Source organism: Salvelinus fontinalis, chromosome 31, assembly GCF_029448725.1.
Source record: "Salvelinus fontinalis isolate EN_2023a chromosome 31, ASM2944872v1, whole genome shotgun sequence".
Taxonomy (NCBI): domain Eukaryota; kingdom Metazoa; phylum Chordata; class Actinopteri; order Salmoniformes; family Salmonidae; genus Salvelinus; species Salvelinus fontinalis.
In genome coordinates, this window is record NC_074695.1 from 12,502,704 (window position 1) to 12,574,792 (window position 72,089).

The window sequence follows — 72,089 nt, forward strand, 5'->3', positions numbered from 1 at the left end:
CTGAAACAGAGCCTCGTTTTCAGATTTTTCACTTCCTGTATGGAAGTTTGCTGCCAAATGAGTTCTGTTTTACTCACAGATATAATTCAAACAGTTTTAGAAACTTGAGAGTGTTTTCTATCCAATAGTAATAATAATATGCATATTGTATGATCTACAACAGAGTACGAGGCCGTTTCATTTGGGCACGATTTTTTCCAAAGTGAAAACAGCGCCCCCGTATTGACAAGAAGGCCCTGGTAGTCGATACACAGACGCAGGGTTTTGTCCTTCTTCTCCTCAAAGAAGAATGCTGCGCCGGCGGGGGAGGCGGATGGACGAGTACTCCCTGCAGCAAGAGAGTCTTCAATGTACTCCTCCAAGGTCTTGGTCTCCGGACCAGATAGAAATAAAGCCGCGAGGCGGTGTAGTTCCCCCGGAGAAGATCAATAGCGCAGTCGTAAGGTTGATGCGGAGGGAGAGATGTAGCATGGGCCTTATTGAAAACCTCCCAGAGGTCCTGGTTGTGTGGGGATTCCCAGCTCCAACACCAAGGTACCGTTCATAAAGGTCTCGTCGGGCCCAGAGTCAATGACCACCCGGAGAGATTTGGACTGGTCCCTCCACAACAGGATAGCATGGAGAGGGTACGAGAAATGGAAGATGGGGAAACTCCCCGTATGGCTCACCAACTTACTCTTAATTAACTTCTTTGCTGTAGGGGGCAGTATTTTCACATCCGGATGAAAAGATTTTGATAGAAAACACTCTGAAGTTTCTAAAACTGTTTGAATGATGTCTGTGAGTATAACAAGAACTCATATGGCAGGCAAAAACCTGAGAAAAAATCCAACCAGGAAGTGGGAAATCTGAGGTTGGAAATGGGGTCATGTTGCACTTCCTAAGGCTTCCACTAGATGTCAAGTCTTTAGAACCTTGTTTGATGCTTCTACTGTGATGTGGGGCCGAAGGAGAGGGGATTGAGTAAGGTCTGCCATGAGCTGAACATGCGCTGACCTATTCACGTGAGAGCGAGCTCTGTTCCATCGCATTTCTGAAGACAAAGGAATTCTCCGGTTGGAACATTATTGAAGATTTATGTTAAAAACATCCTAAAGATTGATTCTATACTTAGTTTGACATGTTTTTACGGACTGTAATATGACTTTTCGTCTGAACTTTTGCCTGGACCTGCCCGCGCGTCGTGAGTCTAGATTGTGTACTGAACGAGCGAACAACAAGGAGGAATTTGGACATAAATTATGGACAGTATCGAACAAAACAAACATTTATTGTGGAACTGGGATTCCTCGGAGTGTATTCTGATGAAGATCATCAAAGGTAAGTGAATATTTATAATGCTATTTCTGACTTCTGTTGACTCCAACATGGTGGATATGTCTTTGGGTTGATTTGTCGTCTGAGCGCCGTACTCAGATTATTGCATGGTTTGCTTTTTCGGTAAAGTTTTTTTTAAATCTGACAGACAGCTATTGGTGCTCAGTCTGTGTAAGCGTTCAGCAGGAAACAATCTGGCCCTGCCCAGTGACATGGGCTCTGGAGGAAGCGAGTCGACAGCCCTCTGTGATTCCTGACGGACCTCTGGTGATCATACCAAGTACCTCTGGGATTCCTCGGAGGCGAGGTGGGTGCTGTGGACGAGCGAGTGCGACCGGGTCAGACCTGCTCTCCCTCCTACGTTCCCGTAGCCGCCTATCGATCCGTATGGTCAAGGCTATGAGAGATTCGAGATCCATGGGAAGCTTTGACCACCACTGATAATCCATGCAGGAACATTTCGAACAGAGCTTCTGGGTTCCAGGCACTCTCAGCAGCCAAAGTGCAAAAATCTGCCACACTACGGGAGACTTGACACAGTTGCAGTAGCTTACGAGCAGCTTACTCTCTCCCAGACAACGGAGAATCAAAGATCTTTCTAACCTCCGCCACGAACTACTCCACACTGGGAGAGAAACGCCAGGCAGGATCCTGGATCTCCAGTGTAGCACTCCAGAGGAGGTAAGCGGGGTTCTCAGGAAGCCGGGGTAGATTGGGGAGAAGCGGCGCTGGTAGCGGGGTAACTGACAGTCTCGGGGGTTTACTGTTGTGGCTTGCTGCTTAGTAGATAACTTTTGAAAATGCTCCAGCAACGCAGTGAAAGCGTGGTCATGGCATTCTGCCAATTTCTGGAGTCTTTCCATAGGGTTTTAAAGTACTACTTTGTGTCTACCAATGGCGACTCCTTTGACGGAGACGGCGTTGCGGAGCTGGTCTGCGTCTGCTGGGTCAGTCAAGGCCAGTTCGTACTATCACGACTCAGGATATGACCCAGATGCAGACACAGGAGGCGGATAGTATGAGTCTCAGAGTTTATTATAGTACAAGGGGCAGGCAAAAGGTAAATCAAGGCAGGCAAAGAGTCATAATCCAAATCAGAGCCAGGCAGGTACAGAACAGCAGGCAGGTACAGGACAGGCAGAAAGGGCAGAACTGGGACGACTAAGAAAAACTAGAGCACAGGAAACACGGGAATGCGCTGGTAGGACTTGACGGGACAAGACGAACTGGCAACAGTCAAACCGAAAACGCAAGTATAAATACACAGGGGATAATTGGGAAAATGGGCGACACCTGGTGGGGGGTGGAGACGAGCACAAGACAGGTGAAACAGATCAAGGTGTGACACAAACACCCCATTGAAACCCTGCATGCAGACTTCTGTAAGATTCTCCTACATTTCCAGAGGAAAACTTCAAACAATGCATGCAGGGCAGAATTAGGCCAATATCCACCAATAATAAAAACTCAAAAAATAGCAAATTCAGTTTTGGAAAAATGTAAAATACAGTGACCCCCTCTCATATCTTTACCAAGCCCTGCAATGCCAAGAGCTGAGCAAAGAAAAGAGTCCCCTCATCCAGCTGGTCCTGAGTTCACAAACCTGTTCTACTAACAAACTGAAGCCTCAGGACCAGAACATCCAATCAATCAGATCAAACCAAATTACAACACAGTCAAAACAAAACGACATTGCTTATTGGGAAACACAAGCACAAGAACAAACAAAATGCAGTTCTATCTGGCCCTAAAATCGACAGTACATCGTGGCAAACCATTTGACTGTGGTTACTAATCAAAACCTTAGAAACCTTGACAAAGTACAGGATCAGTGAACACAGCCTTGTCATTGAGAAGGGTAGACACAGGAAAACATGGTTCCCTATAGAGGGAAGGCTGTGCAACCACTGCACAACAGCAGAACCTGAGACAGAACTGCATTTCCTGACAAAATGTATTCAAGGTTTCAAAGACCTCTCTGATGAGGATAGGCCAACCGTCCTGTTGGGGGAGGACGCAGAGAGCTGTGGGTTGGCAGCGCATTACATTGCTGCCTGCCATAAGATGAGGGACAGTGTCTGACAGACCAACCAACCTGCACATGTACTCTACTGTATGCTTATTGTTATTACTGTCGTACCGTTGACAATTTTGATTATTATTAATAATGTAAATCTCTAAAGTAAGCTTTGGCAATTGTTGAGTCATGCCAATAAAGCAAATTAAATGAGAGAGAGAGAGAGAGAGAGAGACAGAGAGAGAGAGAGAGGGAGAGAGAGAGAGGTGTTTGCATCCCCCGACAGTAGCAGAAAGCTACAGGATGAAAGCGTCATTTGCAAATCACAATGCTGTGACAACACTGATAATTACCTCCACGGGGCTATGAGATGAAAGATGCAGTAAAAAGTGAACTTCACTGGTGTAAGTACCATATCAACTCCTTAAGTGAGCTTAGAATAAGTGTATAGTCTTACAGAAAAGAAATGGACCGGCAAACACTAGTGTGGTCTACACATCCTATGGGTCAAATCAGCGTTGTACAATGCTGCTGAGTGAGTTATGGCAGGATTACGTCTCTCTCTGATCTCTTGCTGTCTGAACGTTGTGTTTCAGACAGCCCGCATTAGAGGAAGTGTTGCAGAGGTCCTGCTTTGATGCAATGAAGTGTGATGTAGCTATGTGTGCATACCGGCGGTCGTTCCCTGAAATACAGTCGTCTGGTGAGTAACCTCGACGTGTCTGAAACTTGAAGGCTTGTGTTGGCTGGCTTGTGGTGGCTGGCTGCTGATGCTCAGCATTAGGCCTCACTCCTCCCCTATCTGAGATATCTACTGCAGCCCTCATCCTCCATATGCAACACCTGTTCTGCCAGTCACATTCTGTTAAAGATCCCCAAAGCACACATCCCTGAGTCGCTCCTCTTTTCAGTTCGCTGCAGCTAGCGACTGGAACGAGCTCCAACAAGCACTCAAACTGGACAGTTTTATCTCAATCTCTTCATTCAAAGACTCACTCATGGACACTCTTACTGACAGTTGTGGCTGTTTGCGTGATGTATGGTTGTCTCTACCTTCTTGCCCTTTGTGCTGTTGTCTGTGCCCAATAATGTTTGTACCCTGTTTTGTGCTGCTGCCATGTTGAGTTGCTACCATGTTGTGTTGCTACCATGTGTGGTTATGTGGTATTGCTACTGTGCTGTGTTGTCATGTGTTGCCGTGCTATGTTGTTGTCTTAGGTCTCTCTTTATGTAGTGTTGTGTTGTCTCTCTTGTCGTGATGTGTGTTTTGTCCTATATTTTTATTTAATTTATCTATATTTTTAATCCCAGCCCCCAACCCCACAGGAGGCCTTTTGCATTTTGGTAGGCCGTCATTGTAAATAAGAAATTGTTCTTAACTGACTTGCCTAGTTAAATAAAATGTTAAATAAAGGTTAAATAAATAATAAAAAATAATGATAAAAAAAAACGTGCCACCCATAACCTAAAAGGACCCTATTCATGTCCAGGCTATCCTTTTTTCAAAACCAAATGGACAAGTTGAAACACTTAATTTACCATTACAGGTACAGTCTGGGTTCTTGGAACGTTTTCAATGGCCATTTCAATTATTGATACATGTATGTACCCATAGACACATCCGTCAGTCATATACCAAAACAAATGTTTTTGTTAGGGGGGGGTTAAATGACATCACCAGGTGACATCATGCGACAGCTAGCTTTCACCGGTTAGCTATCGGCGTAACCTGCGTTTCCTCTCCCCGCTGCTGTACGTATTTTACAGTAGATGAGAGGCTGTTGAGTACAGTATGACATACTGTAGGAGCAGTGATAGCTATAGCTTTAGCTTTATAAAATCAGACCATGGCAGGGTAGACATAACACAGAGGCCTGTTTACATTGTTGCCATGCAGGCAGGATGCTCTTGTTACTCAGGGGCCTGTCGCCCCATCTATTCAGAGGAGGAGAGGAGCCGACAGAAACACAAGCCAATAGGGAACAGGGCAGGATGTGCCAAATACAGCCAGCCCGCCAATGTGCTGTGAGGCTTGGTTACTGAGCCTCTAACAATAAGATGCTCCTTTTGGGATCTGATTGCCAAGTTGTAACTGGTAAGTTTGGCATTGCAAACACCATGGTTTTACCAACTGAGCCACACCGTGAAGTACATTTTTTGGGGATGTTACTATCTAAATCCTATGACATCACAGTGACTGGATTAAAGGTCGTTATGAGAGGAGTTATGTCTGAAGCCATCTCAAACCTATTTACTAGAATGGAAATGACTCATCAAAGCCAAGTCATGTGTGTGTGTGTGTGTGTGTGTGTGTGTGTGTGTGTGTGTGTGTGTGTGTGTGTGTGTGTGTGTGTGTGTGTGTGTGTGTGTGTGTGTGTGTGTGTGTGTGTGTGTGTGTGTGTGTGTGTGTGTGTGTGTGTGTGTGCGCGCGCGCTACCTGTCTTCGAGGCAAACAAGTCTACATTTAAAGAGAGGATATTGTCATGAATCTCACCACAGTGCATATGACTTCCTAACTGCAACGTGCACAGTCCAGTACACAACCAACCCCGTGGTGAGTGTACAGTATGTTATTGTGGATCAAAGCTACTGGATCAAGTGACAAGAGCTATGTGTGCTAGGGCTCCAGGTAGCCTAGCGGTTCGAGTGTTTGACCAGGAACTGAAGGGTTGCTAGTTCTAATCCCTGAGGCGAAAAATCTGTTGATGTGCAAGGCACAAAATCCTTATGGCTCCAGGGTCACCATTGATAATAGTTGACCCTGGCCGTGACCCCACTGCAAGGGTCTATCAGGGGGAGTTGGGATATGCAAAAAACCACATTTGCAAACGTGTGAAATAGGACAAATATAAGGATCCAGATAGTAATTAATTACAAACAAAAATATATATTTTAAGTGAGAAGTAGGGATTGGTCTGAAGCTGAAAAAGAAAGGAAATTCATGAGCACCACAATGCCTGCTCCACCCATGCTCTACCAAGGTTTTCCAGCTCACGGCTTCGACCTACTACAGTAGCTATATTGTTCTATTGTACTTCAAACTATGTGTATGCAGGTTGCTTAGAATTCAAACCTTCTCAAACACTCTTAGAGGAGGTGCTCCCACAATAATGTGATTTGTACCACATAGAAGTTAAAATATTGGATTCTTCACACATCACACTAATCCCATTCCACTGCCTTTTCAAGCTTTTATTTTATTATATGAAAGCAAGCTGCTTTTATATGTGCAAGACCGTCATGCTTGATTGAGCGAGCTGTTTTGTCTTGTAGTAATGTGGTGCCTGCCTGTATTTCCATAAACCTATATTTTATCCATATATGAAATTGAGAATTTAGTATTTATTTCATAACGTATTTTTTTGCAACGTAACAGGTGGTGGTGTATTGGATACAGTCACGAGATATATAGAGAGGTCTATAGAGCCTGTCTGTCACGACTTCTGCCGAAGTCGTTGCCTCTCCTTGTCCGGGCGGTGTTCGGCGGTCGACTTCACCGGTCTTCTAGCCATCATCGATCCATTTTTCATTTTCCATTGGTTTTGTCTTGTCTTCCCACACACCTGTTGTCAATCCCATTCATTACCTGTTGTGTATTTAACCCTCTGTTTCCCTTCATGTGTTTGTCAGAGATTGTTGTATGTCAAGTGTTGTTTTATTTGTGTATAGGTGTGCGACGGGTCCTCGTACCCATTTTATTTGATGTATGTATATTTTCTTGTGTTTGGAGCATGTCATGGACATTGATTAAAAGTCTCCATATACACTTCGTTTACTCTCCTGCGCCTGACTTCCCTGCCACCTATACACACGACGTTGACAGAATCTCTGACCTTAAAAAATGAAGTCAGCAGGAGGAGGCACTTTGCTAATGGAGGTTGAGGAACGCGTCATGGAACAAGCGGAGGAGATTGACAGTCTGTGCGCTGCCATGGATCGCATTATCCAGAGTATGGACCGCTGGGAGAGACAGGGAGCTTTTCCAGTACCTCCACCACCACCTGGAATTCCTTTGAACGCTTTTTCTCCTCCGGAACAGAACAGGATCCAGTTATCCCTACCCACGGGATACAATGGAGATACTGCCAGCTGCCAGGGTTTTCTCCTAAAACTGAACTTGTATCTGGCCACGGTCTCTCCAGTACCATCAGACCGTGAGAAAAGCTCCGCCCTCGTCTCATGCCTTACCGGGAAAGCCCTGGAGTGGGCCAACGCTGTGTGTGGAGAGGATAAGGCGTTGGACCATTTTGAGGAGCTCATCTGCCATTTCCGGAAGGTATTCGACCACCCATCCGAAGGCAGAGCAGCAGGTGAGCTTCTCTATCATCTGAGGCAGGGGACGAGGAGTGCTCAGGAGTTCGCTTTGGAGTTTTAGGACTTTGGCTGCCGGCGCTGGATGGAGCGACAGGGCCCTGATCGACCACTACCGTTGTAGTCTACGCGAGGACGTCCGTCGGGAGCTGGCCTGTAGAGACACCACCCTCAACTTCGACCAGCTGGTGGATATGTCCATCAGGCTGGACAACATGCTGGCTACTCGGGGACGTCTAGATCGGGGTCTGGTTGTTCCATCCTCCCGCACTCTCTCTCCCGAACCTATGGAATTGGGAGGGATGGTGCGCAGGGAGACCGGAGGGGGTACCCGCTCGAGCACCATCTATGATCGCAGAGATCACACTGCTGATCGGTGCCGGGTTGGTTCCTCTGGGAATAGAGAAGGCAGGCAGGGCACTCTGGCATCACCCCAGGTGAGTAGGCACCATACTCATCCAGAGCCCTCTGCTGCACTTATGTTTGTCTCTGTCACTTTTCCGGATTTTTCCCTGCATTCCCAGTATAAGGCGCTAGTTGATTCAGGCGCGGCTGGGAATTTCATTAATAAAAATTTTGCTCATAGTTTAGGGATTCCTGTTGTTTCTGTGGATATGCCTTTCCCTATTCATGCCTTAGATAGTCGACCAATAGGGTCAGGGTTTATCAGGGAGGTCACTGCACCTTTGTCTATGATAACGCAGGGGGGTCACAAGGAGAAGATTAGTCTTTTCCTTATTGATTCCCCTGCGTATTCTGTGGTGTTAGGCCTACCCTGGTTAACTACTCATAACCCCACTGTTTCTTGGCCACAGAGGGCTCTCACGGGGTGGTCGCGAGAGTGCTCAGGTAGGTGTGTAGGGGTTTCCGTTGGTGCTACTACGGTGGAAAGTCCAGACCAGGTTTCCACCGTGCGCATTCCCCCAGAATATGCCGATTTGGCACTCGCCTTCTGTAAAAAGAAGGCGACTCAATTACCACCCCATCGACAGGGGGATTGTGCGATAGATCTCCTGGTAGACGCTGCATATCCCAGGAGTCACGTGTATCCTCTGTCGCAAGCGGAGACAGTGGCTATGGATAATTATATCTCTGAATCCCTGCGTCAGGGGTTCATTCAGCCATCCATTTCACCCGCCTCTTCGAGTTTCTTTTTTGTGAAGAAGAAGGATGGCGGTTTACGCCCGTGCATTGATTATCGAGACCTTAATAAAATCACGGTAAAATATAGTTACCCGCTACCTTTGATCAATACAGTAATGGAGTCAATGCGCGGGGCCCGCTTCTTCACAAAATTGGATCTCAGGAGTGCGTACAATCTGGTGCGTATTAGGAGGGGTGATGAGTGGAAGACGGCATTTAGCACCACCTCAGGTCATTATGAGTACCTGGTCATGCCATATGGGTTGATGAATGCTCCATCAGTCTTCCAATCGTTTGTAGATGAGATCTTCAGGGACCTGAACGGGCAGGGTGTAGTGGTGTATATCGATGATATTTTGATATACTCTGCTACACGCGCTGAGCATGTGTCCTTGGTGCGCAGGGTGCTTGGTCGCCTGTTGGAGCATGATTTATATGTCAAGGCTGAGAAATGCTTGTTCTTCCAACAATCCATCTCCTTCCTAGGGCATCAGATTTCCACTTCAGGAGTGGAAATGGAGAGCGACCGCATTACAGCCGTGCGTAATTGGCCGACTCCAACCACGGTAAAGGAGGTGCAGCGTTTTTTAGGGTTTGCCAATTACTACCGGAGATTTATCCGGGGTTTTGGTCAGGTTGCAGCTCCCATTACCTCACTGCTAAAGGGGGGACCGGTGCGCTTGCAGTGGTCGGCCGAGGCGAATAGGGCTTTTGGTAAACTGAAGGCTCTGTTTACCTCGGCGCCTGTGTTGGCTCATCCGGATCCCTCTTTGCCATTCATAGTAGAGGTGGACGCATCCGAAGCTGGGATAGGAGCAGTGCTCTCTCAGTGTTCGGGTGTGCCACCGAAGCTTCGCCCCTGTGCTTTCTTTTCGAAGAAGCTCAGCCCGGCGGAGCGTAACTATGATGTGGGGGACCGAGAGCTGTTAGCTGTCGTAAAAGCCTTGAAGGTGTGGAGGCATTGGCTTGAGGGGGCAAATCACCCTTTTCTCATCTGGACTGACCACCGCAATCTGGAGTACATCCGGCAGGCGAAGAGACTAAATCCTCGCCAGGCAAGGTGGGCCATGTTTTTCACTCGTTTTGTGTTTACGCTTACTTACAGACCAGGCTCCCAGAACGTCAAGGCAGACGCATTGTCTCGGCTGTATGACACAGAGGAGCGGCCCATGGATCCCACTCCCATACTCCCAGAGTCGTGTTTGGTGGCGCCAGTAGTGTGGGAGCTGGACGCGGACATTGAGCGGGCGTCACGTGCAGAGCCCTCTCCTCCTGAGTGTCCAGCTGGTCGTCTGTACGTTCCGTCTGCTGTCCGCGACCGATTGATCTATTGGGCTCACACATCACCCTCCTCTGGTCATCCTGGGATAGGTCGGACGATGCGCTGTCTTGATGGGAGGTACTGGTGGCCCACTTTAGCAAAGGACGTGAGGATTTATGTTTCCTCCTGTTCGGTGTGCGCCCAGTGCAAGGCTCCTAGACACCTGCCTAGAGGTAAGCTTCTACCTTTACCCGTTCCTCAATGGCCGTGGTCGCACCTGTCAGTGGATTTTGTGACTGATCTTCCACCTTCACAGGGTTACACCACGATCCTGGTCGTTGTGGATCGGTTCTCTAAGTCCTGTCGTCTTCTCCCTTTGCCCGGTCTCCCTACGGCCTTACAAACTGCGGAGGCTCTGTTTACACATGTTTTCCGGCATTATGGGGTGCCTGAGGATATAGTGTCTGATCGGGGTCCCCAGTTCACGTCAAGGGTCTGGAAGGCGTTCATGGAACGTCTGGGGATCTCGGTTAGTCTTACCTCAGGTTTTCACCCCGAGAGTAATGGGCAGGTGGAGAGAGTTAACCAGGATGTGGGCAGGTTTCTGCGGTCCTATTGCCAGGACCGGCCAGGGGAGTGGGCGAAGTTCGTGCCCTGGGCAGAGATAGCCCAGAACTCGCTACGTCACTCCTCCACTAACCTTACCCCTTTTCAATGTGTATTAGGGTATCAGCCGGTTCTGGCTCCTTGGCATCAGAGTCAGACCGAAGCTCCTGCGGTGGACAATTGGTTTCGGCACGCTGAGGAAACTTGGGAGGCAGCCCACGTCCACCTTCAGCGTGCCATAAGGCGCCAGAAAATTGGCGCAGACCGTCGCCGCAGTGAGGCCCCGGTGTTCGTACCAGGGGACAGGGTCTGGCTCTCGACCCGAAACCTGCCCCTCCGCCTGCTCTGCCGGAAGCTGTGTCCGCGGTTTGTGGGGTCGTTTAAAGTCCTGAGGAGAGTGAACGAGGTATGTTATAGATTACAACTGCCCACTAATTACCGTATTAACCCCTCGTTCCATGTGTCTCTCCTCAGGCCGGTGGTGGCTGGCCCGCTCCAGGAGGCTGAAGTGCGTGAAGTTCCTCCGCCTCCTCTAGACATCGAGGGGGTCCCGGCGTACTCTATTCGATCCATTTTGGATTCGAGACGTCGGGCGAGGGGCCTTCAGTACCTCGTGGACTGGGAGGGGTACACCTCGTGGACTGGGAGGGGTACGGGCCGGAGGAGAGATGCTGGGTTCCGGTGGAGGACGTTTTAGATCCTTCCATGTTAAAAGAATTCCACCGCCTCCATCCGGATCGCCCTGCACCTCGCCCTCCGGGTCGTCCCCGAGGCCGGTGTCGACGCGCTGCTGGAGCCGCGCGTCAGGGGGGGGTAATGTCACGACTTCTGCCGAAGTCGTTGCCTCTCCTTGTCCGGGCGGTGTTCGGCGGTCGACTTCACCGGTCTTCTAGCCATCATCGATCCATTTTTCATTTTCCATTGGTTTTGTCTTGTCTTCCCACACACCTGTTGTCAATCCCATTCATTACCTGTTGTGCATTTAACCCTCTGTTTCCCTTCATGTGTTTGTCAGAGATTGTTGTATGTCAAGTGTTGTTTTATTAGTGTATAGGTGTGCGACGGGTCCTCGTACCCATTTTATTTGATGTATGTATATTTTCTTGTGTTTGGAGCATGTCATGGACATTGATTAAAAGTCTCCATATACACTTCGTTTACTCTCCTACGCCTGACTTCCCTGCCACCTATACACACGACGTTGACACTGTCTCCATTCCTGATTTCTGTAACCGTTAGCTTACCTGTGTAAAATAGCTCAGAAACATTTGTTTTGCCAACATGGTCCTGCTTTATCAATTGCCTATATATATATATATATATATATAAGGTATTTCTGTTTCTCATTTTTCATTTATTTGCAAATATTTCTAAAAACCTGTCTTTTGCTTTGTCATTATGGGGTATTGTGTGTAGATTGATGAGGAACATTTTAGAATAAGGCTGTAACTAAAACAAATGTGTAAAAAGTCAAGGGCCTGAGTACTTTAAAAATGCAGTGCATGTATGTATATGTGTATATATATATATATATATATATATATATATACACTACCGTTCAAAAGTTTGGGGTCACATAGAAATATCCTTGTTTTTGAAAGAAAAGCAAATTTTTTGTCCATTAAAACTTCACTAGGGGACGTGGGATGCTAGCGTCCCACCTGGCCAACATCCAGTGAAATTGCAGAGCGCCAAATTCAAAAACAGAAATACTCATTATAAAAATTCATAAAACATACAAGTGGTATACATCGGTTTAAAGATTAACTTCTTGTTAATCCAACCACGGTGTCAGATTTCAAAAAGGCTTTACGGCGAAAGTGATTATCTGAGAACAGCGCCCAGCAGACAAATCATTACAAACAGTTACCAGCCAAGTAGAGGAGTTACACAAGTCAGAAATAGCGATAAAATGAATCACTTACCGTTGATGATCTTCATATGGTTGCACTCACAAGACTCCCATTTACTCAATAAATGTTTGTTTTGTTCGATAAAGTCTTTATATTCAAAAACCTCTGTTTTGTTCGCACGTTTTGTTTAGTAATCCACAGGCTCAAACACAGTCACAACAGGCACACGAAAATTCCAAATAGTATCCGTAAAGTTCACAGAAACATGTCAAACGATGTTTATGATCAATCCAAAGGTTGTTTTTAGCCTAAATAATTTATAATATTTCAACTGTAGGGTCCACTTATCCAGAGTGGTCTTACTCTCTCATCTTTCAGAATAAAAGCCTGAAACATTGTCTAAGGACTTTTGACATCTAGTGGAAGCCATAAGAAGTGCAATTTGAGTCCTAAGACAATGGATACTGTAATGGCATTCAATAGAAAACTACAAACATAAAAAAATCCCACTTCCTGGATGGGTTTTTTCAGGTTTTCGCCTGCAAAATCAGTTCTGTTATACTCACAGACATTATTTTAACAGTTTTGGAAACTTTAGATTATTTTCTATCCACATCTACCAATTATATGCACATCCTAGCTTCTGGACCTGAGTAGCAGGCGGTTTACTTTGGGCTTTTCATCCGGAAGTGAAAATACCGCCCCCTACCCTAGTGAAGTTAAAATAACATCAAATTAATCAGAAATACAGTGTAGACATTGTTAATGTTGTAAATGACTATTGTAGCTGGAAACGGCCAATTTTTTTATGGAATATCTACATAGGCGTACAGAGGCCAATTATCAGCAACCATCACTCCTGTGTTCCAATGGCATGTTGTGTTAGCTAATCCAAGTTTATAATTTTAAAAGGCTAATTGATCATTAGAAACGCCTTTTGCAATTATATTAGCACGGCTGAAAACTGTTCTGATTAAAGAAGCAATAAAACTGGCCTTCTTTAGACTAGTTGAGTATCTGGATAATCAGCATTTATGGGTTCGAATACAGGCTCAAAATAGCCAGAAACAAAGTACTTTCTTCTGAAACTCGTCAGTCTATTTTTGTTCTGAGAAATGAAGGCTAGTCCTTGCGAGAAATAGCCAAGAAACTGAGGATCTCGTACAACACTGTGTACAACCTACTTCACAAAACAGCACAAACTGGCTCTAACCAGAACAGAAAGAGGAGTGGGAGGCCCCGGTGCACAACTAAGCAAGAGGACAAGTACATGTCTAATTTGAGAAACAGACGCCTCACAAGTCCTCAACTGGCAGCTTCATTAGATAGTACCGACAAAACACCAGTCTCAACTTTAACAGTGAAGAGGCGACTCCGGGATGCTGGCCTTCTAGGCAGAGTTGCAAAGAAAAAGCCATATCTCAGACTGGCCAATAAAAAGAAAAGATTAAGATGGGCAAAAGAACACAGACACTGGACAGATGAACTCTGTTTAGAAATTACAGCACATTTCTACATACCTGTTGATGGCTACTCCCCACTAAACACTTCATCATGCTTCTGTTTGGCTGGTGCCTAGCCAAACTCGACTATGCGAACTGAACGCTTGTGCTCACATTCTCCCTTAAAAGACCTTCACTTGAAAAATGAAAAAAAAAAGCCAGTGTACACTTCCTCAAAATAGTCTGAATTAATCTGAGATTACTCAAGAAATCTGTCATTCATTTTTACGTTTCGCCAAAGAGATCTTAGTCTCACAATTTTACAACTTACTATGATGTTTGGTGCAGTATTTCTCAATGAAAAAATGCGCATGAAAACGAGTCATCTCTCGTTGAATGACAGCAAAGCGTTAATTGAAGAATCCCTACTGCTGACCAATCACCGACGAATGCGCAAACTTCGGCAACCAACGTCGGCTTGCCATGAGAAAAAGATTTGTGTGCCTGAACAGCCGGAAAAACCCTCACCGAAGTCCAAAACGAACAAAAACGTCACAAAATGTTGTCATAATATATGCAAACTCTTCCAAATTGTTTCGGCTGGGAAGCATGCAGACGCCTTAAGGCTGTGGTGTTTTATTGGTCCTGTCCGGACCAGCCATCTTTTGTTTTCTCTGTTTTTGGTCTGGCCTTGATTTCCACAGGCAGTTAGATTTGGTTATGTCATTTTAGGCAAAAATTGATAAAAAGGGGGCTATCCCTAAGAAATTAAAACATTATAACGCTCTTTGATCTCTAATGAATTAGAGTGGTTGTGCTTGTGTGTTTATACCTTCTGACAACAAGTATTCCTTTATAGTCCTTATGTGTCTTTCTGTGTAGAGCAATCTGTCTGTGAGAGAAGGGAAAACAAGGCCACTGAACGTGGGCAGAGAGTCTTTGATGACTAACCTCATTCTCTTCATCTCCATCCTTTCTTATCCTCTCTCTCTTTCTCTCTCTCTCGCTCCCCCTCTCTCTGTTTCTTTTTCTCCCTCTCTCGCTCCCCCTCTCTCTGTTTCTCTTTCTCCCTCTCTGTGTCTCCCTCTCTCTTTCTTTTTCTCCCTCTCTCTCTCTCTTTCTCTCTCTTCACTCTCTTCACTCTCTTTCTCTCTCTTCTCTCTCTTCACTCTCTTCTCTCTCTTCACTCTCTTTCTCTCTCTTCACTCTCTTTCTCTCTCTTCTCTCTCTTTCTCTCTCTTCACTCTCTTTCTCTCTCTTCACTCTCTTTCTCTCTCTTCTCTCTCTTTCTCTCTCTTCACTCTCTTTCTCTCTCTTCACTCTCTTTCTCTCTCTTCTCTCTCTTCACTCTCTTTCTCTCTCTTCTCTCTCTTCACTCTCCTTCTCTCTCTTCACTCTCTTTCTCTCTCTTCTCTCTCTTCTCTCTCTTTCTCTTTCTCTCTCCCCTTCTCTCCCCTTCTCTCTCTTCTCTCCCCCCTTCTCCCCCCTTCTCTCTCTTCTCTCTCTTCACTCTCTCTCTTCTCTCTCTTCACTCTCTCTCTTCTCTCTCTTCACTCTCTCTCTTCTCTCTCTTCACTCTCTTCTCTCTCTTCACTCTCTTTCTCTCTCTTCTCTCTCTTCACTCTCTCTTCTCTCTCTTTCTCTCTCTTCACTCTCTTTCTCTCTCTGCACTCTCTTTCTCTCTCTTCTCTCTCTTTCTCTCTCTTCTCTCTCTTTCTCTCTCTTCACTCTCTTTCTCTCTCTTCACTCTCTTTCTCTCTCTTCACTCTCTTTCTCTCTCTTCTCTCTCTTCACTCTCTTTCTCTCTCTTCTCTCTCTTCACTCTCTTTCTCTCTCTTCTCTCTCTTCTCTCTCTTTCTCTTTCTCTCTCCCCTTCTCTCCCCTTCTCTCTCTTCTCTCCCCCCTTCTCCCCCCTTCTCTCTCTTCTCTCTCTTCACTCTCTCTCTTCTCTCTCTTCACTCTCTCTCTTCTCTCTCTTCACTCTCTCTCTTCTCTCTCTTCACTCTCTTTCTCTCTCTTCTCTCTCTTCACTCTCTCTTCTCTCTCTTTCTCTCTCTTCACTCTCTTTCTCTCTCTGCACTCTCTTTCTCTCTCTTCTCTCTCTTTCTCTCTCTTCACTCTCTTTCTCTCTCTTCTCTCTCTTCTCTCTCTTCTCTCCCCTTCTCTCTCTTCTCTCCCCCCTTCTCTCCCCTTCTCTCTCTTCTCTCTCTTCACTCTCTCTCTCTCTCTCTCTTTCATATTCTCCCTCTCTCTCTCTCTCTTCTCTCTCTTCACTCTCTCTCTTCTCTCTCTTCTCTCTCTTCTCTCTCTTCTCTCTCTTCTCTCTCTTCTCTCTCTCTCTCTCTCTCTCTCTCTCTCTCTCTCTCTCTCTCTCTCTCTCTCTCTCTCTCTCTCTCTCTCTCTCTCTCTCTCTCTCTCTCTCTCTCTCTCTCAGTTCAATTGTCTTTATTGGCATGACGTAACAATATACATATTACCAAAGCGTACTTTGGAAATTAAGTGATTTGTTTACAGTATTAACATAATTCAAAATAATAATAATCAAGATTGCCAACTGGACAATCAGCAACAATAATAATCAAAGGTAAAAATATCCATACATTGGACAATAACAATGGTATAGAGGGCAAATGCAACTTGGTTGGTCTGTCAGACACTGTCCCTCATCTTATGGCAGGCAGCAATGTAGTGCACTGCCAACCCACAGCTCTCTGTGCCCTCCCCCAACAAGAGGGGCAGCCTATTCTCATCAGAGAGTTCCTCAATAAAGGCCAGCAGCATACCACCCTGCATACCACTACTGGCTTGCTTCTGAAGCTAAGCAGGGTTGGTCCTGGTCAGTCCCTGGATGGGAGACCAGATGCTGCTGGAAGTGGTGTTGGAGGGCCAGTAGGAGGCACTCTTTCCTCTGGTCTAAAAAAATATCCCAATGCCCCAGGGCAGTGATTGGGGACACTGCCCTGTGTAGGGTGCCGTCTTTCGGATGGGACGTTAAACGGGTGTCCTGACTCTCTGAGGTCATTAAAGATCCCATGGCACTTATCGTAAGAGTAGGGGTGTTAACCCCGGTGTCCTGGCTAAATTCCCAATCTGGCCCTCAAACCATCATGGTCACCTAATAATCCCCAGTTTACAATTGGCTCATTCATCCCCCTCCTCTCCCCTGTAACTATTCCCCAGGTCGTTGCTGCAAATGAGAACGTGTTCTCAGTCAACTTACCTGGTAAAATAACGGTAAAATAAAATAAATAAATAAACCTTGAATAAGGGTTTCTAATTTCATGAAATAACACTCCTTAATTGTTAAGTATTTTTTTAATTTTGTCAGGAAACGCAGCTCTGTCTCGGATTCTGCAGTGGTTACACAACCATTCCTCTACAGGGATCTCCTGTGTCTACCGTTCTCAATGGCAAGGCTGTGCTCACTAAGCCTGTAGTTTGTCAAGCCTTGTCTAAGGTTTTGATCGTAACCAGCTCAGTAACCATGGTCAAATAGTTAGCCACAGTGTACTGTCGATTTAGGGCCAGATAGCACTGCATTGTTCTTAGTGTTGTGTTTGTGTTTCCCAATAGACAATGTCGTTTTGTTTTGACTGTGTTGTAATTTGGTTTGATCTGATTGATTGGATGTTCTGGTCCTGAGGCGTCAGTGTGTTAGTAGAACAGGTTTGTGAACTCAGCCCCAGGACCAGCTGGATGCCGGGACTCTTTTATTTGCTCAGCTCTTGGTAATGCAGGGCTTGGTAATGATATGAGAGGGGGTCGTTGTATTTTAGATGTTTCCAAAACGTAATTGCTATTTTTGTTTGTTTTTATTATTAGTGGATATTGGCCTAATTCTGTCCTGCATGCATTGTTTGTACTATAGTTTTCCTCTGGAAATGTAGGAGAATCTTCCAGAACTCAATGGGGTGTTTGTTCCATTGGGTGAAATCTTGATTTGTAAATGGACTCCACACCTCGCTGCCTTAAAGTGCAATTGGTTCAATGACACATTCAATAAGTTTTGACCAAATTTTTATCGATATTTCAATATAATTTGTTTTTTAATGGTGGAGAATGCCCTGCGTGCTTTCTTTCTTAGTTCATTCACTGCCCCATTTAGGTTTCCCGTTGAGCTTCTTTTTAGTACTCTATAAATTTTGTACCAATTGAGGACTTTGATCTAATGCCCTGAGATCTGTATCATCTCTGGAAAATCATTATTTTAGTATTTTTGGGGTTTACTGCCAGGGCCCAGTCTGGCAGTACTGCTCTAGCAGGTCCAGGCTCTGCTGTAGGCCATGTGCTGTGGGTGACAGCAGGCACAGGTCATCTGCGAAGAGTAGGCATTTAACCTCTTAATTGTGGAGACTAACACTAGGGGTGAGGATTTTTCTAGAATAGTGGCCAATTCGTTGATGTAACTATTGAAGTGTGTGGGGCTGAGATTGCAACACTGGCGAAGCCCCGCCCCTGGTTAAAGAATTCTGTTATTTTTTTGCCAATGGCCTGACGCTGCATGTATTTCACAATGTCATGTTTTACCCCGTACACCACTTTCAATAACTTTGTAGAACAATCCTGGTCGCCAAATATAATGAAATAATTGTAGGAAGTCAATAAAGAAAGCATAACTTTGAGTTTTATTTTGGTGGACATGTTAACTCTCTCTCTCTCTGCCATGCATGTGATACCAAACACACACATATATGCTTTATCATATGTCTTTTGATCATGCTTTCCTGTCTATGGCAGGGCTGTTCAATCTCGGTCCTGGAGGGCCGAAACCTCCGGTTTAATTCAGACCCGGGACACCAGGTGAGTGCAATTAAATACCAGGTAGAAACAAAAAACAGAAGTGTTTAAGCTTTCCTGCACCTGAATCAACAACCCTGGTCTATGGTATCTTCCTGCTAAAGGTTGTGAAAGTATTTACCATAGAAACGTATTGGCTAGAGGTTGATACTACCACCGAAAGTAAACGGTTATTGAAACTTCCCAACTTTATCCAGGAGCATGCAATGTAACATCACTTAGACTGAAAGTGTCCGGTCTTACCATTGTAACTCTATGGACGTTGTCCTGTGGAGCGTTGTCATTTTCTTCTAGCATAGAGACGACGTCCCCCCTCGGCTAGCAGGGCCCCAGATGCCTACAGCACCACTGATCTGCAGTCGCTCACCGGCCTGTTCTACTGATCCTCCCACACAAATTGGTTCCCTCTGTGTGCATGTATCCGGCCACAGGACACAAATAACTAGATTCAGCTCCCTGTAATGACATATAGTCGACAAAAAAAAAAGGCTAGAATTTTGAAGAGATGAAGAAATGACGACTTTCATCTTGCATGCTGGGGCTGTCACGCTCCCGAAGATGCCTCTGGCCCGGGGATGAGAGTTCTAAACTCCTCCAGACTCCAGAGGAGAAAGGGAAGAGGAGAGGACACAGGCAGCACAAGCCCCCCGAGTCGCACGCAGGGGGCTGCCTTCAAAAGCGAAACAATGTTTGGACATGTTTTCCACCTCAAGGAACTGTACCATTTCACATCAATAACAATAACATTGTGTAACTCAAGGTCAACCAATTGCAGGGGAATGTTAAGTGAGGTATCGAAGGCACGACTCAATCTTAGAATCTGTTTTGTCTGTCCTTATACAATAGGCTACTATAGGTGTCAATGTGCTGTCTCATTGTACAGTACACCACATCTAAGAATTTGCAGAGAGCAACAGTAATGAATCGTTTCAAACTGTTTTCAGTCATTCTTCTCTCCACACAAGACACAACAAAACTCACGTCTCTTTATAGCCCTGATTTCCCCTTTACTACAATCATGTGTGTAACTTCAGCCACACTGTGTACACTCTGTGGGACGGGAAGATTGAGACGGACTGATCGCGTTTTTAAACGGGTCTGGCTGCTATTAGGCCCCTCAGGTTTGGAGTTTTACAGAGTGTGTGTGTGAATGTGTGCGTGTGTGTGTGTGTGTGTGTGTGTGTGTGTGTGTGTGTGTGTGTGTGTGTGTGTGTGTGTGTGTGTGTGTGTGTGTGTGTGTGTGTGTGTGTGTGTGTGTGTGTGTGTGTGTGTGTGTGTGTGTGTGTGTGTGTGTGTGTGTGTGCGTGCATATGTGTGTTTGTGTGTGTGTGTGTGTGTGTGTGTCTGTGCGTACATGTGCGTTTATGTGTGTGTGCATACATGTGTATACGTGTGTGTGTGTGTGTGTGTGTGTGTGTGTGTGTGTGTGTGTGTGTGTGTGTGTGTGTGTGTGTGTGTGTGTGTGTGTGTGTGTGTGTGTGTGTGTGTGTGTGTGTACATACATACGTGTGTTATTCCAGGAGGGCTTCAGAACAGAGGACCACTCTGTCTCTAGCAGCGTCTGGGTGGAATGTGAACAGGGCCGGGGCTGCTGGGGTGACATGAGGTGCCAGCCCCAGGCCTCCAGCCAGGCCAGGTAACTCAGAGTTCAACAGGAAATGGACTTAAAGGATATGGACGGGTTTTGCGACGCCTGGAAGTGCCCCACTGTTTTGTCTGGGAGAACAGTTGACCTGGAATGGGAGGGCTATGGTTTACAAATAATGAGCAGGTGCTGTGTTAGAGGCCAGGGGACAATCGTTTCCTCCTACTCGGTAACACAGTGCATTATGGTCTATATGCAGTGGGGTACAATGCAGTGCAGGACAGCACACCCTACAGGGAAGAGAAACGATGGACAGGAACAAAGACTGCATCCACTTATCATTAGTCAGTCATCAGATATCTGCCATCAATAATGATCTAATTTGTGACTAATCAAAATCCTCAGTATTCTCTTTCACAAGAGATGGACAATATCTACATGTTATTTCTACAAGGGTTGCTTTGTTTCAATGAAAGTACATCAAAATCATGTCCAACAAATGACACGGTAACAAACATTTAAAAAAGCATTATTATATGGGCATATGGATGTTATACTGTGCTGGTTGCCAACCCCTTCCTGCAGACTGGCGAATGATAACCCCCCCCCCCCCCCCCCTCCCCCCAAAAAGTTAGCAGATTAAATAAAATATCAGCGCAGCGAGACAAGCAGTCACTCATACTGCTTTCAACCGGTGTCGCTCATACTGCTTTCAACCGGTGTCGCTCATACTGCTTTCAACCGGTGTCGCTCATACTGCTTTCAACCGGTGTCGCTCATACTGCTTTCAACCGGTGTCGCTCATACTGCTTTCAACCGGCTTTCAACATACTGCTTTTTACCCCTGACAAATTGAAAACCTTATTCATTGGCGACTCCATTACCCACAATATTAGACTTAAAAATAATCATCCATACATTGTTTACCAGGGGGCAGGGCTACTGACTAATCTGGCTAATCTGACGATGGTGCTGGCTGAGACTAAAACTGGCCGGTGTAGAGAGTATAGGGATGTTGTTATCAACGTCGGCATCAACAATGTTAGGATGTTAGGTTGGTTCTACAGCTGCACCATCGAGAACATCCTGACGGGTCGCATCACTGCCTGGTATGGCAACCGCTCAGCCTCCGACTGCAAGGCACTGCAGAGAGTAATGCGTACGGCCCAGTACATCACTGGGGCCAAGCTTCCTGCCATCCAGGACCTCTATACTAGGCGGTGTCAGAGGAAGGCCCTAAAAATGGTCAATGTCAATGACTCCAGCCACTCTAGTCATATACTGTTCTCTCTGCTACCACACGGCAAGCGGTACCGGAGCGCCAAGTCTAGGTCCATTAGGCTTCTAAACAGCTTCTACCCCAAAGCCATAGCTGAACATCTAATCAAATGCTTACCCCCCCCCCCTTTTTACGCTGCTGCTACTCTCTGTTATTATCTATGCCGGTACCCCCTGTATATAGCCTCGCTATTGTTATTTTACTACTTATTTGTTACTTTTATTTATTTACTTATTTTGTTAATTTTCTTAAAACGGACTTATTGGTTAAGGGCTTGTAAGTATTTCACTGTAAGGTCTATACCTTTTGAATTCGGGGCATGTGACACATATTTGATTTGATTTGAAACAGTCAGAGGTCACCAAGCGCAACATAGCTTCAGCGTGTAACTTAGCTAGAAAGATGTGACGGTACCAAGGTGTTGTCTCTGAGTGATGAGCTCTACAGCAGACTCGCACCTCCCCCTGTTGTTTACGAAGCATGTGACAAATTTTCAAGATCGATAATGAGAGATATATAAAGGGAGCTCTATAATGACAGATATATAAATCACTGAACGGTGTAAGATAATTGGTGTAAGATAATTGTCTCTGGCCCCCTCCCAGTTAGGGGGAGTGATGAGCTCTACAGCAGTCTCACAACTCAATCGCTGGTTGAAAACTGTTTTCTGCCCCTCCCAAAAGATAGAATTTGTAGATAATTGGCCCTCTTTCTGGGACTCACCCACAAACAGGACCAAGCCTGGCCTGTTGAGGAGTGACAGACTCCATCCTAGCTGGAGGGGTGCTCTCATCTTATCCATCAACATACACAGGGCTCTAACTCCTCTAGCGCCACAATGAGATAGGGTGCCGGCCAGTCAGCAGGCTGTTAGCCAGTCTGCCAGCTTACTGGAGTCTGCCACTAGCACAGTGAGTGTAGTCAGCACAGCTATCCCCAATTGAGACCGTGTCTGTGCCTCGATCTAGGTCAGGAAAACGAAACATGGTGGTGTTCGCCTTAGCAATCTCACTGGAATAAAGACCTCCTACATTCCAATCATTAATTAAAGAGATTATGATAATACCTCACATCTCAAAATGGTACTACTTTATATTAGATCCCTCACTTCCAAGGCAGTCATAGTCAATTAACTAATCACAGATGTTAAACTTAATGTGATTGGCCTGACTGAAACCTGGCTTAAGCCTAGTGAATTTGCTGTGCTAAATGAGGCCTCACCTCCTGGTTACACTAGTGACCATATCCCCCGTGCATCTCGCAAAGGCGGAGGTGTTGCTAACATTTATGACAGCAAACTCCAATTTACGCAGAAAAAGATTACTGTGTTTTCATCTTTTGAGGTTCTAGTCATGAAATCTATGCTGCCTACTCAATCACTTTTTACAGCTACTGTTTACAGGCCTCCTGGGCCTTACACAACATTTTTCACTGAGTTCCCTGAATTCCTATCAGACCTCATAGTCACGGCAGATAATATTCACATTTTTGTTGACTTCAATATTCACATGGAGAAGTCCACAGAGCCACTCCAAAAGGCTTTCAGTGAAAGGCTTTCAGTCCAGGACAACAACCTCTCCCTCAACATGATCAAGACAAAGGAAATGATTGTGGACTACAGGAAAAGGAGGACCGAGCACGCAACCTTTTCATCGATGGGGCTGCAGTGGAGCAGGTTGAGAGCTTCAAGTTCCTTGGTGTCCACATCACCAACAAACTATCATGGTCCAAACACACTAAGACAGTCGTGAAGAGTGTACAACAAAGCCTATTCCCCCTCAGGAGACTGAAAAGATTTGGCATGGGTCCTCAGATCCTCAAAAGGTTCTACAGCTGCACCATCGAGAGCATCCTGACTGGTTGTATCACTGCCTGGTATGGCAACTGCTCGGCCTCCAACCGCAAGGCACTGCAGAGGGTAGTACGTACGGCCCAGTACATCACCGGGGCCAAGCTTCCTGCCATCCAAGACCTCTATAACAGGCGGTGTCAGAGGAAGGCCCTAAAAATTGTCAAAGACTCCAGCCACCCTAGTCATGGCCTGTTCTCTCTGTTACCGCATGGCAAGCGGTACCGGAGTGCCAAGTCTAGGTCCATTTGGCTTCTTAACAGCTTCTACCCCCAAGCCATAAGACTCCAGAATGGCTAATCAAAGCGTTACCCAGACCCCTCTTTTTTACGCTGCTGCTACTCTCTGTTTATTGTCTATGCATAGTCCCTTTAACTCTACCTACATGTACATATTTCCTCAATTACCTCGACTAACCGGTGCCCCCATACATTGACTCTCTACCGGTACCCCCTGTATATAGCCTCGCTATTGTTATTTTACTGCTGCTGTTAATTATTTGTTACTTTTCTTTTAAATGTTTTACTTCTTAAAGCATTGTTGGTCAAGGGCTTGTAAGTAAGCATTTCACTGTAAGGTGTATTATATTCGACGCATGTGACAAATACCATTTGATTTGATTTGATTTTCCATAAAATTGGAACGGAAATGGCAGCCCACCAAATTGGAAGTCTTCTGACTTGCTTGGAAAGACAGACAGTGCAATATCAAACTTTCTACACCGGCCAGTTTTAGTCTCAGCCAGCACTATCGTCAGATTAGCCAGATTAGTCAATAGCCCTGCCTCACTTTTTCAATCTGATTGAGGAGAATAAAAACAATCCCAAACATAAGTTTTATACTGTCGCATAGCTAACTAAAAATCAGCATTCTCCAAGGGCCTTCACTTCAGTAGAGATGAAATTTTCGACAAAAAGATAATGATCAATAGAAAACTAATTACGGACTCATCTTTGAATATGTGTAACGATCGTCTAAGGGAGGTGACCAAAACGCAGTGCGGTAAGTGTTCATGCCTTTATTAGGAAAGTGAACACTATGGCAAAAATAACAAAGAGATAAACGAAAATCGAACGACCCAAAACAGTTCTGTCTGGTACAGACACAAAGACAGAAAATAAACTACCCACAAAACACAGGTGGGAAACATGGTTCTCAATCAGAGACAACGATAGACAGCTGCCTCTGATTGAGAACCATACCCGGCCAAACACACAGAAATAGAAAACATAGAACACAAAACATAGAATGCCCACCCCAACTCACGCCCTGACCAAACCAAAATAGAGCCGTAACAGGATCTCTAAGGTCAGGGCGTGACAATATGTATATTTTTCCAAAATTCAGTCATCCTGAGTCTGCACAGAACTGCCAGGATCGTAAATCAAGGGAGACACTCAAGTTTTTTTTATCCTGTATCTCTCGACACATTCACTAAAATAGCCATGGCCTCTAAACCTTCCAGCTGGACCCTATTCCAACTACACTACTGAAATAGCTACTTCCTGTGCTTGGCCCTTCTATGTTGAACATAAAAAACGTCTCTCTATCCTCCGGATGTGTACCAAACTCACTACAAGTGGCAGTAATAAAGCCTCACCTAAAAAAGCCAAACCTTGACCTGGAAATGTAAAAAAAACTATTGGCCTAAATCAAATCTCCCATTCCACTAATTTTTTTGATGTTGAAAAAGCTGTTGATCAGCAACTCACTGCCTTCCTGAAGACAAATCATGTATACAAAACACTCCAGTCTGGATATAGACCACATCATATTACTGAGACCGAACTCATGAAGGTTGTAAATTACCTTTTAATAGTGTCAGAGCAAGGCTCTGCATCTGTTCTCATGCTCCTAGACCTTAGTGCTGCTTCTGACACATTATCACCACATAAGTTTGGACAGATTGGAAATCCTAATTGGTCTACGCAGACAATTTCTTGCCTGGTTTATATATTTTCTGTCAGAAAGATATCAGTTTGTCTCTGTGGATGGTTTGTCCTCCGACAAATCAATGGTAAGTTTCGGTGTTCCTCAAGGTTCCTTTCTAGGACCGCTATTGTTTTCACTATACAGTATATGCTAGCTCTTGGTGATGTCATTCAGCAACACAATGTCAACTTTCACTGCTATGCAGAAGTACATTTCGATGAAACATATTGAAGGCCTTAAGTTGCCTACCCTGGAATCCTGTGTCCTGGATGGAGGTAAATTATTTACATTTAAACTCAGACAAAACAGAGATGATAATTCTAGGTCCCAAGAAACAAAGAGATCTACTACAGTCATCTCAAATAAAACAGTGAAGGACCTCGGCGTTACTCTGGACCCTGATCTCTCTGTTGACTAATATATCAACATTTCAAGGGCAGCTTTTTCCATCTTCGTAACATTGGGGGGGGGGGGGGGGGGGATTAGGGCCTGTCTGTTATATCTGGTATAATTCTCCTGTTTCATCTGGTGTTCTGTGTGATGTTAGGTATGCTACCTCTTAATTCTCTCCCTCTCCCCCTCCACCTCTCTTGCTCTCTCCCTTTCTCCTTCTCTCCCTCTCTATTTCTCTCTCTCAATTCCCTCTCTCCTGCTGTATTAACCTCTGAATGCTTGGCTATGAAAAGCCAACCGACATCTGCTCCTGAGGTGCAGACCTGTTGCGCCCTCTATAACCACTGTGATTGTGATTATTATTTGACCCTGCTGGTCATCTATGAACGGTTGAACATATTGAAGAACAATCTGGCCAAAATGGCCATGTACTCTTATAATCTATACATGTCCTACTTTAGCCACTGTGCTTCTGCCTTTACATTGCTTGCTATTTGGGGTTTAGGCTCGGTATCTGTATAAGTACTTTGTGACAACTGCTGATGTAAAAAATTGCTTTATGAAATCAGTTTGATTGATTGATTGATTGAGACAACAGGTTCTAACCTCCCCTAGAAACGACGCTGAACTCCACTCCCACTTCTTTGCTTTTCTAGTTGTCATGGAGATTGGTACAGTGCCTTGGTAGTTGGTACAAAGTGGCTCATTCATGAGTCAGACAGTTCCCTACTTCTGTTCTGTCAAGTCTCAGACGACGCTGTGGGAAGGGAGTTCTTATCAGTAAAGGCATATTTAGCGTTTATCAAAGCTTAACACACACACAATCCCTCTTGACTCGAGATGAGATATTGAAAGTGTTAGATGGGAGCTGAGAGTCAAGGAGGCATACAATTGGATGTAAGTTACGCATAGACCTCAAATTACATTTTATTGGTCACGTACACAGTTTAGGAGATGTTATAGGGGTGCAGCTAAATGCTTGTGTTACTAGCTCCTAACAGAGCAGCTAAATGCTTGTGTTACTAGCTCCTAACAGAGCAGCTAAATGCTTGTGTTACTAGCTCCTAACAGAGCAGCTAAATGCTTGTGTTACCAGCTACTAACAGTGCAGCTAAATGCTTGTGTTACTAGTTCCTAACAGTGCAGCTAAATGCTTGTATTACTAGCGCTTAATGGTGCAGTAAAATGTCAAACAAGTACACAAATAATAAAAAACTACAAACAAGAAATAAAAAATGTCAGAACGAATCCATTTAACAATCCAAATAACACTGCATCAATAATCCAATTGAAATCTATGCATTTAATACACTGAAAATAATTACTAGGAATGATATGTACAGCAGTAGATATTTTACAGTGGGCAATGTCAACAATCCAGTATATAAATACACCGTGTGTGTAAACAGTATAACAAAAATGCAATGTACTCATCCCTGCACCTTAGAGACTGCTGCCCTATGTACATAGTCATTGAACACTGGTCACTTTAATAATGTTTACATACTGTTTTACTCACTGAATCCTAGTCAAGACTCATCCTATATAAGTACTGCTGTACACACCTCTTTCTATGAATGTCTATACACACCATTATATACATTCTGTATATACTGTACAGTGCCTTCAGAAAGTATTCATGCCCTTATTCCCCCCAAAAAATATGTTACAGCCTCAATTTAAAATGGATTAAATATATATATGTTTTTATCTCATCCATCTACACACAATAGCCTATAATGACAAATAGAAAAATGTTTTTAGATTTTTTTTGAAAATGTATTAAAAATCAAGTACAGAAATATTTAATTTACATAAGCATTCCCACCCCTAAGCACCTTAGGCAGCGTGTCACGTTCTGACCATAGTTCCTTTTTTATGTCTTTATTTTGGTTTGGTCAGGGCGTGAGTTGGGGTGGGCATTCTATGTTGTTTTTCTATGTTTTACATTTCTGTGTTTGGCCTGGTAATTATTCACGGTGTTGTATGTTAAGAGATGCCCATCTGCACTCCACTGTTTTAAACAGCTGTTATTTGAGCGTTTCTGGCCTTTCTGTTAGCTTGAATGAGTCTGGACATTCTCCTCTGACCGCTCTCATTAACAAGGTGTTTTTACCCACAGAACTGCCGCTCACTGAATGTGTTTTGTTTATTGCACATTTCTCTGTAAACACTAAAGTCTGTAGTGCGTAAAAATCCCAGGAAGGCAGCTGTTTCTGAGATGCTGGAATCACCATGTGTGGCATCAACAATCATACCACGGTCAAAGTTGCTTAGATTACGCATCTTGCCCGTTCTAATGTTTGGTCGAACAACATCTAAAGCTCTCTACTCTATATACAGGCAGCCACATGATTCGCTGCTCAAATGTAACCGTCCTTGATGAGCTAAATCAGGTCTGTAGAGCTGATGGCATGACCAATGTCATTGTGTGGGATAATGTCAGGTTTCACCATGCTCAAATGGTGCAAACATGGTTTCAGGGCCATCCACAATTTACCACCCTGTACTTACCCCCATAGTCTCCTTTCCTTAACCCGATTGAGAAATTTTTCTCCACATGGAGGTGGAAGGTATATGATAGGTGTAACAGTATAACTTTAGACCGTCCCCTCGCCCCGACACGGGCGCGAACCAGGGACCCTCTGCACACATCAACAACATTCACCCACGAAGCATCGTTACCCATCGCTCCACAAAGGACGCGGCCCTTGCAGAGCAAGGGGAAACACTACTTCAAGGTATCAGAGCAAGTGACGTAACCGATTGAAAGGCTATTAGCTCGCACCACCGCTAACTAACTAGCCATTTCACATCCGTTACATAGGCGCCCTCAAGAAAAAGCCTCCCTTCTCCAGGCCATGGATGACGCATGCAATGACATCACGGCAGACCAGTGTCAGGCCTGGATTCGCCCGAAGATTCTTCCCAAGATGTTTGGCTAATGAAAACATCCATTGTGATGTGGATGAGAACCTGTGGCCAAATCCACAAGACAGGGTTGATGGAAATATAGAAGTACAGTAATCAATCTTTTGTTTAGCGTTTTACAGTAAGCCAGGTGAGGAACACTGCAGTTGACCTTTAATTGTTTTTTTGTTTTTTTGTAGCTAATTATTTTTGTTTTGATTCAAAGAAACCTATGTTGTGATTTTATTGTATTTCATCAATACATTTCATATTTTGTTCAATGATTCCACTGTGTCTGTAGTATTCTCTCTACTAGTCCTTTTAGAGTGATGTATTTACGTATAGTATGGTAAAGAAACAACTATCACATATTTTGTACTTCAATATTTAATGATTGTGCGAACAACTACACAGTGAAACTATCGGTATCTTGTGTGTTGGTGATCTAAATGAATGGTCCTATGGTATTTCATGATAAATTAGTTATTTGATTCTGCAAGTGCAAGGTTTCTTTAAAGATATGAATGCACAATGCAATGTTTTGAACATTGGACAGACTGTGTTACAAGTGATGACCGTTTTGAGTTTTGTGTCTAGAGTTTTGAAAACTGACCACAAGGTTCTGAAATTAGTGCCAAAGTGATTGTTAAAAACTGTAATGTCTCTATATACATGGGACAGGAGCTTTGGCTGTGTGTGTGTGTGTGTGAGTATCTTTGTCTCTTACTACAGGAGGTGGCGTGATGGCCTGGTGATAGAATCTGTTTAACAGTCTGATGGCCTGGTGATAGAAGCTGTTCAACAGTCTGATGGTGATAGAAGCTGTTCAACAGTATGATGGTAATAGAAGCTGTTCAACAGTCTGATGGTGATAGAAGCTGTTCAACAGTCTGATGGTAATAGAAGCTGTTCAACAGTCTGATGGTGATAGAAGCTGTTCAACAGTCTGATGGTAATAGAAGCTGTTCAACAGTCTGATGGTGATAGAAGCTGTTCAACAGTCTGATGGTGATAGAAGCTGTTCAACAGTCTGATGGTGATAGAAGCTGTTCAACAGTCTGATGGTCTGGTGATAGAAGCTGTTCAACAGTCTGATGGTGATAGAAGCTGTTCAACAGTCTGATGGCCTGGTAACAGAAGCTGTTCAACAGTCTGATGGTGATAGAAGCTGTTCAACAGTCTGATGGTAACAGAAGCTGTTCAACGGTCTGATGGTGATAGAAGCTGTTCAACAGTCTGATGGCCTGGTAACAGAAACTGTTCAACAGTCTGATGGTGATAGAAGCTGTTCAACAGTCTGATGGTAACAGAAGCTGTTCAACGGTCTGATGGTGATAGAAGCTGTTCAACAGTCTGATGGCCTGGTAACAGAAACTGTTCAACAGTCTGATGGCCTGGTAATAGAAGCTGTTCAACAGTCTGATGGTGATAGAAGCTGTTCAACAGTATGATGGTAATAGAAGCTGTTCAACAGTCTGATGGTGATAGAAGCAGTTCAACAGTCTGATGGTGATAGAAGCTGTTCAACAGTCTGATGGTGATAAAAGCTGTTCAACAGTCTGATGGTGATAGAAGCTGTTCAACAGTCTGATGGTGACAGAAGCAGTTCAACAGTCTGATGGTGATAGAAGCTGTTCAACAGTCTGATGGTGATAGAAGCTGTTCAACAGTCTGATGGTCTGGTGATAGAAGCTGTTCAACAGGCTGATGGTGATAGAAGCTGTTCAACAGTCTGATGGTAACAGAAGCTGTTCAACGGTCTGATGGTGATAGAAGCTGTTTAACAGTCTGATGGTGATATAAGATGTTCAACAGTCTGATGGTAATAGAAGCTGTTCAACAGTCTGATGGTGATAGAAGCTGTTCAACAGTCTGACGGCCTGGAGAGAGAAGCTGTTTCTCAGTCGCTCAGTCCCAGCTCTGATGCATCTGTACTCTCTAAGTCTGCTAAATGGTAGTGGGGGATGAACAGTCTCTGACTCGGGTGGCTGAGGTCTTTGATGATCTTCTTGGCCTTCCTTTGACACAGAGTTCTGTAGATGACCTGGAGGCGCATCGGTGTCAGGTTGTGGATTGTTCTCCTCAAATTACAGCCTGTCCCTTTCCCATAGTCTCCTGGCTCATTCTCTTTAACCTGGCCCTCAAAACAAACCAGGGTCATTCTCTTTAATCTGGCCCTCAGAACAAACCAGGGTCATTCTCTTTAATCTGGCCCTCAAAACAAACCAGGGTCATTCTCTTTAATCTGGCCCTCAGAACAAATCCGGGTCAAACACTTCTTGTGAGACTGAGGCGTATTCCCGCCTTGTGCAAACTGGGATTTGTAGTCAGCAGTCTCCCGACATCACGTTGAAAAAAGCTCCAACTCCCAAGCTTCCCTTTGCTGTGTAACATGATAAGGTTAGTGAGGGAGAGACAAGGCCCCTCCGGTGAGCTATCCAGAGGCAGTATCAAGACATTCCCCCTTCCAAACCACTCAACTCTTCACCATAATGACCATGACCTTAATAAACTGGTCAACCATTTTAGCAAGGGCCAGGTCTTTCTTTCTTAATCAGCATTAGAGTTTGTCCATATGTGATCTTTCAACGGGTGGGAATAAGTAAATCAGCTGAGTGCTTTTCTATTGCGTGGCCGGCTGGATAGATTTAGGGGGATTAGCAACTTAAAGGCAGAGGAGGAGAAGGGAGGAGAGGTGTGGGGGGGATTGAAGGTGTCCCAGGGGATCTGATTATCCCCGTCTTAACTTGGGAGACTGGGGGTTAGACAGGAAACGGGGGAAGGGGCGGCAGAGGGGGGTAGGAGGTAGCAGTGGTAGAAGCAGTCTAATTAATTAGACATTAGCTTGTGGGAATATTCTGCCTGTCAGGTCCCTGTGAAGCGACACACTTAACAGCTTGGGAAAGACACACGCACACATGCACACGCATTTGTACACACACGCACACACACATGCACACACACACACACACACACACACAATAAGAAAATACTTGATCAAATGTAATTCCTGGGGGAGGAGTACAGTGTTGTGAGAAGTAGTGAAATGTTAGAAGCCTAGATTTATCATATTCTGGCTTTCTGAAATTACCACCAGTGATTTCAGGGTTTTCTACCAAGTTGACTCATGTCTTCATGCAGCCTACCTTTTATATTACATAATTTGTGAGAATGTTGCTCATATGTGGGTAAAAAATTCCTCACTTTCCCCACATTTATGCCATCCATTATCACTGTAGTCAACTCCTGAAACCACACAAAAACTCCATACACAGAGACACATACAAAGCTCTGCCTCGCCGTCCATTTGGCAAATCTGTCCATAATTCTTTCCTCCTGATTCCTGCAAGCAAAAACTAAAGCAGGAAGTACCAGTGACTCGCTCAATACGGAAGTGGTCAGATGACGCGGATGCTGCTCTACAGCACAGCACATATTCCACAGACTGGAATATGTTTCGGGATTCATCCAATGGCATTGAGGTGTATATCACCTCAGTCACCGGCTTCATCAATAAGTGCATCGACAACGTTTTCCCTATAGTGACCGTGCGTACATATCCCAACCAAAAGCCATGGATTACAGGCAACATCCGCACTGAGCTAAAGGCTAGAGCTGCCGATTTCAAGGAGCGGGACACAAATGCGGATGCTTATATGCCCTCAGACGAACCATTAACTTCTTCTGGCTGCAAGCCCGAGGCCGGCCACAATATGACAACAGCCACTTCAAGTGCAGGGGGCGAAATTCAAAATATTTTTTTAGAAATATTTAACTTTCACACATTAACAAGTCCAATACAGCAAATGAAAGGTACACATCTTGTGAATCCAGCCAACATGTCCGATTTATAAAATGTTTTACAGCAAAAACAGCACGTATATTTATGTTAGCTCACCACCAAATACAAAAAAGGACAGACATTTTTCACAGCACATGTAGCATGCACAAAGCCAACCTAACTAACCAAGAACCAACCAAACTAACCAACAAACAACTTCATCAGATGACAGTCTTATAACATGTTATTCAATAAATCTATGTTTTTTTTCGAAAAATGTGCATATTTCAGGTATAAATCATAGTTTATATTGCAGCTACAATCAGAAATTGCACCGAAAGCAGCCAGAATAATTACAGAATAATTACAGACACCAACGTCAAATACCTAAATACTCATCATAAAACATTTCTGAAAAATACATAGTGTACAGCAAATCAGACAGACATCTTGTGATTCCAGCCAATATTTCCGATTTCTTAAGTGTTTTACAGCGAAAACACAATATAGCGTTATATTAGCTTACCACAATAGCCAGAAACACAAGCCATTTCCCAGTAGCAAAAGTTAGCGATCGTAACAAACCAGCAAAAGATATGATTTTTGACTAACCTTGATAAGCTTCATCAGATGACAGTCCTATAACATCAGGTTATACAGACACTTATGTTTTGTTCGAAAATGTGCATATTTAGAGCTGAAATCAGTGGTTATACATTGTGCTAACGTAGCATCTTTTTCCCACAACGTCCGGATATTTTTCTGACACTTTTTCTGACACACATATTCTGACCAAATAGCTATTCATAAACATAACCAAAAAATACATGTTGTATAGGAAATGATAGATACACTAGTTCTTAATGCAATCGCCGTGTTAGAATTCTAAAAATAACTTCATTACAACATCCAGCTTAGGTATAAGCGAGAGAGTACCCAAAAGCTGGGCGCAAACGACTAGCACAACATGTTCGACAGATATATGAAATAGCATCATAAAATGGGTCCTACTTTTGCTGATCTTTCATCAGAATGTTGTACAAGGGGTCCTTTGTCGGGAACAATCGTTGTTTGGATTTAGAACGGCCTTTTTCCCTCTCGATTTAGCAAGCACACTTGCCAAGTGGCGCGAATCTCTCCATGTCAACAAACGGAAGAGAACGGAACACGGCAAAACTCCCGAAAATATTTCAATAATCTGATTAAACTATATTGAAAAAACATACTTTACGATGATATTGTCACATGTATCAAATAAAATCAAAGCCGGAGATATTAGTCGTCCATAACGACAGCTTATCAGAAGGCAAATCTAGGTCCCTTGACGCGCTCTCCAGAAAACAGGAAACTGGTGACACGTCATACAAAGAGCTATTATACGAGCCCAGATCAAGTTATTCACTCCATTTCTTCTCTCACTCCTTGTTGACATCTAGTGGAAGACATATGAAGTGCATCTAAACAAATAAATATAAAGGACTTTAATAGGCAGCCCCTAGAAGAGAGCATCGATTTCAGATTTTCCACTTCCTGTCAGGAAGTTTGCTGCAAAAGGAGTTCTGTTTTACTCACAGATATAATTCAAACGGTTTTAGAACCTAGAGAGTGTTTTCTATCCAATAGTAATAATAATATGCATATTGTACGAGCAAGAATTGAGTACGAGGCCGTTTGAAATGGGCACCTTTTATCCGGCTACTCAATACTGCCCCTGCAGCCCAAACAGGTTAAACAGGCAAAACGTCAATACAGGACTAGGATTGAATCCTACTACACCGGCTCTGACGCTGGTCGGATGTGGCAGGGCTTGCAAACTATTACTGACTACAAAGGGAAACACAGCCGCGAGCTTCCCAGTGACGCGAGCCTACCAGATGAGCTAAATGCCTTATATGCTTGCTTTGAGGCAAGCAACACTGAAGCATGCATGAGAGCACCAGATGTTCCAGACGACTGTGTGATCACGCTCTCCGTAGCCGATGTGAACAAGACCTTTAAACAGGTCAACATTCACAAGGCTGCGGGGCCAGACAGATTACCAGGACGTGAACTGGCAAGTGTCTTCACTGACATTTTTAACCTCTCCCTGACCGAGTCTATAATACCTACATGTTTCAAGCAGACCACCATAATCCCTGGGCCCAAGAAAGCGAAGGTAACCTGCCTAAATGACTACCGCCCCGTAGCACTCAGGTCGGTAGCAATGAAGGGCTTTGAAAGGCTGGTCATGACTCACATTAACACCATCATCCCAGAAACCCTAGACCCACTCGAATTCGTATACCACCCCAACAGATCCACAGATGACGCAATCTCAATCGCACTCCACACTGCCCTTTCCCATCTGGACAAAAGGAACACTATTTACATTGAGCCCCCCTGTTTGTACACGGCTGCTACTCGCTGTGTATTATCTGTGCATAGTCACTTTACCCTTACCTACATGTACACATTACCTCGACTAACCTGTACCCCGCACATTGACTCGGTACCTGTACCCCCTGTATATAGTCTCGTTATTGTTATTTCATTGTATTACTTTTATTTTATTTTTTACTTTATTTTTTTTGGTAAATATTTTCTTAACTCTATTTCTTGAACTGCATTGTTGGTTAATTAAGGGCTGGTAAGTAAGCATTTTACGGTAAGGTTTACACCTGTTGTATTCGGCGCATATGACAAATAAAATTTGATTTGACTTGAAATACTACTCGCCTTGCTCAAGTTGTTCCCCCACAATCACTACACTATAGCTGATAAAGTGACAAGGACCTCCCCAAGCTCCCGCACAGCACAAGCAGGAAGTCTCTTATTCTTGGTCAGAGTAAGCACCCTATACTCTATAGTGCACTACTTTGGACCAGAGCCCTATTGGCCATGGTCAAAAGTGGTGCACTTCATAGGGAATATGAGTGCCATTTAGGACGAACCCTAGTTGACAAAGAATAAGAGACTTCCTACTTCTTGTGCTGTGCGTGAGCTTGGGGAGGTCCTTGCCACTTTGTCATTGTACGGGAATAATTTATGTGAGCAACATATGACGGTGCTTCGTCTTCAGAAAACTCTTGTAAAGAGACTATAGGTATGGAGTGTATTCAGAACCGAAAGCAAACAGGATGGAATGGGGAGGGTCCTACCTGAATGCTCGTTGCAAAGCGTTTTTCTATGGATGAATACCCATGGTGTTTGCTGCTTGAGCAAATACACTGAGTGTACAAAACATTAAGAACACCTTCCTAATTTGTATGCATTTCTATGGTTTACTGTGCTTCTCCTTACTTTGGTACTTTCTAATTGCTTTATTGTAGACTGCTTCTCTTTGGCTGGTCTCCTTGGAGATGAGAGTTGGCCCAGATCCTTAAAAGGACACTTCCAGTTCACTGCTCGAGGAGTAAGACTACCGTAAAACTGCTGTTGCCATGCCACAACTGACACCGTGACCCAATCACACCGATGATCCACAATATGTCAATAAGAAATGGTCAAAAAGATGTGGCATTTACAGTGTGTGTGTCTGTTTCTGTGTTTCTGTGTGTGTTTCTGTGTGTGTTTCTGTGAGTGAGTGAGTGAGTGAGTGAGTGAGTGAGTGAGTGAGTGAGTGAGTGAGTGAGTGAGTGAGTGAGTCAGTGAATTTATTTGCTGTGTGTACCTGTCTGTATTGTCCCTCCAGAGCCACCCTGTCCGTTCAGACTCAGCAGGCTGATCATGAGTGTCTGTCCAATACAGATTGATATCCGTTTTATCCACCTCCACTCCTCAGACTGGCAGACTGCTGAGGCTCCCCACAGCATGCTAACAGCCATGCACTCCCTGTGTGTGTGTGTGTGTGTGTGTGTGTGTGTGTGTGTGTGTGTGTGTGTGTGTGTGTGTGTGTGTGTGTGTGTGTGTGTGTGTGTGTGTGTGTGTGTGTGTGTGTGTGTGTGTGTGTGTGTGTCTCAATGCATTTTGGAGTGTGAGTCTGTGGCGGCACATGTTCATCTGTGCATATTTGTATGCAATGTTGAAGCACATATTAAGTATGTTAAGTCTATGTTTATGTGTGTCTTTACGCATATGGAGTGTGTATACATCAGTCAGAGAGAGTGAAGGAGAGGGCGGGATAGGAAGACTGATAGTGATGGCACTGCTCCATAGAGCGAGGTCTGGCATGGCTCGCTACAGATTCCCACCATATGCCACTCTGGCCTCTGTCTGGGCAGCCTCTGGCATCCGCACATGGCCCTGCGTGGGTTTTAGCAATCCACGGGGGTAACACGTCTCTGTTCTCTTTCTCAACACCACCGTTTCGGTGTGTATGTGTGGGCGGCTTGGTGTATGAGAGTACACAGGAGATGGGGGATGTGTGTGTGTGTTATAGAGATGAGACACTGTCTGGTCTCCAAGTGCCTTCGGTTTATCCTGATTTGGTTTTAATAGAAATTCCGCGGAACCTAGTTAACCTAGTTTAGCATTTCATGGAAACATTGGCATAAGAGTACTAACCGCATCCAAATCTTCACCTTTAAAGGACAAATCCTACTTTCGCCACCAATGATGTCACCTGGAGTGTGTTGCCATATACTGAAGGGACTAAAGAAGGTTTCTGCTATACTGGGGGGCGGTTTCTACTATACTAAGGGGTGGTTTCTACTATACTGAGGGGACTAAAGAAGGTTTCTACTATACTGAGGGGACTAAAGAAGGTTTCTACTATACTGAGGGGTGGTTTCTACTATACTGAGGGGCGGGTTCTACTATACTAAGGGAAGGTTTCTACTATACTGAGGGGTGGTTTCTACTATACTGAGGGGCGGGTTCTACTATACTAAGGGAAGGTTTCTCCTATACAGAAGGGTGGTTTCTACTATACCGAGGGGCGGTATCTACTATACTGAGGGGACTAAGGGAGGTTTCTACTATACTGAGGGGCGGTTTCTACTATACTGAGGGGTGCTTTCTACTATACTGAGGGGCGGTTTCTACTAAACTGAGGGGCGGTTTCTACTATACTGAGGGGACTAAGGGAGGTTTCTACTATACTGAGTTGACTAAGGGAGGTTTCTACTATACTGAGGGGCGGTTTCTACTATACTGAGGGGTGGTTTCTACTAAACTGAGGGGCGGTTTCTACTAAACTGAGGGGCGGTTTCTACTATACTGAGGGGCGGTTTCTACTATACTGAGGGGTGGTTTCTATTATACTGAGGGGCGGTTTCTACTATACTGAGGGGTGGTTTCTACTATACTGAGGGTGGTTTCTACTATACTGAGGGGTGGTTTCTACTATACTGAGGGGTGGTTTCTACTATACTGAGGGGACTAAGGGAGGTTTCTACTATACTGAGGGGTGGTTTCTACTAAACTGAGGGGTGGTTTCTACTAAACTGAGGGGCGGTTTCTACTATACTGAGGGGCGGTTTCTACTATACTGAGGGGTGGTTTCTATTTAACTGAAAGGCGGTTTCTACTAAACTGAGGGGCGGTTTCTACTATACTAAGGGGTGGTTTCTACTGAACTGAGGGAAGGTTTCTACTAAACTGAGGGTGGTTTCTACTATACTGAGGGGTGGTTTCTACTATACTGAGGGGTGGTTTCTACTATACTGAGGGGACTAAGGGAGGTTTCTACTATACTGAGGGGTGGTTTCTACTAAACTGAGGGGCGGTTTCTACTAAACTGAGCGGCGGTTTCTACTATACTGAGGGGCGGTTTCTACTATACTGAGGGGTGGTTTCTACTAAACTGAAAGGCGGTTTCTACTAAACTGAGGGGCGGTTTCTACTATACTAAGGGGTGGTTTCTACTGAACTGAGGGGCGGTTTCTACTAAACTGAGGGGCGGTTTCTACTATACTGAGGGGCGGTTTCTACTATACTGAGGGGCGGTTTCTACTATACTGAGGGGCGGTTTCTACTATACTGAGGGGTGGTTTCTACTAAACTGAGGGGCGGTTTCTACTATACTGAGGGGCGGTTTCTACTATACTGAGGGGCGGTTTCTACTATACTGAGGGGCGGTTTCTACTATACTGAGGGGCGGTTTCTACTATACTGAGGGGCGGTTTCTACTATACTGAGGGGTGGTTTCTACTATACTGAGGGGTGGTTTCTACTATACTGAGGGACGGTTTCTACTATACTGAGGGGCGGATTCTACTATACTGAGCGGTGGTTTCTACTAAACTGAGGGATGGTTTCTACTATACTGAGGGGTGGTTTCTACTATACTGAGGGGCGGTTTCTACTATACTGAGGGGAGGTTTCTACTATACTGAGGGGCGGTTTCTACTATACTGAGGGGTGGTTTCTACTATACTGAGGGGCGGTTTCTACTATACTGAGGGGCGGTTTCTACTATAGTGAGGGGCGGTTTCTACTATACTGAGGGGCGGTTTCTACTATACTGAGGGGCGGTTTCTACTATACTGAGGGGAGGTTTCTACTATACTGAGGGGCGGTTTCTACTATACTGAGGGGTGGTTTCTACTATACTGAGGGGCAGTTTCTACTATACTGAGGGGCGGTTTCTACTATAGTGAGGGGCGGTTTCTACTATACTGAGGGTCGGTTTCTACTATACTGAGGTGCGGTTTCTACTAAACTGAGGGGCGGTTTCTACTATACTGAGGGTACTAAGGGAGGTTTCTACTATACTGAGGGGACAAAATAAGGTTTCTACTATACTGAGGGGTGGTTTCTACTATACTGAGGGGCGATTTCTACTAAACTGAGGGGCGGTTTCTAGTATACTGAGGGGACTAAAGAAGGTTTGTACTCAACTGAGGGGCGGTTTCTACTAAACTGAGGCCCTGTTTCTACTATACTGAGGGGTGGTTTCTACTATACTGAGGGGCGGTTTCTACTATACTGAGGGGCGGTTTCTACTATACTGAGGGGCGGTTTCTACTATACTGAGGGGACAAAAGAAGGTTTCTACTATACTGAGGGGTGGTTTCTACTATACCGAGGGGCGGTTTCTACTATACTGAGGGAAGGTTTTTTTTATACTGAGGGGTGGTTTCTACTATACTGAGGGGCGGTTTCTACTATACTAAGGGGCGGTTTCTACTATACTGAGGGGCGGTTTCTACTATACTGAGGGAAGGTTTCTACTATACTGAGGGAAGGTTTTTACTATACTGAGGGAAGGTTTCTACTGTACTGAGGCGTGGTTTCTACTATATTGAGGGGACTAAAGAAGGTTTCTACTATACTGAGGGGCGGTTTCTACTTTACTGAGGGAAGGTTTCTACTATACTGAGGGGTGGTTTCTACTATACTGAGGGGCGGTTTCTACTATATTGAGGGGACTAAAGAAGGTTTCTACTATACTGAGGGGCGGTTTCTACTTTACTGAGGGAAGGTTTCTACTATACTGAGGGGTGGTTTCTACTATACTGAGGGGCGGTTTCTACTATACTGAGGGGACTAAAGAAGTTTTCTACTATACTGAGGGGCGGTTTTTACTATACTGAGGGGCAGTTTTTCCTATACTGAGGGGTGGTTTCTACTATACTGAGGGGACTAAAGAAGTTTTCTACTATACTGAGGGGCGGTTTTTACTAAACTGAGGGGCGGTTTCTACTATACTGAGGGGTGGTTTCTACTATACTGAGGGGCGGTTTTTCCTATACTGAGTGGCGGTTTCTACTATACTGAGGGGCGGTTTCTACTATACTGAGGGGCGGTTTCTACTATACTGTGGGGTTGTTTCTACTATACTGAGGGGTGGTTTCTACTATACTGAGGGGTGGTTTCTACTATACTGAGGGGTGGTTTCTACTATACCGAGGGGTGGTTTCTACTATACTGAGGGGTGGTTTCTACTATACTGAGGGGCGGTTTCTACTAAACTGAGGGGCGGTTTCTACTAAACTGAGGGGCGGTTTTTACTAAACTGAGGGGCGGTTTCTACTATACTGAGGGGTGGTTTCTACTATACTGAGGGGCGGTTTTTACTAAACTTAGTGGCGGTTTCTACTATACTGAGGGGTGGTTTCTACTATACCGAGGGGCGGTTTCTACTATACCGAGGGGCGGTTTCTACTATACTGTGGGTTGGTTTCTACTATACTGAGGGGTGGTTTCTACTATACTGAGGGGTGGTTTCTACTATACTGAGGGGTGGTTTCTACTATACTGAGGGGCGGTTTCTACTATACTGAGGGCGGTTTTTACTATAATAAGGTGCAGTTTCTACTAAACTGAGGGGCGGTTTCTACTAAACTGAGAGGTGGTTTCTACTATACTGAGGGGCGGTTTCTACTATACTGAGGGGACTATAGAAGGTTTCTACTATACTGAGGGGTGGTTTCTACTATACTGAGGGGACTAAAGGTTTCTACTATACTGAGGGGATTAAGGTTTCTACTATACTGATGGAAGGTTCCTACTATACTGAGGGGACTAAAGGTTTCTACTATTCTGAGGGAAGGTTTCTACTATACTGAGGGGTGGTTTCTACTATACTGAGGGGTGGTTTCTACTATACTGAGGGGGGGTTTCTACTATACTGAGGGAAGGTTTCTACTATACTGAGGTGTGGTTTCTACTATTCTGAGGGAAGGTTTCTACTATACTGAGGGGCGGTTTCTACTATACTGAGGGGTGGTTTCTACTATTCTCAGGGAAGGTTTCTAATATACTGAAGGGACTAAGGGAGGTTCCTACTATACTGGGGGGATGTTTCTACTATACTGAAGGGACTAAGGGAGGTTTCTACTATACTGGGGGGATGTTTCTACTATACTGAAGGGACTAAGGGAGGTTTCTACTATGCTGAGAGGATGTTTTTCTACTATAATAAAATGTGGTTTCTACTATACTGAAGGGATGTTTCTACTATACTGAGGAGAGGTTTCTACTTTAATACGGGGATGTTTCTACTATACTGAATGGAGGTTTCTACTATACTGAGGGGCGGTTTCTACTATACTGAGGAGAGGTTTCTACTTTAATGCGGGGTTGTTTCTACTATACTGAAGGGAGATTTCTACTATACTAAAGGGAGGTTTCTACTATACTGAAGGAACGAAGGGAGGGTTTCTGCTTTACTGAGAGGACTAAAGGAGCTTTCTTTACATTTGATCCTCTCTCTCCAAGTTGGATTTCCACTCCATCCTACCTTTGATATAATGAAGATCTCTATCCTCGTCTCCTTCACAAACCCCATTGGAGGAGACGATCAGAGGGGAGGGAGCTCTGGCTTTCTCATCCAATTGGTTTTGAGAAGGAGATGAGGAGAGAGAAAGGAAGGAGTATGCAAGATCTTCCCATTAGAGCACTGCTTTCCAACTCCAGTCCTCGAGTACCGCCACTGTCTTAGAGGATGTTACAGAGAAAACGTTTTATGATAAGCCAAGCTATTTTGACCCTGACTGGTGCATGTCCTCTGTGTGTGTGTGTGTGTGTGTGTGTGCTATAGTTACCATCCAGCATGTTCATTCTCCCTCCTTTGTTTCCCAGCTGGGCCGTGGTTTCCTCTTGTCTCGTGTTGTTAAGGCCTAATCACTGGAGATAAAGCAGTGGTACACTCTGTTCTTTTCTAACGTTTCTGTAAGATGAGGCTGCAGCTGTGTTCTGTAATACTGTAGCCGCCTGTATTCCTCGATGGCAGGAAGACCCGATTTTGAAACCATATTACCCTCACAAAGTCTTCCAACTTATATCTTGAATTATGTCCCACTGCTTAAGATTTTGGGCGGCCAGAACATTTCTGGACTGTTCTGTTCAAGTGTTTTGAGGGGATGTTCATTGAACATTGAATATTGCCATAAATAATACATGAACGTAATTCACAGATGACGCAATCTCTATTGCACTCCACACTACCCTCTCCCATCTGGACAAGAGGAAAACCTATGTGAGAATGCTGTTCATTGACAACAGCTCAGCGTTCAACACTATAGTGCCCTCCAAACTCATCTCTAAGCTCAGGAACCCGAGAGTGAACACTTCCATCTGCAACTGGATCCTGGAATTCCTGACGGGACGCCGCAGGTGGTGAGGGTAGGCAACAACACATCCGCCATGCTGACCATGAACACAGACCCCTCCTGTACTCTCTCTTCGCCCACTACTGCTTGGTCGTGCACGACTTCAACACCATCATTAAGTTTGCTGACAACATGACAGTGGTAGGCCTGATCCCCGACGACGATGAGACAGCCTATAGGAAGGAGGTCAGTGACTTGGCAGTGTGGTGCCAGGACAACAACCTCTCCCTCAACGTCAGCAAGACAAAGGAATAATCATGGACTACAGGAAACGGATGGTCGAGCACGCACCCATTCACTTCGACAGGGCTGTGGTGGAGCGGGTCGAAAACTTCAAATTCGTCCTTGTCCACATCACTTAGGAATTAACATGGTCCACACACACCAACACAGTCGTGAAGAAGGCACGACAATGCCTCTTCCCCCTAAGGAGGCTGAAAATATTTGGCATGGGCCCTCAGATCCTCAAAAAGTTCAACAGCTGCACCATTAAGAGCATCTTGACTGGTTGCATCACCGCTTGGAATGGCAACTGCTACAGATAGCTAGAGAGGGTAGTGCGTACGGCCCTGCCATCCAGGACCTCTATACCAGGTCGTGTCAAAGAAAGGCCCGAAACATTTTCAAAGACTCCAGCCGTCTAAGTCATAGAGTGTTTTCTCTGCTACCGTACGGCAAGCGGTAACGATGTACCAAGTCTGGAACCAACAAGACCCTGAACAGCTTCTACCCCAAAGTCATAAGACTGCCAAAGAGTTAACTAAATAGCTACCCAGACTATCTGCATTGAGCCTTTTTCACTAACTTTTTTGACTCATCACACACTACTTCTACTGTTTATTATCTACCCTGTTGCCTAGTTACTTTACCCCTACCTATATGTACATACAATATATATACAGAAGTATGTGAACACCTCTTCAAATTAGTGGATTTGGCTGTTTCAGTCAAACCCATTCTTCTGACAGGTGCATAAAATCGAGCACACAGCCAAGCAATCTCCAGAGACAAACATTGTCAGAAGAATGGCCTTATTGAAGAGCTCAGTGACTTTCTGACCTGCTAGAGCCGCCCCAGTCAACTGTAAGTGCTGTTATTGTGAAGTGGAAACATCTAGGAGCAACAACGGCTCGGCCGCGAAGTGGTAGGCCACACAAGCTCACAGAACTGGGACAGCCAAATCTTGAAGCGTGTAGAAATAGTCTGTCCTCGGTTGCAGCACTCACTACTGACTTCCAAACTACCTCTGGAAGCAACATCAGCACAATAAATGTTAATCGGGAGCTTCATGAAATTAGTTTCCATGGCTGAACAGCAGCACACAAGCCTACGATCTCCATGCGCAATGCCAAGTGTTGTGGTGTAAAGCTTGCCGCCATTGGACTCGGGAGCAGTGGAAACACGTCCTCTGGAGTGATGAATTACGCTTCACCATCTGGCAGTCCGACAGAAGAATCTGGGTTTGGCGGAGGCCAGGAGAACGCTACCTGCCTGAATGCATAGTGCAAACTGTAAAGTTTAGTGGAGGAGGAATAATGGTCTAGGCTGTTTTCATTATTCGGGCTAGGCCCCTTAGTTCCAGTGAGGAGAAATCTTAACGCTACAGTATACAATGACATTCTAGACAATTCTGTGCTTCCAACTCTATGGCAACAGTTTGGGGAAGGCAATTTTCAGTGTCAGCATGACAATGGCCCCTTGCACAAAGCGAGGTCCATACAGAAATGGTTTGTCGAGATCGATGTGGAAGAACTTGACTGGCCTGCACAGAGCCCTGTGACAAATAAAACCGTATTTGATTTGAATAGAACATGGCATTGACAGTGACAATGTTTCTGTAACTTAACACTCAATTGGAAACGTTTAACTGGAAGTTCTGTCAATGTTTCTTGTCCGTTGAGTGATTGTTCTTGTTTGAGGTTGTGGCGGTCAACATCCAAAATAACCAGGACAGAATGGACTTTGTGACATTATTAGAATGCTGAAAGACCCAATGGGAATGGTCTCTCTAAACAGGTCTCTGCGCTGACCTTTTTGACAAGGAGCAAGTGTGCACCTAAATTGAAAAATGTAAGTGCACACAAACAAATTTAGGACCACAATGAAAAATATTTGAGGTAATACAGCTAGAATCCTTAATTGTTCTAGGCGCACTGGTGCTCCTAATTTAAAAGTCCAGGTAGCACAGAAAAATATGTAGGTGCATATTTTTCTGAGCCCTGTCAGTACTGCCATTTCCTGAGGAGTAATACCTACGCTCCAGGAGCCCCTAAACAAATCAGATCAGAAAGATTTGTGCCGACTTTGATCAAAGGTAAGTTCAAACGCACTTCCCAAATGAGAATAGACTATGTAGTGAAGCAGTGAGGCAGTGAATTCCTCCCATCTCCCCACTGAAGCCTTGCTAGACTTACTGATGAGCTCTTTACAAAAGTGTCCGCCGGTTACCTTTCTGCTTTTGTAGTGGGCACCCACTCGGGCTACCTGCCGCTCTTGCACCTGTTCAGGACCCAGTCCAGACTGCCTCACCATCGGTGGGGTCCCTCAGCAGCCATCCTCTGAAAGCCCTGTTCTCTTTGAAGAGAAGTGGACTCTGCCATGTTGTCAAGAGAAAGGCTGGCTCTTATTAGCGGAGGCAGTAAATACTGCCTAATGAGCGTCTTGACAATTTAACCCAAAAGACGCAAGAGAACCCAATCAAACAGTTTGAAGTTACTACAGCAGCGCTGGAGATTATCTTTCCTTGAGGTTTCTAGCAGCTCAAACGCTCTCTCACTGATAAAAATGTCCGCCAGAGTCTGTCTCCACCCCCCCACTCTTGATGACATAAGATTTAGTTTGGAGATTTGAAATGAGGGTTTTTCTAAATTGCTGGAACGTGTAATGCACTGTAGAGTGTCGGGTGCATTGTATGCTTCCTGGTAGGAAGAGAAGAGAAGGGAAGGGAAGACGTTGGGTCCAGTAACACAAATGACAATTCAAGTGAGCTGAGGCAGTGCTACAGGAAAGGGACCAGTGCCAGCCACAGTATCTGCCCTTGATCAATGTCACCATATGGCACAGTGATCCGCAAATGTTACTCTCAACATTACACAAGAGCAGAGCGGAACGGAATCCACTGCCCCTGGAAATTGTGTGGAAGACATTTCTGAGCAAATAAAAAGGATGAGAAGATCATGTTTATTATCGTTGTAAATGTCACTTTGAGTCATATGAGTGTGTACACTGTATAAGAATCTGACTACGATAGGATACATGCATAAATCATATGAAATCACATGAATACTTAGCAAAGCAATAATGCAGGTTGGGATCAGCTTGAATTAACATTAATTCATTACACCTTCTTCTTGTATGGCAATAATTTGTGATGATTTGGTCATAATTAGTTATTTTTATATACAGACTGAAAATACAAAAACAAAACTGTTTTTATATCAATAACATCATTTACATATTAAGCTTTACCTATTCTCTGAGACCAAAAATATATTTTAGCTACAACAATCATTAAACAATAGTTATTTACTGTAAAGATGTTACTGACAGTACTATTTATGTCACATACAGGACATGCTTTGTTACGGTAAAAGGTGTGCTATTTCCGGAAATGAGTCCTTTTTCTTAAATATTTTCTCTGCACGCCAATGTGTTCTATCTACTGCAGCCTCTCTTCCTGCCAGCTCTGCGTTCAGTATTTCATGGAAAGATATGACTAAAGTGTGTGTGGCCAGGGGAACATTCTTGGGAGCAATCTAGATACAATGGGCTCCAACAGATGCCTCTCTCTCTCTCTCGTCTCTCTTCCTTTCATTTCTCCCTGCAGTACGTAGGTGGAGCACAGCTCACCATCAGAGACAGACGGAGAAGAGTACAAAAATAAATCAAGTGATTTGGCTTGGCCATCTTGCCATCATGTTGACTTACTCTACTTTGGTGGGTGGATGGGTAAGGTGTGGGTGTGGGTAGGGTGTGGGGGTGTGTGAGTGGGTAGTGCCACAATAACATGCTGGATACATCTCCAGGGGTTTTCGCTTGCTCTCCCGTCCCGTCGTTTCATTGGCTTCTTGGAGAGCTGGTTTGCATAATGAAAGCTTTCATTGCTTTCTTATGACAATGGCTTCCTCAGTGGCTAGATCAGTGTGAAGTGGCAAAGAAGGAGCCTGGAACTCGGAATCACCCTGTTGTGGACCAGTAGATAAACACATTGTCTATAGTAGAAGTCAACACTAGTATTTCTCACACCAGGATTATTTAACATGAGTCTAAATGACTAACAAGGTCTTATGAGATGTTAACGAAACTGCGAGAAAAAACTGTCCCATTCATTGAATATAGAGGCGACAGCTGAGCCTGTATAAGGTGGTAGTATCCAGTGTCAAGAAATGGCACAAGGCAGTGTCCGTGCTGTGTACAGTCTGTCTTGCCGTCCCTTCTCTGAGGAGGCTGTTAGTCAAGGCAGAGCTACTACCACTTCTCCACTGCTAAAGCCTGGAACGGTGCCAGTCAAGCCCTTCGCTGCCCTCACTTTTCCCCCCACCAATCACTTTGCCTGGGGGATGGAGGGGGGTCTTGAGGGGGGGGGGGGGGGGGGGGGTGGTGGGTGGCTGTCACAGGCAGAATGAATGACCCCCCCAGTGATGTCTCTGTTCGTCAGGGACAGACACAGATGCTCAACAGTTCAAGGGGAGCCAGGGCTAGGGGTTTCCAGGACGCCCCTGGCAAGACTGCGAGACTTGTTGGGGGGGTGAATGTGGTGGCCATCGCATCCATCTGTTCAAAGGAGGCCAGCGAGCGAAGTGGCGTTTGCTCTCAGGTGTATGTTAGTGGAGTACAGTGGAGTATATCCTGACTGGCCCACAATTCAGTGGGAAGCCCCAAAGCCACTGGAACCCCTGTGACGAATCCACGAGTGATGGACCTGGCCGTGTTGTCGACATGCTATCATCCAGGGTGTGTATCAATGAGACACTGAATTAGGACATTGTTTCAACAACGTTTTTCGACAGTCTGTTTTGACAACTCTGCCATCTCGCATGGGTAAAAATACATTGCTCGTTCTTGAACTGCCCTCACTTGACAACGTCCGGCGCCGACAGAGATGGCCGCCTCGCTTCGTGTTCCTAGGAAACTATGCAGTATTTGTTTTTTTACGTGTTAATTCTTACACTGTTACCCCAGGTAATCTTAGGCTTTATTACATACAGTCGGGAGGAACTATTGGATATAAGAGCAACGTCAACTCACCATCATTACGACCAGGAATACGACTTTCCCGAAGTGGATCCTCTGTTTTGCCCACCACCCGGGACAATGGATCAGATCCCAGCCGGCGAACCAAAACAACGACGCCGTAAAAGGGGCAGACGAAGAGGTCTTCTGGTCAGGCTCCGGAGACGGGCACATCGCACACCGCTCCCCAGCATACTACTCGCCAATGTCCAGTCTCTTGACAACAAGGTAGATGAAATCCGAGCAAGGGTAGCATTCCAGAGAGACATAAGAGACTGTAACGTTCTTTGCTTCACGGAAACATGGCTCACTCGAGACACGCTATCGGGGTCGGTTTCTTCACGCATCGCGCCGACAGAAACAAGCATCTTTCTGGTAAGAAGAGGGGCCGGGGGGTATGCCTTATGATTAACGAGACGTGGTGTGATCATAACAACATACAGGAATTCAAGTCCTTCTGTTCACCTGACTTAGAATTCCTCACAATCAAATGTCGACCGCATTATCTACCAAGAGAATTCTCTTCGATTATAATCACAGCAGCATATATTCCCCCCCAAGCAGACATATCGATGGCCCTGAACGAACTTCATTTGACTTTATGTAAACTGGAAACCACATATCCTGAGGCTGCATTCATTGCAGCTAGGGATTTTAACAAGGCTAATCTGAAAACAAGGCTCCCTAAATTCTGTCAGCATATCGATTGTGCTACCAGAGCTGGCAAAACCCTGGGTCATTGTTATTCTAACTTCCGCGACGCATATAAGGCCCTCCCCCGCCCTCCTTTCGGAAAAGCTGACCACAACTCCATTTTGTTGCTCCCTGCCTATAGACAGAGTTTAAAACAGGAGGCTCCCGCGCTCAGGTCTGTTCCACGCTTCAAGACTGCTTCGATTACGTGGACTGGGATATGTTCCGCATTGTGTCAAACAACAACATTGACGAATAAGCTAAATCGGTGAGCGAGTTTATTAGCAAGTGCATCGACGATGTCGTACCCACAGCAACTATTAAAACATTCCCAAACCAGAAACCGTGGATTGATGGCAGCATTCGCGCGAAACTGAAAGCGCGAACCACTGCTTTTAATCAGGGCAAGGTGACCAGAAACATGACCGAATACAAACAGTGTAGCTATTCCCTCCGCAAGGCAATCAAACAAGCTTAGCGTCAGTATAGAGACAAAGTAGAGTCGCCATTCAACGGCTCAGACACAAGAGGTATGTGGCAGGGTCTACAGTCAATCATGGATTACAAAAAGAATATCAGCCCAGTCGCGGACCAGGATGTCTTGCTCCCAGACAGACAAAACAACTTCTTTGCTCGCTTTGAGGACAATACAGTGCCACTGACATGGCCCGCTACCAAAACCTGCGGACTCTCCTTCACTGCAGCCGACGTGAGTAAAACATTTAAACGTGTTAACCCTCGCAAGGCTGCAGGCCAAGACGGCATCCCCAGCTGCGTCCTCAGAGCATGTGCAGACCAGCTGGCTGGTGTGTTTACGGACATATTCAATCAATCCTTATCCTCATGCTGTTCCCACATGCTTCAAGAGGGCCACCATTGTTCCTGTTCCCAAGAAAGCTAAGGTAACTGAGCTAAACGACTACCGCCCCGTAGCACTCACTTCCCTCACCATGAAGTGCTTTGAGAGACTAGTCAAGGACCATATCACCTCCACCCTACCTGACACCCTAGACCCACTCCAATTTGCTTACCGCCCCAATAGGTCCACAGACGGCGCAATCGCAACCACACTGCACACTGCCCTAACCCATCTGGACAAGAGGAATCCCTATGTGAGAATGATGTTCATCAACTACAGCTCAGCATTTAACACCATAGTGCCTTCCAAACTAGTCATTAAGCTCTACCCCGCCCTGTGCAACTGGGTAATGGACTTCCTGACGGGCCACCCCCAGGTGGTGAGGGTAGGTAACAACATCTCCACCCCGCTGATCCTCAACACTGGGGTCCCACAAGGGTGCGTTCTGAGCCCTCTCCTGTACTCCCTGTTCACCCACGACAGCGTGGCCATGCACGCCTCCAACACAATCATCAAGTTTGCAGACGACACTACAGTGGTACGCTTGATTACCAACAACGACGAGACGGCCTACAGGGAGGAGGTAAGGGCCCTCGGAGTATGGTGTCAGGAAAATAACCTCACACTCAACGTCAACAAAACAAAGGAGATGATCGTGGACTTCAGGAAACAGCGGAGGGAGCACCCCCCTATCCACATCGACGGGACAGTAGTGGAGAGGGTAGTAAGTTTTAAGTTCCTCGGTGTACACATCACGGACAAACTGAATTGGTCCACCCACACAGACAACATGGTGAAGAAGGCGCAGCAGCGCGGCTGTGGCTGCTGCCAACAACTGCCAACATACTGACTCAACTCCAGCCACTTTAATAATGGATAAATTGACAATGCCACTTAATATAATGTTTACATACCCTACATTACTCATCTCATATGTATATACTGTACTCATCTTGCCTATGCCGTTCTGTACCATCACTCATTCATATATTTTTATGTACATATTCTTCTTCCCCTTTACACTTGTGTGTATAAGGTAGTTGTTGTAAAATTGTTAGGTTAGATTACTCGTTGGTTATTACTGCATTGTCGGAACTAGAAGCACAAGCATTTCGCTACACTCGCATTAACATCTGCTAACCATGTGTATGTGACAAATAAAATTTGATTTGATTTGAACTGAATCTGAGTTGGATTCAATCTGTCCACCTTCTTTGGTTTTGGAGGGATTTAGCTTAATTGCATGGCCAACCATCATTTTGGCTGGCTTTAAGCAGAATATATACATAATTCTTCTCAGCTATCTCCCTGGGTATCTTCAGTTTAGTTCAGTAAGTCTGTATTGTCCCTGAAGATACATTTGATCAGAACATAAGGACAGGTAGAGCTCTGCCCGACAGTATGCCCACCATGCTCGTTATGTGACAACTTCGCTAACTAAAGAAACATTGTGCAGCCCAAGGTCCAGAACATTCTTCCCATAAGAACATTCTAATTCATCAGGCAAGCATAGTTCAGTGCACCGGCGCCGCTACAGTGCTAAGCTACAGTGCTATGCTTCAGTGCTAAGCTACAGTGCTACGCTTCAGTGCTACGCTTCAGTGCTACGCTTCAGTGCTAAGGTACAGTGCTACGCTTCAGTGCTACGCTTCAGTGCTAAGCTACAGTGCTAAGCTACAGTGCTACCTCACAGTGCTACGCTTCAGTGCTACCTTACAGTGCTACGCTTCAGTGCTACCTTACAACGCTAAGCTACAGTGCTACCTTACAGCGCTAAGCTACAGTGCTACCTTACAGCGCTAAGCTACAGTGCTACCTTACAGTGCTACGCTTCAGTGCTACCTTACAGTGCTACGCTTCAGTGCTACCTTACAGTGCTACTCTTCAGTGCTACTTTACAGTGCTACGCTTCAGTGCTACCTTACAGTGCTACGCTACGGCGCTACCCTACAGCGCTATGCTACAGCGCTACCCTACAGCCCTACGCTACAGCGCTACCCTACAGCGCTACCCTACAGCGCTACCCTACAGCCCTACGCTACAGCGCTACCCTACAGCCCTACTCTACAGCTCTACACTAAAGTGCTACTTTACAGCACCACCCTACAGCGCTACGCTACAGCGCTATCCTACAGCGCTACGCTACAGCGCTACCCTACAGTGCTACCCTACAGCGCTACGCTACAGCGCTACCCTACAGCCCTACGCTACAGCGCTACACTACAGCACCACCCTACAGCCCTACGCTACAGTTCTACACTACAGCGCTACTTTACAGCACGACCCTACAGCCCTACGCTACAGCTCTACGCTACAGCTCTACGCTACAGCGCTACGCTTTGTTATGGAAAACCTAAATAAGTTCAGGAGTAGAAATGTGCTTAACAAGTCACATAATAAGTTGCATGGACTCTGCACAGTAATAGTGGTTAACATGATTTTTGAATGACTACCTCATCTCTGCACCCTACACATACAATTATCTGGAAGGTCCCTCAGTTGAGAAGTGAATTTCAAACACAGATTCAACCACAAAGACCAGGAGGTTTTCCAATGCCACACAAAGAAGGGCACCAATTGGTGGTAGATGGGTGAAAATAATAAAAGCAGACGCTGAATATCCCTTTGAGCATGGTGAAGTTATTAATTACACTTTGAATGGTGTATCAATACACCCAGTCACTACAAAGATACAGGTGTCCTTCCTAACATAATTGCCGTTGAGGAAGGAAACCACTCAGGGATTTAACCATGATGCCAATGAGGACTTTAAAACAGTAACAGAGTTTAATGGTTGTGAAATGAGAAAACTGAGGATGTATCAACAGCATTGTAGTTACTCCACAATATGAACCTAAATGACAGAGTGAAAAGAGCCTGTACATAATACAAATATTCCAAAACCTGCATCCTGTTTTTCAACAAGGCACAAAAAGAATACAGATTTATTTTTTTTGCAAAAGTGTCATATATTAAAAGACACAAATTGGCTGAAAATAATTAGCATAAATAGAAAAAATACCAGTTTCATTTGAGAACAAAAATGTTGACATCTGCGCCATCCAGGTTGCTAAATAAATCGGAAGAGATTTTCGATGTACTGATTCCATGTCACATGGTTTATGAACTGATACAAAAAACAGCACTTGATTCAACACTTTTCGAATTTAAATGATTATACAAAATTCTTGCCACCAACAGAATGCAATATATCAAATCACATCAAGTCACATGCGCCGAATAGAACAGGTCTACTACACCTTACAGTGGAATGCAGAATACAACAGGTCTACTACACCTTACAGTGGAATGCAGAATACAACAGGTCTACTACACCTTACAGTGGAATGCAGAATACAACAGGTCTACTACACCTTACAGTGGAATGCAGAATACAACAGGTCTACTACACCTTACAGTGGAATGCAGAATACAACAGGTCTACTACACCTTACAGTGGAATGCAGAATACAACAGGTCTACTACACCTTACAGTGGAATGCAGAATACAACAGGTCTACTACACCTTACAGTGGAATGCAGAATACAACAGGTCTACTACACCTTACAGTGGAATGCAGAATACAACAGGTCTACTACACCTTACAGTGGAATGCAGAATACAACAGGTCTACTACACCTTACAGTGGAATGCAGAATACAACAGGTCTACTACACCTTACAGTGGAATGCAGAATACAACAGGTCTACTACACCTTACAGTGAAATGCAGAATACAACAGGTCTACTACACCTTACAGTGGAATGCAGAATACAACAGGTCTACTACACCTTACAGTGAAATGCAGAATACAACAGGTCTACTACACCTTACAGTGGAATGCAGAATACAACAGGTCTACTACACCTTACAGTGAAATGCAGAATACAACAGGTCTACTACACCTTACAGTGAAATGCAGAATACAACAGGTGTAAACCTTGCAGTGAAATGCTTCCTTACGAGCCCCTAACCAACAATGCCGTTTTGAAAAATACGGATAAGAATAAGAAATAAGAGTAACAAGTAATTAAAGAGCAGCAGTAAAAATATCAATATATACAGGGGAGTGCCTGTACAGAGTCAATGTGCCGGGCACCGGTTAGTTTAGGTAGCGTATACATGTAGGTAGAGTTAATAAAGTGTGTGCATAGATGACAACAGAGCGTGGCAGTGGTGTGGAGGGGGGGGGCAATGCAAATAGTCTGAGTAGCCATTTGACTAGGAGTCTAATGGCTTGGGGGTAGAAGCTGTTTAGAAGCCTCTTGGACCTAGACTTGGCGCTCCGGTACTGCTTGCCTTGAGGTAGCAGAGAGAAAAGTCTATGACTAGGGTGGCTAGAGTCTTTGACAATTTTTAGGGCCTTCCTCTGACACCGCCTGGTATAGAGGTCCTGGATGACAGGGAGCTTGGCCCCAATGACATACTGGGCTGTTCGCACTATCCCCTGTAGTGCCTTGAGGTCGGAGGCCGAGCAGTTGCCATACCAGGCAATGACGCAACTAGTCAGGATCTGAGGACCCATGCCAAATCTTTTCAGTCTCCTGAGGGGGAATAGGTTTTGTTGTGCAAGCTTCACGACTGTCTTGGAGTGCTTGGACCATGTTAGTTTGTTGGTGATGAGGATATATATGGGGCATACAACAATCTCAGCTCTGTAGATTTTGCTATGAAGAGACAGATTCACTAAATCATTTATTCTGGTATTGCCCCGATGTAGCTTGTTTCTGGTCACAGGTTCAGGAAGGGTTAAAAAATCACAACATTCACTTAAAATTAACCTTACAAATAGCAGGGTTGGGCGATCTGGAAAGCCATAGTCAGTCAATAAGTAATATAATAATACTCGTAGGAAAGGTTTTCATCTTCAGCTCATGAACTGTGGATACTATACAATTAGAAAGGTTCAAATTGTATGTAAAACATCACAGCACAATTGAAAAACATATGGCACATGGAAACCAAACAATGATGATCTATGGTGATAAGTGGGATGGGCTGAGAGTGGCTGAGGGGTGGGATTAAGGAGCCCATGTTTGGTAATGTATTATTGTTATGTGATTGCTGTATATAAAAGTACCATGTTTGTAACATGTACATGCAAAATGTATGTACTGTATATGTAGCAGAAAAGCTGTAAAAAACTAAAAAGATATGTGTCCTCCGAAGAGGGGGGGGTTGGTGATTGGTTAATAATAATAATACAAAAGGAATGAATAATATTGTCCTCAATACAAAGCGTTATGTTTGGAGCAAATCCAAAAGAAAACATCAGTGAGTTCCACTCTTCAAGCTTGGTGGTGGCTGCATCATGTCATGGGTGTGGTTCTCAAGGACTAGGGAGTTACTTAGCATAAAATACATGGAATAGAGCTAAGCACAGGCAAAATCCTAGAGGAAAACCTGGTTCAATCTGCTTTCCAGCAGACACTGGAAGACATTCACCTTTTCAGCAGGACAATAACCTAATAACACAAGGCCAAATATACACTGGAGTTACTTGCCAAGACGATGTTGAATGTTCCTGAATGGCCTAATTACAGTTTTTGCTTAAAATCGGCTTGAAAATCTATGGCGAGACTTGAAAGTGGTTGTCTAGCAATGATCAACAATCAACTTGACCGAGCTTGAACAATTGTTTTAAGAATAATAGGAAAATGTTGTACAATCCAGGTATGCAAGCTCTTAAAAGCTTACCCCAAAACACTCCCAGCTGTAATCCCTGCCGAAGGTGATTCTAACATGTATTGACTCAGTGGGTTGAATACTTATCTCATCAAGATATATTCATGTTTTCTTTTTCATTCATTTTGAACAAATATTCACATTCTTCTTCCTCCCAGACATTGGAGCATTGTGTGTGGATCGCTGATCAAAAAAAAGGACAATTAAATCAAGTTTATTTTATTTTATCAAATCAAGTTTATTAAATACATTTGAATCCCACTTTGTAACATAAAGGTTTAAAAGGTTGAGGGGCGTGAATACTTTCTGAAGGCACTGTACATGGCAAAACTGATTGTATAAAAAATACATCCATAGGAAGTATGTTTTGAAGTGTCTGTCCTATATCTGAGAGAACTCTCGGGAAAAAAAAGAATAACAAATAACTGTGGAAATGCCTTTGACGTGGAAATACTCTATTCACTTCTATTCATTTTTCGGCCTGGTACGGGGTTACCTTACCTTGTGAGGTAAAAGCTTTTAAGCTTTTGATTTCTATGGGCTGTATCGCATGAGTGAGTGCAGCAGACTTTCAATGTTCCTACAGCAGACAGACTGGCTTAGAAATATCAGAATATCACATCTCTCTCTCCCACCATACCTCTCTTTCTCTCTCTCCTTGCGTCTAGTCTCCCTTCCTCACTCTCTTTCTGTATCTCTATCTGCCTATCACACTCCCCCTCTCCCTGTCTCGCTTGCTTTCTCTCTCTCCCTCGTCATTAATCTACTGCTGCCCTTAATCCAGTGCCTGCCTCTGATGGGAAATACACTAGCAGATAAGTGACAGGCCCAGACACGCTCCCTTAACAAAACAAGCTTGTGTGTCTAAGTACTCCTCTTCTGAAGCATGTGTGAGAGAGGAATGCCACGGCAGCACCTGCCTCTGAATGGTTAGTGGTCATGGGAAACGCTTGTATGGTGCCTCTGTCTCCCAGTTGTTGTGCGGTCCTGTCGAGTAGAAGAGATTGTGATTTAGATGGCTGATGTTGGTTCTGTGTCTTTTCTGGCGTGTCGAATCGACAATAAAAGGCTAGTGATTCTGTTGCAGGTTTTAGGTTTAACACCTGGGCACACTTGACGTGGGTTTCTTTTGTATGTTGGAGGGATTTTGTGCATTCAAATGCTATCCCCCTACGTAATTTCTTCGGCTTAGTAGGCGGCCGCAACACACACTTCTGATTTGCAGGTTCAATGTAGTTCCATCATCAGGGATGAGGATGCAGGTGTTAAATACCAGCAATTGTTTATGGAAAGCTTGTTGAGGTTCTAGACTTACTGTATTTATAAGCTTGTTGAGGTTCTAGACTTACTGTATTTATAAGCTTGTTGAGGTTCTAGACTTACTGTATTTATAAGCTTGTTGAGGTTCTAGACTTACTGTATTTATAAGCTTGTTGAGGTTCTAGACTTACTGTATTTATAAGCTTGTTGAGGTTCTAGGCTTACTGTATTTTTCACAAGCTTGTTGAGGTTCTAGGCTTACTGTATTTTTCACAAGCTTGTTGAGGTTCTAGGCTTACTGTATTTTTCACAAGCTTGTTGAGGTTCTAGGCTTACTGTATTTTTCACAAGCTTGTTGAGGTTCTAGGCTTACTGTATTTTTCACAAGCTTGTTGAGGTTCTAGGCTTACTGTATTTTTCACAAGCTTGTTGAGGTTCTAGACTTACTGTATTTTTCACAAGCTTGTTGAGGTTCTAGACTTACTGTATTTTTCACAAGCTTGTTGAGGTTCTAGGCTTACTGTATTTTTCACAAGCTTGTTGAGGTTCTAGCCGTACTGTATTTTTCGTAAGCTTGTTGAGGTTCTAGGCTTACTGTATTTTTCGTAAGCTTGTTGAGGTTCTAGGCTTACTGTATTTTTCACAAGCTTGTTGATGTTCTAGTACTTCTTCTAGTTCTTCTCAACCTTGTTGAGGTTCTAGGCTTACTGTATTTTTCACAAGCTTGTTGATGTTCTAGTACTTCTTCTAGTTCTTCTCAACCTTGTTGAGGTTCTAGGCTTACTGTATTTTTCACAAGCTTGTTGATGTTCTAGTACTTCTTCTAGTTCTTCTCAACCTTGTTGAGGTTCTAGGCTTACTGTATTTTTCACAAGCTTGTTGAGGTTCTAGCCCTACTGTATTTTTCGTAAGCTTGTTGATGTTCTAGTACTTCTTCTAGTTCTTCTCAACCTTGTTGAGGTTCTAGGCTTACTGTATTTTTTACAAGCTTGTTGCGGTTGTAGACTTACTGTATTTTTCACAAGCTTGTTGAGGTTCTAGACTTACTGTGGTTTTCACAAGCGTGTTGCGGTTGTAGACTTACTGTATTTTTCACAAGCTTGTTGAGGTTCTAGACTTTCTGTATTTTTCACAAGCGTGTTGCGGTTGTAGACTTACTGTATTTTTCACAAGCTTGTTGAGGTTCTAGCCGTACTGTATTTTTCGTAAGCTTGTTGATGTTCTAGGCTTACTGTACTTTTCACAACCTTGTTGAGGTTCTAGGCTTACTGTATTTTTCATAAGCTTGTTGATGTTCTAGGCTTACTGTATTTTTCACAAGCTTGTTGAGGTTCTAGGCTTACTGTGTTTGTCATACGCTTGTTGAGGTTCTAGGCTTACTGTATTTATAAGCTTGTTGAGGTTCTAGGCTTACTGTATTTTTCATAAGCTGGTTGAGGTTCTAGGCTTACTGTATTTTTCATAAGCTTGTTGAGGTTCTAGGCTTACTGTATTTTTCATAAGCTTTTTGAGGTAGGCTTACTGTATTTTTCATAAGCTTGTTGAGGTTCTAGGCTTACTGTATTTTTCATAAGCTTGTTGAGGTTCTAGGCTTACTGTATGTTTGATAAGCTCGTTGATGTTCTAGGCTTACTGTATTTTTCACAAGCTTGTTGAGGTTCTAGGCTTACTGTATGTTTCATAAGTGCACTTTCTTTCTTTCCCACCTTTTGTATAATGTCGATTTTTCGAGTCCCATACCAAAGAGATAAAATATCATATTCTGATATACACTGAGTATACCAAACATAGCAATACATAGTTTCAATGTGGGAGCTGTGGAGAGACCTGTTGCTGTATGGGGGTGTCAAGTGTAGGTGTCAAGGTTGAGGTCACTTTCATTTCACATCTTCTCAATTCTGTATCACTTAAATGTAAATGTTTCCATTTTAAATTTAGAAAAAGTTGCTTTGACACCAAAGGGCTTTTCACAAGTTGAATCTCGATTCATTCTCTGAACTGATCGGCATTGAAACAGAGGTGACCCCAAGCTCAGCAAATTACATTTCACAAAGTCACGCGGGTGTGCTGGCGGCCATTGCGTGGGAGGGGAGGTCACGAAAACATCTGAGTTGCGTTCAATCCAGGGGCAGGATGTCCAACCTCCACACAGGAAGTAGGAAGTCATCTCCTGCATGTGACATTGGTGTGTGTGGGCGAATGGGACAGACGGAAACCAAAGGGACACGTCCCACAAATGTGCAGATCAGGCCACACACACCAGCGCCTGTTGTGCACATGTCATCCCCTGGGCGTCCCCAACATACCTCCCTCACTCCACCATCCCCAAGTTCTAATCCACAAGAGTTTATGCTAAGAAATTGATGTTGACAAGATGGATGCTGAACGCACTGTTCACACTAGGGACAAAAAACTGTTTGACATGACGTATGACTGTGAATTCTTTGTGCAGGATATGGTGGTGGGTAAAATAAACCAATTTTAAAATATCTAAATGAAATAAAACACTGTCTATCACAAAGCAGCCTTATTTAGACTCAGGGTTCGATTCAATCAGACCAACTTAAGCGTACAACCCCCTGCACAGCAGTTGTTTTGGCGGTGTCGGAGGTGGACCGGCTTTAGAGCCACTCCCTGAGTTACCTTATTGCTGTAGGGATAATAATGGAGTGGTTTGTAAACACAGGAGCGCAACGGTTTATCAGCTGATATAGTAGTTACACCAACACTGCCACGAGTGGAGATTATTCAAGATACACTTTGCTTTCTTAAGCTAAAAATAACCATTTCAGGGTGCGATTTTTTTTAATGACATTAACAAGCTAGCTTGTTTACAATGGGTAAAAGTTTCACATGACTCGCGCTGCCGCGTCCCAATACTCACAGCCAGGTCCAGGTTTCATTCCTGCCAGGTTTCATTTGAGTTTCACGTATGCTTTAGAGCGTGGATCAGAGTACCATATATACCACAGTGCGAATAGTGTCCTCAGAATGGGTAGTTAGACATGTTAGTGAATAATAACAGGGATATTTGAAGTGTCCTCAGAATGGGTAGTTAGACATGTTAGTGAATAATAACGGGGATATTTGAAAGTGTCCTCAGAATGGGTAGTTAGACATGTTAGTGAATAATAACGGGGATATTTGAAAGTGTCCTCAGAATGGATAGTTAGACATGTTAGTGAATAATAACGGGGATATTTGAAAGTGTCCTCAGAATGGGTAGTTAGACATGTTAGTGAATAATAACGGGGATATTTGAAAGTGTCCTCAGAATGGGTAGTTAGACATGTTAGTGAATAATAACGGGGATATTTGAAAGTGTCCTCAGAATGGGTAGTTAGACATGTTAGTGAATAATAACGGGGATATTTGAAAGTGTCCTCAGAATGGGTAGTTAGACATGTTAGTGAATAATAACGGGGATATGTGAAGTGTCCTCAGAATGGGTAGTTAGACATGTTAGTGAATAATAACGGGGATATTTGAAAGTGTCCTCAGAATGGGTAGTTAGACATGTTAGTGAATAATAACGGGGATATTTGAAAGTGTCCTCAGAATGGGTAGTTAGACATGTTAGTGAATAATAACGGGGATATTTGAAAGTGTCCTCAGAATGGGTAGTTAGACATGTTAGTGAATAATAACGGGGATATGTGAAGTGTCCTCAGAATGGGTGGTTAGACATGTTAAAACGCAAAAAATTAGTGAACCTTTTATTATTTTTGGCCCAAATTGCTGACTCATTGAAAACAACGATTTCCGGTTTCACTCTGCCGTTGCGTAACCCATAACCCATAATCCACTATAAGACAACGATGAAGAAATCTAGGAAATATACGTCTTATTGGGTTCAAGCTGTGTTCCATTCCATTCATGGCACACATCAACACCGTCATCCCAGACACCCTGGACCCACTCCAATTCGCATACCGCCCCAACAGATTCACATACGACGTAATCTCTATTGCACTCCACACTGCCCTCTCCCACCTGGACCAGAGGAATACCTATGTAAGAATTCTGTTCATCGACTACAGCTCAGCGTTCAACAACATAGTCCCGTCCAAGCTCCTCACTAAGCTAAAGGACCCTGAGACTGAACCCCTGGTTCTGCAACTGGATCCTAGACTTCCTAACGGTCCTCCCCCAAGTGGTGAGGGTAGGTAACAACACATCTGCAATGCTGACCTTCAACACGGGGCGCCCGCAGGGGTGCACAGTCCCTCCTGTACTCCCTGTTCAGACAACGACTGTGTGGCCGCGCATGACACCAACACCATCATCAAGTTTGCTGACAACTCGGCGGTGGTAGGACTGATTACCGAGGCGTTACAGAGGACCCATGGGGAGGCCTGCTGGGCGCGTTATAGAGGAACAGTGGGAGGCCTGCTGGGCACGTTATAGAGGAACAGTGGGGAGGCCTGCTGGGCACGTTATAGAGGAACAGTGGGGAGGCCTGCTGGGCGTGTTATAGAGGAACAGTGGGGAGGCCTGCTGGGCGTGTTATAGAGGAACAGTGGGGAGGCCTGCTGGGCGTGTTATAGAGGAACAGTGGGGAGGCCTGCTGGGCGTGTTATAGAGGAACAGTGGGGAGGCCTGCTGGGCGCCTTATAGAGGAACAGTGGGGAGGCCTGCTGGGCGTGTTATAGAGGAACAGTGGGGAGGCCTGCTGGGCACGTTATAGAGGGACAGTGGGGAGGCCTGTTGAGCGCGTTATAGAGGAACAGTGGGGAGGCCTGCTGGGCGTGTTATAGAGGAACAGTGGGGATGCCTGCTGGGCACGTTATAGAGGAACAGTGGGGAGGCCTGCTGGGCGTGTTATAGAGGAACAGTGGGGAGGCCTGCTGGGCACGTCATAGAGGAACAGTGGGGAGGCCTGCTGGGCGTGTTATAGAGGAACAGTGGGGAGGCCTGCTGGGCGCCTTATAGAGGAACAGTGGGGAGGCCTGCTGGGCGTGTTATAGAGGAACAGTGGGGAGGCCTGCTGGGCAGGTTATAGAGGGACAGTGGGGAGGCCTGCTGGGCGTGTTATAGAGGAACAGTGGGGATGCCTGCTGGGCGTGTTATAGAGGAACAGTGGGGAGGCCTGCTGGGCACGTTATAGAGGAACAGTGGGGAGGCCTGCTGGGCGTGTTATAGAGGAACAGTGGGGAGGCCTGCTGGGCACGTCATAGAGGAACAGTGGGGAGGCCTGCTGGGCGCCTTATAGAGGAACAGTGGGGAGGCCTGCTGGGCGCCTTATAGAGGGGCAGTGGGGAGGCCTGCTGGGCGCGTTATAGAGGGACAGTGGGGAGGCCGGCTGGGCACGTTATAGAGGAACAGTGGGGAGGCCTGCTGGGCGCCTTATAGAGGGACAGTGGGGAGGCCTGCTGGGTCAGAGCGTCTTATATTGGATGACGTAGTTGGCTGAGTGTCTCTCATAGGGTAACGCCGCAAACGTGCGCAGAGAGGGGCCCTCTGGGTACGCGACTCACCACCAGGCGAGCAGAGTGGGGCATCCATGCTACAGAGAGTCAGGGATGCAATTTCCAATCATCCAAGCTGTTATCTTTTAGCCTGCTATGATTCTGTGCATGGCATTCAATGATGGCCATGAAAGTGCTGTGTTTTAATTGTCTTCCCATCGCTCTTTACTTTCCCCTCTCCTTCTGTTCCATTTCTGAAACACTCACTCTCTCTGTCCTCCAACCCGCTCTACGTGTTTCTCTCTCCAACCCTCGTTCCCTTCCCGTCCCTCCCCTCCATCCCTTCCCTCTATCCCTCGTTCCCTTCCCTCCATTCCTCGTTCCCTTCCCTTCTTATTCTTCATTCTCTATTTACCTTTTGTCTCCTTCCATCCTGCATTCTCTTTCTGTCCATCTCTCTCCTCTCCCTCTATCTGTCCTCTCCCTCTATCTCTCCTCTCCCTCTATCTGTCCTCTCACACTGTCTCCCTCTATATGTCCTCTCCCACCGTCTCCCTCTATCTGTCCTCTCCCACCGTCTCCCTCTATATGTCCTCTCCCACCGTCTCCCTCTATCTGTCCTCTCCCACCGTCTCCCTCTATATGTCCTCTCCCACCGTCTCCCTCTATATGTCCTCTCCCACCGCCTCCCTCTATATGTCCTCTCCCACCGTCTCCCTCTATCTGTCCTCTCCCACTGTCTCCCTCTATATGTCCTCTCCCACCGTCTCCCTCTATATGTCCTCTCCCACCGTCTCCCTCTATCTGTCCTCTCCCACCGTCTCCCTCTATCTGTCCTCTCCCACCGTCTCCCTCTATCTGTCCTCTCCCAATGTCTCCCTCTATATGTCCTCTCCCACCGTCTCCCTCCATCTGTCCTCTCCCAATGTCTCCATCCATATGTCCTCTCCCACCGTCTCCCACTATATGTCCTCTCCCACCGTCTCCCTCTATCTGTCCTCTCCCACCATCTCCCTCTATCTGTCCTCTCCCAATGTCTCCATCCATATGTCCTCTCCCAATGTCTCCCTCTATATGTCCTCTCCCACCGCCTCCCTCTATATGTCCTCTCCTACCGTCCCCCTCTATCTGTCCTCTCCCACCATCTCCCTCTATCTGTCCTCTCCCACCGTCTCCCTCTATATGTCCTCTCCCAATGTCTCCCTCTATATGTCCTCTCCCAATGTCTCCCTCTATATGTCCTCTCCCACCATCTCCCTCTATATGTCCTCTCCCACCGTCTCCCTCTATATGTCCTCTCCCAATGTCTCCCTCTATATGTCCTCTCCCAATGTCTCCCTCTATATGTCCTCTCCCACCGTCTCCCTCTATATGTCCTCTCCCACCGTCTCCCTCTATATATCCTCTCCCACCATCTCCCTCTATATGTCCTCTCCCACCGTCTCCCTCTATATGTCCTCTCCCTCTATCTGTCCTCTCCCACCGTCTCCCTCTATCTGTCCTCTCCTACCGTCCCCCTCTATCTGTCCTCTCCCACCGTCTACGTCTATCTGTCCTCTCCCACCATCTCCCTCTATATGTCCTCTCCCACCATCTCCCTCTATCTGTCCTCTCCCACCGTCTCCCTCTATATGTCCTCTCCCAATGTCTCCCTCTATATGTCCTCTCCCAATGTCTCCCTCTATATGTCCTCTCCCAATGTCTCCCTCTATATGTCCTCTCCCACCATCTCCCTCTATATGTCCTCTCCCACCATCTCCCTCTATCTGTCCTCTCCCACCGTCTCCCTCTATATGTTCTCTCCCAATGTCTCCCTCTATATGTCCTCTCCCGAAGTCTCCCTCTAGATGTCCTCTCCCACCGTCTCCCTCTATCTGTCCTCTCCCACCGTCTCCCTCTATATGTCCTCTCCCACCGTCTCCCTCTATCTGTCCTCTCCCACCGTCTCCCTCTATATGTCCTCTCCTACCGTCTCCCTCTATATGTCCTCTCCCACCATCTCCCTCTATATGTCCTCTCCCACCGTCTCCCTCTATATGTCCTCTCCCAATGTCTCCCTCTATATGTCCTCTCCCAATGTCTCCCTCTATATGTCCTCTCCCACCATCTCCCTCTATATGTCCTCTCCCACCGTCTCCCTCTATATGTCCTCTCCCACCGCCTCCCTCTATATGCCCTCTCCCACCGTCTCCCTCTATATGTCCTCTCCCACCGTCTCCCTCTATCTGTCCTCTCCCACCGTCTCCCTCTATATGTCCTCTCCCACCGTCTCCCTCTATCTGTCCTCTCCCACCGTCTCCCTCTATCTGTCCTCTCCCACCGTCTCCCTCTATATGTCCTCTCCCACCAGTCTCCCTTTTCTGTCTCTCATCCTTTCTCATCCATTCCCTGACCTATACACTGTCCACACCAGTTAATGTATGTCAAGCATTCTGCCACACACAACATTAATGCCTCTTGCAGCAGACTAGGAGGAAGGCAGTCACCTTTTGATGACCTCTGAACTGTGACCTACCTCCCAGAGAGCAGCCCGTATACCAGCCTCCACCTAGTTTAGTAGATCCCTCAAGGACTGAGGACAAAGTCACATCAATTAGACTCCCCTCGTTAATTTGCTTTTTAATGAGGCTATAGGGGAGGTGTGTACGGTAGCCTGTGTTGCTGTGCAAGCCGTTTTCACTCCCTTAGTCTGAACGTGTTCTGGCTGTGGCCCTGCTTCAGTACGCCACCTCACGTTGGGTAAAACAGCCATTGAGGAGGGACGGAGCGTGGCGAAACGTGACATAGTGGAACGGTCATAATGGTGATGTCATCCTCTCATTCTTTATTTGACTCTTCCTCTCTCTTCATCCTATTGTCTTGTGAAGGAGTCTTTATACTTCACATAAGCTCAGTCTAATTACTGGATGTTTTGTATAAGCCTTGAGCTTGGGGTATAGCGCTCTCTCTTTCGTTCACTCATCTCGTTCACTCGTTCACATCTCGTTCACTCATCTCGTCTCTACTCCTCTCCCACCACTACTCTGTGTCTTTTCTGCTTCCTGTTTTGTATATCTTCCCTCTTTTTCCCCTGAGACTGGATGAGTTGCCTAGTCTGTGTTGCGGCTAAAGCCATTGGGGAAACTTTTTAATTCAGAAACTCCACATTTAGGTCTGGGGATAATTCATACTACACACTCTGTCAGGCTGTGCTTTTCTGCCTTTTTCCCCTAGTCCTTTCATCAATTCAAGGAGAACAAATGGTTGTTTGTATAATAGCGGCCTTATCATGTGCCCACATCCTAAGATGTGATTCTTTTTAACTTACTGTACAATTGATTAACAGCAGAAAGACTAAAAGATTTAAAGAAAATTATCTTGATATCTTTTTTTATTGCTTTAGTTTTTCTCTCTTGCTTTTGGTCAGGTTTTGGTCATATTTTGGTCATATTTTGGTCATGTTTTGGTCATAGTTTTGTCATAGTTTGGTCATGTTTTGGTCATAGTTTGGTCATGTTTTGGACATAGTTTGGTCATGTTTTGGTCATGTTTTGGTCATAGTTTGGTCATGTTTTGGTCATGTTTTGGTCATGTTTTGGTCATAGTTTGGTCATGTTTTGGTCAAATGTAGGTCATAGTTTAGTCATGTTTTGGTCAAATGTAGGTCATAGTTTAGTCATGTTTTGGTCATAGTTTGGTCATGTTTTGGTCATAGTTTGGTTCTTTTGGTCATAGTCTGGTCATGTTTTGGTCATAGTTTGGTCATGTTTTGGTCATAGTTTGGTCATGTTTTGGTCATAGTTTGGTCATGTTTTGGTTATGTTTTGGTCATAGTTTGGTCATGTTTTGGTTATGTTTTGGTCATAGTTTGGTCATAGTTTGGTCATGTTTTAGATCAATTTCATCTTATGTCTGTATATCCTGCATGTTGAAATACACGGGAGGTACAAAGTAAACAGTAGATGTGCCCAGTATCTCTGACGACTGTTTACACAAGCATCACGCACACACGCACGCACGCACGCACGCACGCACAAACACACACACACACACACGCACTCACACACAGGCCTGATTGTATCATGGGTGGATTTTATCCATGAGAGCCTTTGCGTATGTTAGTATATTCACAATCTAATATGTGGACCTTATCAGTGATGCCCCACTCCCCTCCAGTTATCACGAGGATATAAAGATTACGCATGTATCTCTTACACATGTATATCTCTTACACATGTATATCTCTTACACATGTATATCTCTTACACATGTATATCTCTTATGCGTGTATATCTCTTACACGTGTATATCTCTTACACATGTATATCTCTTACGTGTGTGTATATCTCTTACGTGTGTGTATATCTCTTACACGTGTATATCTCTTACACATGTATATCTCTTACGCGTGTATATCTCTTACGTGTGTGTATATCTCTTACGCGTGTATATCTCCCTTGTGTTCTATCTTGAATGTAAACTATCCTGTTGTTATTCAATGTAAACTATCCTGTTGTTATTCAATGTAAACTATCCTGTTGTTATTCAATGTAAACTATCCTGTTGCTATGCAATGTAAACTATCCTGTTGTTCTTCAATGTAAACTATCCTGTTGTTATTCAATGTAAACTATCCTGTTGCTATGCAATGTAAACTATCCTGTTGCTATGCAATGTAAACTATCCTGTTGTTCTTCAATGTAAACTATCCTGTTGCTATTCAATGTAAACTATCCTGTTGTTATTCAATGTAAACTATCCTGTTGTTATTCAATGTAAACTATCCTGTTGCTATGCAATGTAAACTATCCTGTTGTTCTTCAATGCAAACTATCCTGTTGCTCTTCAATGTAAACTATCCTGTTGTTATTCAATGTAAACTATCCTGTTGTTATTCAATGTAAACTATCCTGGTGTTCTTCAACGTCTGTGTTGCCAAATGAGGAGAACCCTTTACAGTACAAAAAGCTTTAGAAAAGACAGAAGAACGTCTCAGAGAATTCGGCAAAACTCAGACATTTAGTCCAAAATCTGATATTCTTTACTGAGATGTAGTTGTTGTTCTGTGTTACTCGATGTGCCTCTAGCAGTCGTGTTAAAGAGGTTCATGAACGTATGTCAATCGACCTGTAAGAGACAAACTCTTTCAAACGTTGACCTAACCAACGCGTCGGCAACGCAGTGCCTTGTTCAGGGTTGAAGCGCTGGTAAGGTTTACCCATTCAATTGTTGAGAGCATCAACAGTGTTTATACAGTTGACTCTTCTTCACTAAGCACCTCTACAGATATTTTGGGGGGGGGGGGGGTGTCAGCTTTTGCTTTTTACTAGTCTAATTTCTCTACAAAATGATTCCCTCTTGATCTATACTATACATGTATGTATGCAAGCACCCTTTCCCAACGTTTTCAGCCCAAGCCAGGAAATGATCTCTCTCTCTCATTCATTTCATTTTCTCTCTCCCCCCTCTATCTCTCTCTACCTATCCCATTCCCCCCTCTCTCATGTCTCTCTCTCTACCTATCCCATTCCCCCCTCTCTCATGTCTCTCTCTCTACCTCTCTCTCTCTACCTCTCTCGCTCTACCTCTCTCGCTCTCTCGCTCTACCTCCCTACCTCTCGCTCTATATATATATATACCGATCCCATTCCCCCCACTCTCATGTCTCTCTCTCTCTCTCCCTCTCTTATTTTTCTCTCCTTTGCTCAAGGAAGCGTGTCAGCTCAGTTCGGTAGTCTGCAGCTGAACCTCTTTCTCATACATTAGAGACAGGACTCTGACTTCACAAAGGGAAGCTTCTGTCATTGGCTTGTTGTAAACAACAACACCTTTCTACCTGCACGGTGGCATTTCCCTTTATCTGTCACAAATGTAATCGATTGAATTGACAAACTAGTGTCCCGTGGTGTAAAGAGGTTATCAGTGTGTGTTGGGGGCAAAAAAAGACAGCTCCTTAGAACACATACTTCACACGGCGATCAGCAAATGAGAAACGTGTGATTGGTGTGCACTCTCGGGGTCTGGGCTTTTCCTCTCAATGGTGCATGTTTTTGAAGCACACATGCCTTTATCTCCTCACACCAATCCCACTACCAAAAAACACGGATAAAAGCATTGGCCATAGAAGGCTCATGGGCCTACAGGATACTATGAGCTCTTTAGGTGTATGTAGACAGAGGAGTTTATTAGTCACATGCACAGGGTCGCAGATGTAATCACAGGGTACAGGGAAATTCTTACGCTCCAAGCTCCAATAGCGCAGGTAAATATATTAATTAATATATTTTAACGGTAGTATTAATATTAATAACTGTAGCAATGATAAATGTCCATGGGGGGGGGGGGGGGGTGGGGGCAGGGTAAATGTTATATTCAGCAGCCTGATGGTCCGGGGGGGTAGAAGTTATTGGCCAGTCTGTTCGTTTTTGCAATGATGCTCCTGTACTGCCCGAGTCTCAGTGATGGAAGTGGGGAGAACAGGCCATGGCTCGGTATGCTGAGGTCCTGCAACAGCTGGTGTTGTCCGTAGGTGTGCTGGAGGGCAGGCAGTGAGCACCCAAATGGTGTGTTCGGCTGAGGGTACCACCCTCTGTCGAACCTTGCGGTCCTTGGTGGTGTAGTTGCCGTACCAGGCTGTGATGCAGCCTGACAGTTGGCTGCGTGGTGCTCCTGTGGTGCTCCTGTACAACACTTTGAGGGCCCTGAGGTTAAATCCTGAGGTTGAAGAGTCGCTGTCGTGCCCTTCTTCACCACGGTGTCCGTGTGATTTGACCGTTTCAGCTCGTCGGAGATGTGTACACAGAGGAACGTGACGTTTTTGACCATCTCCAAGGCGGCCCCGTTGATGAGGATGTGGGGTGTGCCCAACCTGATTCCTTGAGGGAGAGGTGTGCAACCAGCGATACCAAAGGTTCTCCAAGAATGACTGGGTATAAGCATTACCCACTGGGCACAAACTGGTTGAATCATTGTTGTTTCCATGTTATTTGTCAACGTATTGTGACGTGGAATCTATGTGGGAAATACATTGGATTTGAAAAAAGTAATCAACTGTTGTTTTGAGGGTGTAATTTCAACCACAGGATTATGTTATCATGGTAACCAAATTTCAACATAGACAAACCTTTTATAAAATATGTTTAATTTGTGAATTTAAAACAACGTCACATCTTCAACGTTATATCCACTATCAGAAAAAAAAGCAATAGGCTGGACAGCACCTCCTACTGGAGAATTGACCTATCTACAGCTACCCTTAGGTCTCCTATCCAGGGTTTTAACAAAGCCCTGCTTAGCTATGATGTCACTGACTATTACCAATGTGCTATCGTGAAAATGTTTGTTGAGAGATCTCTACTTAAAAACTAAATAGATTAACAGTTGCTAGCAAAGTCCTTCCAAAGGGTAGGTTTACCTTTTGAGACTATTTAGGCCTATATAGCATTAGCAAAGTCATCAACAGCTATTGTTTCAATTCAACCCAGAATTAAATTAAAAATAGATAATACAATAGGCCTATGGTTTCAAGCTCTGGTTGATTTCAAATGTCATGATACTTAGTAATATTGAATTGTGTTTGATTGTCAACGCAAGCAAATATCAGCGTTTGAAGGAGATGTATCTTCTGATTGGACAGTTCCATCTGAGACACTGACTTAGTCTGGCTTTAATTCCACTTTTTCTACAAATTAATAATTGATATGTTGGATTCACATCTCCATCTCTACCAAAAATCTAAGTTTTAGAATAATAATAAATAAAACGTTATTCAAAGTGCATTGAAAGTGTGATTTGATTTAGCCCTATTCTAACTTTTTCACTTTTTTGTTCGACAAGTCAACATTTACAGTGCATTCATCTTCAGATAGCTAGGTGGAACAACCACATCATTCATCTTCAGATAGCTAGGTGGAACAACCACATCATTCATCTTCAGATAGCTAGGTGGAACAACCACATCATTCATCTTCAGATAGCTAGGTGGAACAACCACATCATTCATCTTCAGATAGCTAGGTGGAACAACCACATCATTCATCTTCAGATAGCTAGGTAGAACAACCACATATCACAGCAATAGAAAGTACATCTCAATTTCGTAGCTTCAGTATCAGTCAGAGATAGATGGCATTAAAAAAAATTGTATTAAATCCAGTGTCTCAGATGGAACTATCGAAGCAGTAGATACATCTCCTATGAATGTTGATATTTGGTTGCATTGACAACCAAACACTATTCAATATTACTTTTGTAACACTGTAAATAGGCTATAGTTCAGGCTATCTTACAAACTAACATTCGACCTTAAAACCGTTCCCACATCTTGAGCTTAATGTAACTTTACACTTCTTCTTGTGTAATCATATAAAGCGTGCATGTTCAAGGTAGCACGCATAGGTCATCACAGGTCTGTGGAGATCTTCACAATACCTCTAATAATCTGGCAGAATCTCGAATGGCACTTGCACCATGTACTTTTAATGTCATCTCAGCTGCAATCCAATTAATTTGGTTCTGCTATCAGGTGAAGCACAGTGATAACACATTCATCTGTTGTATAAATAAACTAAACATCTGACATTGTATTAACATTTGAACTTTGCTGTGCTTTGAAATGGTTGGAAGTGCAGCGATAGACATTTGAGCGACTACTAAACGAAAAATCGTACATTGTTTATCCATTGGAATTTGGTTGTGATTTTAGACGGTGGATAGTATAGTGATAACACATTGGAAATTCAACTTACTTCTGGCTGTCTTTTTGACTGGGTTGTAATCTAATTGATCAACGTCTCAACCAAATATTACCCAGGTATCCACGTTGAGATAACTTGGTGTGCCCAGTGGCTAGCTCCCAGGGTGCATTTGCGAGCTCCAAATGACGAACAGTCACCTTTATGTGAGCATCTCCCTTGCTTATGTCATACTACTACATTTTCCAACACTTGTCTATATGCAGTGCTGTGCAGTACAGTCAAATACCTTTCACATTGGCCAGACCTTGTGCATGCCAACCATAAGTACGGATGTTATCACATTCACAAGGTGTTCAAAAGGAAACATATAAGACAGGATTACAAAGAAGATGCGTTGACAAGAGAAGTGCACCGATGAGACAGGGCCAAACACAGCTCTGTTCATTTTCAGAGCACCACTGCCTGCCAGAAGACAACAGTTCCACCGGGCCCCAGCCCTGTGTGAGGACAGATAATGCCTAGGCCTGTTAAATCGTTATCTTTGCAGCCTTTGGCTATCTCTCTGTGCGCCAGTTCCAACCTACACCCAGCCTTTCAGAGGAAGCAGAAAGGACTCTTATCTGAGATGCCCTGGGAGCATGGGTCGGTGCTATGGCGCTAGGCTAGTCCAACAACAACAACAGCAGCAGCAGCAGTATGGCTGTAGTGACCTCTGTACACAGTCCTACTGAGTACAGCCCGGTTTAAACTTGTGTCTTACCGACGACTCATACACTTAGGGATATGTGATACGCAACTATTATAATTTAGGAGATTGCTTTGTTGGGTTGAATGCAAACAATATATTTAATTATCCAAGAAGAGATGAAGATGAATGATGAGTATAGAAGTGAGCGCGTAGAATGTGACTGAAGAAAAATGTTGGCCAGGTTAGTAGAGTTCACCTGAACTCCACCAAACTGTTTCCTCGAAACTTCCATCTGTAGTGTCTAATAAATACTGCACACTATGAAACCTTCCATCTGTAGTGTCTAATAAATACTGCACACTATGAAACCTTCCATCTGTAGTGTCTAATAAATACTGCACACTATGAAACCTTCCATCTGTAGTGTCTAATAAATACTGCACACTATGAAACCTTCCATCTGTAGTGTCCAATAAATACTGCACACTATGAAACCTTTCAAGTTGAAATTTGTCACATGCACAAGTACAGTGAAATGCCTAACTTGCAAGCCATTCACAATAGTGCAGAATTCAAAATCAAAATAGTATAACAAAAAAATATATAATTAAAAAAAAAAGGAGAATGTCAGCTATATTCAAGGTCAGCTATATTCAGGGTCAGCTATATTCAGGGTCAACTATATTCAGGGTCAACTATATTCAGGGTCAGCTATATTCAGGGTCAACTATATTCAGGGTCAACTATATACAGGGTCAGCTATATTCAGGGTCAACTATATACAGGGTCAGCTATATTCAGGGTCAACTATATACAGGGTCAACTATATTCAGGGTCAACTATATTCAGGGTCAACTATATTCAGGGTCAACTATATTCAGGGTCAACTATATACAGGGTCAGCTATATTCAGGGTCAACTATATTCAGGGTCAACTATATTCAGGGTCAACTATATTCAGGGTCAACTATATTCAGGGTCAACTATATTCAGGGTCAACTATATACAGGGTCAGCTATATTCAGGGTCAACTATATACAGGGTCAGCTATATTCAGGGTCAACTATATACAGGGTCAACTATATTCAGGGTCAACTATATTCAGGGTCAACTATATTCAGGGTCAACTATATTCAGG